Raw genomic sequence first — 72,089 nt, 5'->3', positions numbered from 1 at the left:
TCTCTAAAGAAATTATCTTTTAATTTTAACATTATCGGACATCAACCCTTGACCACAAAGTCATGTTATGTCTCACTGCTGACGAGTTGCTGCAGAGATGTCGTTTCGGCAGGTCCAGTGTTGTTTTGCTAGTTGGCTGCAAGTTACAGCTTGGGCAGTGCAGTGTGGTCTGTGTTACAGATGAGTCTTCGTCATACAGCAGTATTGAACCGCTAGGGAAGAGGAGTCAAGCAGTTTCAGGCTGCTTGGGAATGAGTCTTTAAGTCGGCTTAACTCCCAGTTTGCTGTACAGCTCTCAGCAAGCAGAAAGAGATCCAGTTAAAGCGTTGCTTTCTTCTTCGGGCATTTAAGTTGAAGATTCAGGCTTTGGTTGGCTGAGTTTAATGCCGAATAAAGTTTAATCTGACTACACTCAAATCTTCAGTGGCATTTACTTCAAAAATAAAATATTGTATGTGGAAACACAAGATTTAATGTTACAAATAAAACAAAACAAACTTAACTTATTTCAATAAAAGAATAAAATACACAGATACTTAATTAAAAAAAAAAAACAGGAGACACCTAAGTAAGAATTTGTCTTGGCTCATGAGTTTGGAGACCAGCTCAGAGAAAAATTCCTCTGAGGTTGTTTTTATAATTTTGAACAGGATAGGCAGAGTTTTGGGTGTGTTTTAATGTTTTCGCACCAAATTACTGATGAATATTCGATTTATTTGTTTCAGGGACTTTTAAGGTGTGGTTTACTTCGACTTGAGATGGCAAATAACTTTCTTACACTGGGGGATTAAGTTTTGAGCTTTAAATGCAAATTCACACTCACTCTGAACATTTCATGTACCATATATTGTAAAACCATTCAGAAAAACAGTTCAACATTATACATTCGTTGATTCAATTTTCTCCAACTATCTGCACTGAAATAAAAGTTTAATACTATAGCAACACTCAAGCAACACTTATGTGATTATATTACTTTCAGAAACATATTAAAATATAAATTCAACACAACTCTTACATCATAATATGAAAACATTCAATATGACTATTGTTTCATAATAAAATAAAACTTCAAGCTGAAATTCTTCAATTGTATCTACATTCCTGTTACTTCAGAAAATTAACTCTTTCAATACAACTACTTATCTAATTTGACTATTAAAATATGATTGTCTATGAGGTTAATAGATCAAAAGTTAAACTGGTGATTTTAAAAATACAATTTCATAGTTTCCATGTAAACATTCATTAACTCTTAACATAAAGAAATTCAAAATCTTGACACCTGAGGGCAGTATTGTCACATGTAGTAAAAGGTAATAAAATCAACATTTACTATCTCCTCAGTAGATTACCACACAACTATTAAAGTTATACCATTCTTCATGTATTTACATGACAAATAACATTACATAACTTGCATAATGATTAGACATTTAATTTACATAAAATTCAGGTTTGGCTCAGATTTGCAGGGAGAGGAAGGTGAGTTAGAGTTTATGGCTTGGTCTGTTTAGATAATAGAAGAAGGTTCTCTGTCCATGTGTTGTTATCTGGTCCTTTCTCCTGGTTCAAATGACTCCAGAGGACAATTTGTCACAGTGCTTAAATTTTGGATAATGTCCTGCTAACAGACACCCATTTAGCAAAGAGGTCCATTCGGGGTCCAGGGTGAGGCAGTCTCTATGTCTGTCAGTTTGAAATTAAAGAAAGGCTGTCTTACCCGTGAATTATCCATGAATCATCCAAGATGTCCTAAAGGCAACAGACCTGTCTTCGCCTACCCCCTCATGAAATGTTTCTTACAGGGGGTTAGGACACAACGGCCAGTAATACGTGTCTCCGCCCCCCAGTGGGATCTGCCGTTGGTGTGCGAGGCCCTAGTGAGTGATCCCTATGAGCATATGGAACGCTCCACTCTGAAGAAGTTGTCATTCAAGACAGCTTTGCCACTTGTGCTGACCTCAGCTAAAAGAGTGAGTGAATTGTGCACTCTGTTGGTTCACCCCAGTTGTTTGCTGCTTTGTGGTGACCACAGTGGTGCTACTCTCTGACCAAACTCCTCCTTTGTTCCTAAGAACATAAGGAGTTCATTTAGGTCCAGAATTATTCAGCTAGAGGCTGAACAGTTATTTGTATGCTATGGGGATTATACGCCTCCATTCTCCTGTGATCCAAGATGACTCGGGGAATGGGGTGTGCAAGGTGTCTGTTGTATGACCTGTGACCCCTGCAATGTTAGGTCATGGTTTCATCCAGTTCATGTCCATGTGAACTGGTCTGGGTTGGGCTCCCTACTGCTCTGTTAAGCGGCTGGAATAATAAAGTAGTAGGTGGGCTGCAGCGACTAACCTATAACTGGTTGGACTCAGTGAGGCAGTCTGATGACATGTCATGGCAGGGTGAACATTCTTTGTTTTAAATTCCAAAACAATGTGGCTGAGGACTAATTCATTCATCTCTCTCTCTCATCCTCCTCCTGATCTAACAACAGGTGAGAAGGTGTGTGTGGAGCCAACAGTCCTCGTAGTTCCATTTCTCTCTGCAGCTCCATATCACACACTCTTAATCTGTAAGCCATGCCCACTTTTTAGCAGTCCAATCAAATATGAAGGATTTGATTTAAATCCCTCTTGTAACTGTACACAGCTCAAATATTCTGTTTGACTGGGAAATGCGTCACAGTACAAAAGCTAAAGAACTCTAACTTCCGTTTCATGGGGCCTTTAAAGGTGAGCAAGAAAAAAAGGTTGTAAACAGTTCATCAAGTTCATCTTGCAGATTAAGAAACTAATTAGCACACTCAGAATGAGTTCCTCCTGCTATTTTCACATCTGATTAGTCAGCAAAAGACACACACACACACACAGAGTGGGCAATCAGAGCAGAGAGGTGGACACAGTGAACCAAGTGAAGTAAAAGAAAATGTTTTAGTTGTTTTAGTTAACAACAACCACCCTCATTACAGTAAGTGCAATAAAACCTCCGCGAGTAAAAACCCAATAAGAGTACTTTATTAAACCACCTGTTCAACTAGCATAAACATGTCGAAAAGCCATATTTACACCTGCTTTGTCTGCAATCTCCCATCCACTGCTGGTTTTACCAACCCAGTCTCACAATCTGCGTACAAATAACATAACTTTACCCTTACAAACTGCATTCAAGTGCATGCACCAAAGTCCAATTTTGCGTGCAGGTGATACGCCGCATTTTAACCTTTTCATGTCTCATTTGATGCTGTTGGTTAGGTTTAGGCACAAAAACCGCTTGGTTAGGGTTAGGGAAAGATCATGGTTTGGTTTAAAACAATATGTTGTACAACTGTCCCAACATGATGCTAGAAATCTCTGGCGCCCGATGTGAAGTTGAAGATGCCCAGTTCATGGTTTTGAACAGTGCTCTCCTGCTGCTTTTGCAACTTTTTGCCAATTATGTAGCCGTCCACCCAACACGCCTCCTCATAATAAGCCAAAAATAACCTTATAAAATAAAAGACACATTATATTGACGTCACTTCCCTGGGGAAGTTTGGCGTATTGGACTTTGGCATATGCACTGCATGCAATTTGAAAGTGTAAAGTCATGTACCACAGTGTGCTGGTTCCCCTAATAGCGAATTGTTATGAACAAGCTAAAACCAGAGCTGTCTGTATGTAGTCTAACTGTTTAGCTTAGTTTGCCACATATCTTCAAATTTTGTAAATTCTGCTGGCTGAGACAGCAGCCCCCCACTGGCCTAAACCAGCCCCTCCTCTCTACCAGCGCTACCTGCACAGCAGTGAATCACATCAACAGCAGAGGAGGAGGACAGAGGACCTGATGAATGACTGACACTGACTGATGTGTGTTTTCTTCATTCTTTCTAAACTTCACTCAGTATTTTGATGTCAGAAATATTTATTTTACTGTCATTTTACATTTGTTTCTAGTGAGATTTATATAATGACTTTGTGGAGGTGGGTGTGGTTGGTGTTCAGCTGCAGGAGAGAGAGGTGCAGAGATGGTTCATGAAAGCAGTGCCAGGTGAGTTGATTGGCACAGCTGGTGCTCGTTGACTAATTGTACTCTCCCTTTCAAACGCAGTAGCGTGCTGAACCTCAGATGACTGCTGCACACCACAGAGACAGACGGCACGCTGGCTGTCAGATATTGTTTAGCGAAGCCTGAAACTATTATTTTGTAGGACTGAGTGACTCCAGAGACCAGACCACATGCACCAGAAGAAGCCAGGCAACCACAGGTGCATGATGGCTTTATGTTAAGTAGTTATATTAAAGTGTATGCATGCATTGGAGAATAAAAGCAGTTCTCTGTGATTGATCTGTCGTGCTGGTGTTGCATGCTGAGGAAACTCACAGTAGCAGCGAGACTTGCTACAGACTTGTTGTGGTAAACATTACTGTTGCTGCTCTAGAAGAAATATTAGTCATATTTAAAATATAAATCAATTCTAGTCTTGTTCTGAATTTATTCTCTTTTTTTAAATAATACCTTTTAAAAAAGATAATTCTATGGTAATGAAAAAGAACCCATAAGAGTATTGATAAAGAACCAGACGATAACGCGTATCAATAACAGTAGTAGTAGTAGTAGTAGTATTGTTAAAATCCTAATGATACCCATCCCTATCAGGGTGTTCAATTATTCTTAAAAGGGGCACCACAAAACTTAGGAGAGATGGTATAAAAAAAGGAGTTAAAAACTGGTGCAGTGGAAGTTAAGATACCACAAATTTTGGGGCCTGGTAGGGGTCAAGCTCCATAAACACTGGATCCTACACTTCCCATAATGCAACTAGGCCACATAAATTTAAACCCTCCCTGGAAAGTCTTTCAAAAATCACAACCCCAGTTTGTAATGCAGGCTTTCCATTATAAATATGTAGTCTCCCAGATGACCTTACCATGACATCATCAGCATTATATTCTCACTTTGGAAAGCTCCCTACAGAGCCACAGAGGACATTATACGACTGTTTTCACTGAGTACTACTCCCAATAATCTGATATTTATGTGTGAAATCAGTAGAGCGCCCCTTTAAATCCCACCATTATTGTTTTAGATATTTCACAAAACTTGTCATCACTTTTTCTGGACAAACATATGCAGAGAAACTTTTATTGATGTAAATACCCAGCTACAGACTGGATGCAGAGCTCACTGTTGTCAATTTGATCATTTTTACCATCATCAGTCTTGTGCTTTTATTTCCTCTGATGATGATTTTGCTGTTTTGTTATTGTAATAACTCTCTTTTGGTCATTCTTTTTATTTGTTGTCCTTGTTGTTTGTGTATATGGCTGTTTGATCCCCTGCACCACAAGAGCAGCTCACTGAGAAAATGAGACACATCCATCACACATACAGACATGCACACACTCTCTCTCTCTCACACACACACAACACACAACACACAAATGAGCACAACACACAGTACACACATACACCAAATGTCTCATACAAGTATGCAGACACATCACTCTCAGGCACTTGAACACACACACAAAGTTGGTACATGTGATAATGAAGCGATAGCATGAGCATGAAACGGTTGGAAAAATGTCTGCACTGGCTTTTTACTTCCTTTTTCTTCTTCACAGAGATTTCTTTCTGTGTTTGTACATAAATCAGTGTACCAGCTATACCCAGCTTGTGTGATACTTCACAAGTGATCCACAGTGTATATGTGAGAGCAAACATGTGCTGTGTACTTGGCATAAAGTACTAAGTGCTGCAAACATCTTTGTGCACGCATATATGTGTGCATGTGATCACGTGCATCTGTGCACGCCTGTATACTTGGCATGGTGTGTCAAGCACTGTAAGCCCATTTCCCCCAAGCAGGATTCGATATACAAAACACCATCCAAATGCTTCCTGGAGCGCAGCCAATGAAATGGACCGGGAGCGAAGCGGCGTCCCCCATTCGCTGTAAAGCAGGAAGAGCTGGTTTATCAGCCGAGATTGACTCCTGACAGTTTTATTGTCCAGAGCATCCCTAGATGGCTGGATTATAGAGGGCAGGAGAGCGGGAGAATTAGAGACATACAGAAAAGAAAGACGGAGAGAATAAAGGAGATCAACAGAGAGACAGAGAGGTGGGAGTAAGTCACGTATATGGAGTTATAAATAAGAAGAAAATCTTAATTTCAAACAAATGAAGCCTAGTTTGCAATTAAAAGTCAGCACTCAATTCATTTACAAGTCTCACCATAAAAGAAATTTAATGATTCAGCCCACAGTTTCCCCATCTGTTTAATTCTGTCTAATTCTGACAGCAGGAGTCATTTTGAGTGTGGCAGTGTATGAGTAAATATGGCTTGTCGGTTGTATTACCAGCATTATAATGTGTTTCAGTGAAAACTTACTCTCTTACTCTTAACAGTGCAATTTAATAGTTGTAGCTGCATATTCTTTCATCGTATTACACTGGAGGTCTGAGGATAAACATGTGTTGTTGTATATGGAATCTTTAGTGACATTAAACTAGTGTTGCGTGTAGGGCTGGGCTGGCAAAAATGTATCATGTTATATTATAAAGATTTTATTTATACTGTGATTTATACTGGGATCGACTGATATGGGAAAAAAATGAAATCACTATTTCTGTTGAGCCTAGAGGTTCCCTTCACGTTTACACTTACAAATCTACCCAGTAGCAGATTTTAGGACTAAGAACAAAATCTAATTAAAAGCCGTACAAAAATAAACATAAATCTTCAACATTGTCAGTCTAAAATAAAGCCGTATGAATTCCACAATGTGAAATGTTTACAGCCAGGGAGATTATATCTATGTACAATTACAGTATGTTCATCTGTTAAATCTCAGTACCTACCAGCACCATTAAAAAAGCAACAGCATGTGTGATGCATCCAACAAGTCCCCCAAATTTAATGACAAAATACATCGTTGGTCTATGCACTCCACAGCGACTCATAGAGGTTTTCTGATCTTGATTGAATGCAGGACTACTTTTAACTTCACAGTGTGGTATAAATTATCTTCCATGATTAAATGGTCTGAGTTCTTCTTCTACCACTGCCAATACCAACATTGTTAATTAGAGAAACAGAGAAAATAGGAAGCCCCATACCTGGGATTGCCTGGAGCCCCCAAATAACTCAATCAACCCCTGCTAGTGATTGCATAATTTTTGTCTATTTTGGAATTTTAAAGATGTCGTTCTCAATGTCTAAAGCTAAATTGGCATTGTGTTATGTTATCTGCACTAATGGTACTGGTGTTTCAGCTGACATTATGGTGAGAAAAGCTTCTTTTAAGCTTCTTTTAAACTTTTTTACTCATGTTCTTTTAAATGCCACCAAACTCCAGCTTAAGTGTCCTGCTCGTGTTGACTTGCCAAACAATCTGCAGGAGCACAACAACAATAATCAGGAACAACTGAATGCAGATTAAGTGTCATTTACTCAAGAGTAAGAGGAAGCTTTAGCGTAATAGTTGGGATTTCTTGACATAAGCTGGTATGACTAACTCACCAGTACTGATATTGATTGCAATACTGCATGCTCCAGCTTGGAGCCCTGCGCTCAAATTTCCAAGCCAGACACACGACTGGTCAGACCAAATGAAAAAAAAGCAAAGAAAAAGCATCCCAGATACAATTCACCAAAAAATGTGTTGAAAAATGGATACTGGCCAAAATATCATTATCTGTTTGTTTGTTTTTGAACTCTATTGATATCACTATCAAAAATCCAGTTTCAGTTGGTTTGTAATGTATAAACATGAGTATCTGTTGCCGCATACAGTTTCTATACAATTTGAAATAGAAACAATATCTACATTGTTTGACAAGAAATACAACTTGGTTTTATTTGTTTTAATGGGGGTATTAAGAGGAGCAGCAAAGAGTCTTGGGTGAGACTGCTGAAGTGGTAAAAGATCACACTTGAGTAACTGTTGAGGGTAAAATACTAGCATTTCTAATGTAAAGGGGATTTGCTTCTACAAGATGCTTGTAAGAGACACTGCATGAGTTTTACTAAACAGCAGCCTTTTCGGTTTCCCTTCATTTCCCCAAGATTATTCTGAATCAGTAAAACATTCGTGACCATGAGCAGGAAACATGTCTCCTGGTTAGTTTCAGTGTGATGAGCAAGTGAGGCTGTAGCAGCAAAGGGGTATGTTTTAGACTTAAGATTTCTTAAGAGAAGGGTTATATTATTTTCTCTTTCATCAGCTGCATAGTCTCACTTTAAAATACAAATACTTTGGTTAAACAGGGTGAGAGATACATTTTCACACCCTAGAAACATTCAATAGTTTGACATAGAGAGAAAATAAATGCAGTTTACAAATTAACAACCAAACTCTTTGACTGTAAAGCTGTTTGTTGCTAAATTTTAATCATACACTACATTTTTATATGACAATATTGTGTCTATGTTATGCTGTTTTCCTTTCACTTCTAGTTCTGGGTTGATGAACAAATGAAAAACAACAATTTATATCTACAACATGTGGTCAGACTTTGTGTATTTCACAAACTCTTATGAAACCTGCAGTTCTCTGTTACAAACATGTGATATTGATTTGAAAAGAGCATGCAGACAGCAAAATAAATAGGCAAGCTTTGCCCAGTTGTAAGGATCTATAATTTGGATGGTGTCTAACATCATCCTGAGCTCTTCATACAGTAATTGATCCAGCAGCGAGTTGTCTGCTGATGCTTGTTTGTCCGGTGCTCAGTTCAGGAGACAGCTGGGAGTTCACATCTGTCGATGAAACCACTCCAATTTTGGCTGTAGTGCACTCATCCATATCTTATGTTTGCATCCTGTCCCCTAATTTCTGATCCGATGCCTTTTTTTTACATTTAATGTAGAATTAAAAAGTGATTTTACAAGTGCAGCATGCACGTGATACAGCGGTTCTATTACATTAGTGATTTACTTTAATGAATTAACACTGCTGTGGACTTTTTAGATTTATGTCAATCAAATATAAAAAAGATCTTTGGCCTTAGTGTAGAATTTAATTAGTGCTAATGGCAATATTTTTCCTCTCATGCTTTTAATTTAAAATCACATCAAATTTTTCAGTGGAGTTTGTTGAGCTGAGTGTCTGTGATTATTTCCTAAATGTGACTTTGTGTTCAGTAACAGCTAATCAGCTATCATAGGAAATTATTCAGCACATCTTACTGCAATAAATCAGCAGATATTTGTTGCATTATATAGTTAGGTAGGGAGCAAAAGCAGGAGTACTTTGCACATCTCATTAAGTATAACCTTCACAAAAGAATACAAACGTATACTGTAAGCAGACCTCACTCTTAATGCAGTTAATGTGATAGGAACACAGAACATCTGTCCATTACTGGGAAATATGTTGCAATTAGAGCTAATAACTTAAAATTTGTGTGCTGTAGCAGTTGGAAGCAAACTTTAATTTTCTACTAATATCATAATATGTATACCATTCTTGACAACAAGGTATTTGGTAATGTTGGGGGAAAAAAATCACACAAGTCTTTTGTAACAATTCTTTTTTCAAATTCGGTATGTAACAGGTCTGAGTCTCGGCTTTTAAATATAACCAAACTAACTGCCAGTGATTGAAATGGAAATATAAAAACTATAAATAGTGTTACAACCTCAATCAGTATTGGGTGACAAATTTTAACTTAAAGCAGTGTAATTGGTTTCTGATTGATGCATGTTTTGACCTCAGGGCTTACCGTAGCTGTGTGCACTTGCTGCTGAGAATGTTCAGCACTACAAACTTGTATACTCCAATCGACCTGACTCGACTGTGCTGATACTGATACCAACTCTCATACATACTCGATGCCCTGGACACCTCCTGTACATGCTGACTAATGCCCATGTTCTGAAAAATACAGAAGAGACCATCTGAGGGATTTGGGGCTCACATGATTGGTTTGTGTACCAGAGAACAGGAGACTCATTGCTTGTTAGCCTGTGGATATTGTTCCTGCTTCCTGCAGAGTTTGGCAAGACTTGCTGCTGCAGTTTGGATGATAGTTAGACTACTTTAGTGGCTGTTAGTGTAAATATTGATTGTGTATGTGAATACAGATTGTGGTATGGTAAATTTAAGTCAGAGGCCATTTTTAGTCAAAATAATCAAACATGCATGTCTATTTTTCACTAAACCATTGAAATAAATACCTTTTATTTCATCACACTGATACATAAATCCTGTAAATCCAGTATTTCCATCAAGTGGTACAGTTTATTGACTTGCAACATTCCAAACTGCCTGATACAACTGTCTGATGGTATATATCATCTTATCGCCCAAGGTTTTAGAAATACGATTCATTCTCTTGGGCTTAAGTACAAACAGTAGGTAGGACAGAATCCAACTGAGTCAGTAAAAAGAGGCTTGAGGACTCTCTGACAGCTGCACTGCACCTCACAGACTGCATGATATGCCACCAACACCTGCATAACACAATGTATTACAAAAACCGCTGTGTGCTGCAGAAGACAGGGTTCAATGAGTCACCCAGGAACAAAAACACAGATAATGCTGCAAGATGACCATGTGAGGGAGGAGACAGAAGAAACAAGGAGCCGGGGTGACAGATAATACAAAGAACACTTGGGTAGAGGGGCTGCAGGCTAGTTGGCCCTGTGTGTTACCATGCCAGCACCTTAGATCTAGCTTCAAAGAATGTCCTTCAGGTAAAAACTAAAAAGCTTTGACTGGAGGAAAAGAGAACAGTGATGTCTTGCTTACATTTGCGTTGAAATATTCGCTTGTTTTAAGTCCACTTAGAAATGTTTCAATTTTTAAATCTGGATAGGTTTATTGACTTTTTTTGGGCTCATAACCAGACTCAAAATAAGGACCAAATCAGATCTTAACGTATAAAAGCAAATCATTTTCAATATCCACATCTCTCATTTAAACAGTGTGTTTATTCTGTACTTATTTATCCAGGCCCAGTAGACTGAGTCTGCCTGGTATGACTATTCTTTTATCCACTGAGTAGCTCATCTAGAGCAGATGGGGGTGATACATGTGGCTCAAGGGCCCTTCAGCAGCACATGTTATGAGAGAAAACTCCATTACCATTGACTCTTCCCTCCCACGTTTTCCTATCAGGTCCAACATTTCAAACCTTCAGGTCACATGCCCACTTTCCTCGTGTCAAGGCTCCTGCTGCCTCAATCTGCTGTTCATACATTTAAAAGCAGCTGTCAGAAGATTTATTTTATTCTCAGATATCTGTGATGTGCAAATGCAGCGCTAGCCTCCGAGGTAATCAATGGTCTCTGCACAGGATCACACCTACACAACCTATTGCATCATGCGCTATTATTATTCTTTAGAGGAGTTTTGTATCTCAGTATGCGGCGGAGATAGCACACAGCATGGGAAAACCGGCTAATATCTCATACAAAAGACTGTTCACGTCCAAAGGTTAAATGATTGCACCTATTTATTGACTTCAGAGCAAAATGCTATCAACTACTTTTGTGCACGATGAGAAAAATGAAAAACATTAATAGTCATATCCTACTGTGAACTCTTAGCTCAGCGATATTAGCCTCAGACTGCTCCTTGTGTGTGTGTGTGTGTGTGTGTGTGTGTGTGTGTATATGTGTGTGTTGACCCTTGCCAGAGATAGTCAGTGTGTGTACACTAATCCTGTTTCCCTAAAGTGGGAATGAGAGGTCTTGCTGGAGACATGGTTATTGTTGGGACAAGATAAGGATGTAATTCACACACATGCACACACACACACACACATTCACACACATACACACAAAAACTGCAGTACAAATACAGGCAAACTCATGCTGCACACTGTGTGTGTGTGTGGATCCAATATGGATGTGATTTTCAGATTTTGCCCAGATCTGAGCTTTTTGGACATTATATTTACTGCAAGTGGTGGTTCAGAGTGAAGCTACTAACACCACACTTCACAAATGTCAACTTTTGTGTGGGACAGCCCAACATCCCACAATGTAAGGGGGGCTTTATTAGTCCATGGCCTAAAATTCCATAACAGCAATTATTTCTCTCAGTGGAACAATTACTTCCCAATTTCAATATCAGGGTTCAACATTTGCCAGTGACTAGCCAATCAATGTGAGCATGTTTTACGAGATGTCACCATTTAAGACAAGTGACCTATGAAATGCATTGTGATTCATTGAAATACATGTGGAGAAGGCTGTGCTCTTAGCCCGCTAGCCTCTTACCAGTGACATCAGACCTCTGATGGGTCCCCAAATACGGTGTAACACCGGTACTCAAAAAAATGTCAGCGAAAGAAACTTATGAGGCTACGAAAAGAAAGGAGCTTTCTACTTTCGTGGAAGCAGCAATACTCATTGGTGGAAAACAGCAACTGTGATATGTTTTGTGGGTTTTTTTATGTTTTCAGCTAACTTGCTAGCCGGTTAGCATCCTCACTGCATAGTTATGTGCATGTCCTCTGTGTGACTGACAGCAGCAGCCTCTGCAAGAGACACACAGCTCTCTGTTTAAGTGTTACTCACCAAGGTTTCTAAATGACAACATATACAGTTTAGTTAAAACCAACAAAATGCTTGCTGCTGATCACCAGGAATGTTTTTATGACATTATTGAGATGTAGCTCTCATCAACATCTACTGCAGAAATTGCTCCTAAAGTACAGATATTACATCTGTTTCTCTGTCTCCATCTGTTTAACTGGAGTTAATATAGGTTTAAACCTAAAGTAACTAACCTAAGGTTTAACCCAGAGTGAACACAATCAAATCTCTCAGCATTTATTTAATTGTTAATATTGATGTTTTTAATGTTGATTTGTGTAACTGATTTTAGGTTGAAATGTTACTTGCTGAAATGTTATTATCATAAATTCTGTTCTCTTCTCCCTATGTATTCCATACTATCTGGCTTTACACAAAATATGGAGAAACCTACCTTTATACACCATTCATTTACTGATCCAATATGTGCCTAATTTTATATTTTGTATATTTTTGTAATATATCAACTTTACATGTCAGTAACTAAAGACAAACAGCCAATTCTAAAGGGAACTTCACTGTTGTACATATTATGTATAATAAATCACCAAAATTATGGTAAAAAGAGTTATTGTGGGGGGGGGGGGGGAATGTAACGTTTAAACCCTGAATATTGTTATCACTTTACGAAAAAAATCTGATTAAAGCTGGATTATCCAAAGACTTTCCAGTCCCATGTCATACTGTACGCTAAATAGTTTATATACAATAAGTTAACAACCTCTCAGTTCACATGGGAACTGAATGTTCAGGGCATTCTCTGGGTTAAACTTATCATTTTGAGTCAATGTGAGTGAAGAAATAACCTGTCCTTTAACTGTCCCAGACTGGAAAAACATTCAATGTCGGTGCAGTTTGGTAAATGCATATGTTCCCCTAAATGTAGAGGAAATAATGTTATTTGTGAAATAACATTATTAGATAATTTAAAAAATAATAGAAAATAGGAAGTACTTATTAAAACCCAAACTGCTGCAAGGACACAGTGCAGTAAAATGAGAGTGGGAGTATAGGAAAGAGAGGAGACAAATGTATCTAGAGAGAAATTGGGCTGTTTCAGAGCAGTTGGTGACCCCTGATCATAAGTTTAAATACTTACTGAAACACAGTGACACATGGAAAAAGAGGGCAAAGAGAGATTAAGCCAGATACATCCAACCAGGGTGGAAAAATACTGATATTTTGGGCTCAAACTGTAGTCTGTTTTGTCTGCTTTGCTTGATATACAGTCACATTTATAATCAACACACAAGAATGAATAAAGCTAACATAATCATTTAGGGATCCAAGCAGCAAAGCTATTGTATCTGATGGGATTATTCTTCTTCTGCCCTAAAAGTATCTGGGTCTCAGAGACCATAAGAGCTACAGTTCCCAAACTTGACAGATAAATTGATTGGAAATCTCACCCACAACTCAGACAAAAAATATAATGCAGGTTGGCCAAATAGTGGCGCTATAATAACAAATGTTACATTTTGGCCTCTAACTCTTAAACTGTAAATCTCAGAAACAAAATGTTTTGTTTTCCTGTATTCTGTGGGTCCAGATGAATCTATCCATATAAGCCACGCCCATTTGCACCATGATAGATTTACTGCCATCTTGAATTTAATCCAAATCTGTTTTTTCAATTTTTTTACAATTTCTTTTTTGAACAATTGTAACAAGATTTGGGATATAGCATATCTGGACCAAACCGGAAAAAGTAGTTTTTAGGATTTGTGATATTCCATACTGTTTTGAAGTTATACATTTTGAAACCTGTGCCTTTAAGTTCAATTTTACAGAAACACTCATAAATCAAAATTGGCTTAAGCTATTGTAACCGAACTTGCTACACATGTTCAGATGCTAGGTCCCAGCTTCACTGCGTAGTCCTGAGATATTATGGCACTAGGGGACACCACAAATGTTAAAAGTTTATATCTCATAATTATCTGCGCAGATTTGAAAGAAATTTTTCCACAAACTCTACAGTCATGTTTAATCGAAGACCTGATGTCCGTAAGTCTATATTTCTCAAAATATAGATAAATATGCAGAATGAATTTACATCTATATCTTCACAAGTCTTCATTCATATGCTATCTGAAGTGGTATTCAATATTTTCCTGTAATTTGTACTGTATGCACAATATTTTCTTTTTTGCTCAGTGCTGGAACAAATGTCACCAAAATATTCAACAATACACCTGAAACCAGCAGAATAATGTATGATTTTTTTTCAGAATTTTCTCACCAACATTTTGACTGTTGTAAATGTGTTAAGTTTTTTTGTGTTAAGTCAAAAGCCATTTCTTCCCGTTGGTGCAGTCAGTAAGTCACCTTCTCTGGTTATCCAATTCAAACTTGCCAACTATGAGGCGATTTATGCATGTGGCATGTTTTCAAATTCATAAGGATTTCATAATTGAACTCACTTTACTTTCATAGATTACCATTGTGTTTAAACCAATGGATTATGATTTCATGAAACAATGTATGTGGTGTTTGTGCAATTTCCTCCATGGTTTTGGGGAGCTATACTATTGAGTGTGTGTGATTTAATATACCTCTTTAATCTCATTAAACACTGATCAAATCTTTGATTCCCATAAATGGATGTGATAGAATATGGAAAGCTGTCTTCCCTAATAGAACTATTGAGAAACACTGTTGTCTCTCTTCTTTAATTTTTGTAATAAGTTTATGTGTTCAAAGTTCATAAATGATCACAGTCAAACATACATCTGAATAAATGTTTCAATAACAAATGTTCAAATAATAATAATAATATAATACAAAGATATAATAATAGAATACAGAATAATAAGCACTAGCAACTATAATTGAACACAATATGGTATGAGTGCAATAGACAATAAGTAAAGTTTGCTATGAACAAGAGTTGTTCATAGCAATACCAGAATTGCTGAATATATTAAAAAAAATGTTCAAAGTAAAAAAATGTACAAAGAAACAATTTTAATGAAAATGCATGAAGTCATACATTCACCTAAAAAGTTCTTAATCATATCAATCAACTGATATGAATTATTTGCAGGAATAACCATTGTCAGAATGTCCAAAGTTGTCCAATGTCAGATCAGAATCAGATCAGATTCTGATCTTCTAATGTGATCCTGACCCACCCTCATCAAAATCTTTAAGTTCTTGGGCTGACTGTGTCTCATCATTTCAGCTTGCATTCATCAAAACCACATTTCATTAACTAATTAAATAAGAAACAAGCATCAAAATGCTCCCAATCTGCTTGGACCCCGATCATTGCCACTTGCGGCTATATTATTATTATTATTATTATTATTATTATTATTATTATTGTTATTATTATTATTATTATTATTATTATTATTATTATTGTTATTATTATTATTATTATTATTATTATTGGTATTATTATTATTGTTGTTGTTGTTATTATTATCTGAAATGCCTGTTTTATCCATATCATTACTCTATATCTATGTCACAATATTTTCTTTTTTTCCTCTTTTTTTTCGCTACTAGCTGTCCAACTACTTGTAGATGTTAATACAAACTACTATCATTGTAGATGAGATCATTTCATGTCTGGAGACTGTCCTCAAACAACACTGGATATACTTTTTAAACCCAAACTACTATCTTTCTCTAACCTGTAACCTGTAATAACATTTTTCTTTTTGGCCACTGGGCCACAACACTGACCGCTGTTTGGTAATGGAGATGTGTGTTTTTGCTGAAAAGAGCTGCTGTCTGAGGCCAAAAACAACAGTGGGTTGTTGTGAGCTGTAAAACCAAAACAATGTGCTGAAAGACACTAAAAGGGGAACAGCAGAGTTGGGTGAGAAAAACAGAAAAATAGGAAAATATAGATTCGACTTGCTTGGGTTGACTGAAAATCTTTTGGCCCTCCATGGCACGTGGCTGGCTACCCCAGCTGTAGGCATATGAATCATTTGTGCAACGGATCTGTAAGTGTTTTGGAAGCCACCAATAAAACAATGTCATTCGCTGATTGGGGCATCAGATCAGAATTAGAATCAGAATTTATTGGGGTTGTTTCGTAAGGCAGGGACAAACGGCATAATTTGTCATTTATGTTATATCTTATATATATACTGTATGTTTGATAGTCCTCATGGCAACATTGGCATGGAAAACAGCTTAAAGTATCGGGGTTGAAGCAGAGTCTTACCGTGTCAGTGTCCATTGTCTGCATACATTTTGTTATGTCAAATTCTTAGTGCTTGACATCATACTGTGAGGCTGCATCTGGTTTCGCCTGAGCCGCTGCCTCTTTCCCAAACTGGTCACCTTCCAGTCACAGGACAGTGGATAACCAGCAAGCTGCTGTACTGCAGGAGAGAACTTCAGCTACAGGAAGCAAATGTACAACATTTAGTTCCTACTGTGTGTGTGAACTCATGCGTAGGTGTTGCTTTAATGTGTGTGTTTGTGTGTGTGTGTGCCTGTTTTGTATGGAGCTTTTCCTGTTGTGAAAGTGTGTGTGTGTGTATGTGTATTGCCCCATAAGTGGTCACCATTTCTCTAATGGCCACTGAAATAACAGGACTGGAACCCACAGCATGTGGCAGTGAGCACACACACACACATAGCAAACGTGAGATTTCCATTAAGGTTTAAAAAGTTTTCTAAACTTGTAACTTTGAAGTGTTTGAATTCTTCCTCATTTGCAAATGTTTGCAAATAAACTAAATGTATCTGCGAGGAACTGTTCTTTACATGCTTGACAGTGGAAAGTTATAGAGAAATGCAGCAGTCGGAAACATACTGTAATCTGTTTTATTATGTGTACCAGTGTGAGTATAACATTTATTTCTCCTCTTTAGCAGTTTTTAGCTCTGTGAAGTAGGGGTGCTTGTCAGATTGTCAGTTGCATAAAGTTACCAATTATGACATCAGCAAGGTTTGGGAAAATGACAATCCAACACTTATGATTGCGTAAAGGTGAGATTGTAGGCAGTGTTCAAACTCGTCTTTCAAGCAGGTTGGACAAAAGTTAAAGCATAAGACAGTTTTTTTTATCTGTTTCAAGTGAAGGTCTTCTCAGGTCAACTCAATTCCTACTCAGTAAACCTGAGTACATATTATATTTAGTCTAATAGGTTAATTAAAGGGGACATATTGTAGAAAGGGAGACTTCCATTTCCTTTTTAATTACAAAGTAGTTCTAGGTGTTAAATACTGTGAAAACTGTGCCTTTAAATGAGCTGTTTGAACTTCCATAAGGTTGTGATTTGACAACTACATGCTCAGCATTTGTCTTGGAGGGGCAGCCCGCCGTCAGTGTAAGTCTCTATTGTGTTTTGCTGTCACTTACTGTGGTTGGCCTGGGTGAGCGTCACTCAGAAAACAGTCAGCCAATGAAAATGAAAATATTAAACTGGGAAAGGGACATAATATAACCTCTTTAAGTTGTTTTCTATTGTTGTGGGTCTCAGGTATGAGTGTCAAATACTGTCTAATACTAGAATGGATCCCAGCAGACTATCAGCTCTCTTTACAGAAGAAAAATATAGTTCCCATGGTACAAACTTTGAAGTTCAGGAAAAATCACATGTACTGCTACTCTCTTCAGGTTTGGAGTTAATCTATGCAAGTCAGGTTTGGGTGGGTCTTCCAAATTTCTATTTCAGATCAGTCAAATATTTTGGACCTGTGAGAACCTCTAGTTTCAAGGCAAATATTATGTTTTAGCAGCAAATTCCATACAATGGTTATTTTTTGTTCACTGAACCCCTGCGTGGTTATCGTGTGTAATGTGGTGGACCATTACAGATCGTGATGAAGTATTTACAATGTTTATGAATTTGATGTACATGGATTATAATGATGCAACCAGCTTTTATCTTTTCCTATACAAATTACCCAAACTCTGACATCATCTGTCACCTTTCAGTTTCAATACAAATATTTCTTGTTAATGTTATTCAGTATTCAGCAAATTTCAGTTTGAGGGCTGTTACATGCTATACACTAGCTAGCACTAGCTTTGTTTCTCCATTGCATATTCATAGCACCTTATTGGTGAATACGGGAGCAATGGGAGAATTCAAGGTGGCCTGGCCAGCTGATTGGCCTTGAGTGTCCAACCAGTGTTAAAAATGCAAAAGCGAAAACAACACAGGGTAGCTACAATCACTCAGAACTTAAGCCTGTCAACCCCCCCACCTGTTTTTAACTTAATGGTATGATCTCTGCCTGTCATTACACATGGTTGCATGCATGTACACGTCAACACATTGTTCAGTCAGTGCATTGTGTGTGTGCAGCTGAGCAGTGTGGACAAAAAAATGGATTACACATAAAAAAGAGAACTGGAGAATGACATGAGGTGCAGCTGAGAAGGAGCACATTAAAAGAAGAAATGCTCTGGAGGAAAGTGCAGCTAAATGCTGCAAAATTACAGATATGTTCTCAAAGAAAGGACATTGCTAGTGTTAAAAAACAAAACATGCTAAAAAAAAAAAAAAGCAGGGCCACCTTCAGTATGTCATAATATCACAACTACCATTCCTGAGTTGATTCTGTTTTTAAGTTTTATTTCAAGACTGGTATCAAGACTTTATCATGCTATGTAAGAAAGCAGAAGATGTGTATGCATGGAAATAATGTTGAAAATAAAGACCTGAATACTCTTTCTGTCAGGAGGAAGTACCTCATACCAGTGCTTCATGATGATGAAGAGAAGACCAGTCAGAGCTTTGAGGAAATGCCAGGTGCCAAAGAAGCTCCAAAGGTGCACAAAAATTATAAATATATGAAGATTTATTCCTGTAGCATTAATTGTGGAGGTGCAATCAACTGACTCTTGAAACTGCAGATATCTGGCTGTTGGATGTTTTTTTAAAAAAAACTTTTGGTCTGTAGTAATAATGTTACAGCCATAAAGAGTAAACAGCAAAAAAAAAATACTGCAGGTTTTTCTTTGCAGAGGTGGTGAGTGTAGCGGTACTAGTAGGAGTAAGATGGCAGCAGGAAAATAGCATGTAGCTGTCTAAAACATGCATTCTCTGCTTAACATGATTTATTTGGGTTTTGTCTTTATGACATAATTAGATTTGATACAGTTAGTGGTGACAACTATATTTTGCTCAAGTAATACAAATATAAGAATGTTTTAATGTGCAGGAGCCTTTGGAGGGAGAGTTCAGATCCCAGTACAGCAACAAAAGGGAAAAGAAGCAGGGATAATAAGTCCTCGTCTAGTGTTTTTACTTAAGTAAAATGGTAAGGTGTCTATGTAAGAGCACATCTAAAGCAGTCATCACTACTCAGTTGCTTTGACATTGAAAGTGTCTTTTCTATTAGGTTTCTATTCAACTATGTTTCTGTTCAGTCAATATGTGTGTTCTGAAAAATTTGCCAAACTTTAGCAAACAGCTATGTGTAGTATTAGATTTTGTTGTAGGCATGAATATTTACCTATCCACATTCACAAACCTATTTTACTATTTTTGTCTGTCGGTATAGTTATATGCCATTTGATATCATCTCAGTCTCTGTGATAATCTCATGTATTATGCAAATTATATATAGCTAATACTTACACAATCTGCTCAACAGTATAATTTTCTTTTTTTTCCCCCCACAGTTTCCCGCTGTTCCCTTGATAAATCTGCCAAACTGTTCTGTTCCTCAGCTCCTGTTTACAGGAGAGTTAAACTGCCTGAATAACTAAGCACACATTAAAGGGGACTAAGCTTATTGAGGGCAAAGTATAACAAATGTCTTAATAATGGAAAGAGGCATTTGGTTTATTCATAGTGAAAAGAGTGATAAACTACAAAGCCCTGAAGTCGAAAGTTATTCTCTTGATACCACAGTTTTTATGTTTCCTCTTTGGTATTACAACAGATGAGCAGGCAAACATATTTTCCACAAGTGATGGTTACAAATCCCTTAATAAAATAGAGAGGATGAATCCAGCCATGATGAGCACCTCCAGCTCCCAAATGACAAACAAGGGATGTTTTATTAAGTCAGTAACTCAATATACAGATCGTCACCGATGCACACAAACTACTACAACAAACATGGACACTTGGTGATCATTGATGAGAAACTGGACTCATGTTAAGACAAAGCTCACACAGCAGTTTTTAATGGTTTGTATGTGTCTTTGTATGTTTGCAGCTGTTTCTTCATACACCAAGAGTTTTTATTTACTTGTGTGTATGTATGCATGTGTTGATTGTGTTTGCAGGTATCAGTCAATAGGGGCATGTGTGTGACTGTGTGTGCATGTGTGTGATGTTGAGGCTTTGTTTAATGTCACTGTCTGTGCTGTAAATTGACGAACACCCAGAGACCCTCCCTTCCTCTCAGGGCTCTCCCGACTAATTAAAAATACTCTGCATTGGAGAATGGATTACTGCAAAGGGCACACACACACACACACACGGGGCATGCTTGTACACCCACACTGAGACTTGTGACTTGTGTCTTTGCGCCCGGCAAGGAAAATGTTGCTGGTGACATTAAGGTAAATTGCTGCTGGCGCTTGAATGTAGATTAGAATGTTAGCACAAGCACCTTTCACTCCATGAAATCCAGAATATGTTTGTGTGTATGTGTGTGTGTCAGAGTTAGTGTGAGCACATGCTAGTGATAAGCATAGAGTGGGAGAGGGGAGAACAACAGTATGATTGTGTTTGTGAGAAAAACAGCAAGAGGGAGATAGTGCGTGTGTTTGAGAGAGATAGATGGTAGAACTATCTGTGTGTGTGTGTGTGTGTGTGTGTGTGTGTGTGTGTTTGTGTGTTCCTGTCAGTTGACATTCAGAGGTCTCCCTATCTCTACCTCCCTCCATCAGTTGGCCATGTGAACCAATAAATCTCTACATATCCTCAGAGTGGGATGTTTTATTGAATGCCTGCTACATCGCTGAAGGAAAACATCAGAGGCAGATGAGGGAGACCCAAAAATAAGTTCAGGGAAGCAATAGCTAACTGGAGGAGAGTGTACTGCAAAACACTGGTCAATATCTGGAATGGTCTGCGGGCTTATTTGATGGCCAGGCTCAACATGACACGAGCACTGCTGCTATGATTTAATGAGTCAGGGTGAGAGGCTCCATCTAGTCGTTTGCCTCTCAGTTCAGCTATTGTGCTTCTGTCAAGCCTCTGCCAAGAATTAAACAGTGTTGGCTGTAAATAGAGTTAAAAGGCGCCATGAGTAGCACTTTAACACCAATAAATTACATTCATTTTGGGACGTTAGAATAATTACTGTAAACAAACTGTACCAATCATGGAGACCACTGGCAGCCTCTTCTGGGCAGCACGCTGCGTTTTGTGCCATCAAGTCCCTAAGCTGTCAGATTTACAGATAGTTTGAGGGCAGTGGTGTTAAATGATATCAATAGTGTCAGTATAAGCTGCCAGTAATGAAGTAAAGATGTAGGATTGAAAACAAAGGGTGTTTTCAAACCTGTGTTTAAACTGCTTAAATCTGACTGATTGGTTTTCCTCCTTGGTACAATTCATTTGGGCAGATCATATTCAGTTGCAAGTACCATGAAACAAACAATCACAATGACACCTGTTGGAGGAAGTGGTCTCAGTCCAGTCTGCCAAAATAATTCTGGAATGGTACGTGCTAGGAACATGATCCAAACTCGATCTGACTCAAATACAAAGCACATCTAAGCAATGACCAGAGTGAACTTTCTCTTGTGCATTTTGGTTTGCTTGAATTTTTTCTGTGTGAAAAAAAACTAACCATGGGGACAACATGATTACCAGCTTATCAACTGATCCAGACCAGAGCAAAATGAACTATATGTGTGAAAACACCATTGCAGCCATGCTGACAGCTCTGTGAGACTGCACTCGAGCCAAATGCAAACATCAGCATCACAATGATAATGCTTGCATTTTGATGTTTAGCAGGTATGATATTTACTATGCTCACCATGTTGGTTTAGCATGTTAGTATGATAATATTTGCTAATTAGCATTAAATACAAACTACAGTGGAGGCTGATGGGAATGTTATTTGTTTTTCAAGTATTTGGTCATAAACCAAAGTTTTGGACGAAATGAGAATTTGACCTGATGAACGGACTAGGTGAAAAGTCAAGTGATCAAAGTTATTACAATGCATCCTTTGGGGACCATGAATGTGTGTACCAAACTTGAAAGCAATCCAATCAAAAGTTGTCAAGATATTTCAATAAAGAACTAAAAGGTCAACTATGGTGGTGCAAGAGGAAAAGTCAGAGGATTAGCAAAGTTAGTAGGGATCATCCTCAGGGGACCATGAATGTCTATACAAAATTTCACAGCAATTCAGTGGACCAAAGTGGTGGACTGACCAAAAGCCACCAACATTGCCATTCCTAGAGCTGAATTCCCATGAGCATCCAAAAACTCAAAGTATTATTGATATTCTTAGATCTATATTGCAAATTACATCCCCTTCCTGTCTCCTTGTTTTGTTGCTCACAATAATATTTTTTTCTCTGTGATAAATACTATTATTATTATTATTATTATTATTATTATTATTATTATTATTATTATTATTATTATTATGTTAATAATCTTTCTCAACGACTGGAGATAATTTTATCTGCTTCAACAGTTGGACTCTTTTTCTTAAAAACTGTCAAAGTATAAAGTATGTAAACTCACACATGTAAGCAGTTCTACACGTGCAGCTGTAAAAATGTTTGTACATACGTTTGCATCGGTGTGTGCACGCTCATTTTCAGTATGTTCCTGCCAGGGTAGCTCATTTAATAAATTCCATTTACATAAATATAGTAATAAATTATATAATAAACAATAAGTAATCATTACATTTGTTTTTCAGTAATTATATATTTTTTTATTTTATGCATTAATACTTGAGCAATATCAGCAGAATATTTATAATAGACCCACATCATGGTGTTTGCAGTTTGCCCCGGTGTTACTGGCCAAATACGACAGTTTACTGTAAAATTCTGCTGGAATGCTTTACAACATAAACGGACACTGATTTATGACTAGACTAGACTAGATTTTTTCATTTTAATACACAGCTTATGCTCCTTCTATATAATCTAATGGCAATGTCATAACTTCATGTTGTCGTATGGCCTTATTCAGAAAGCTAATTCACAAAGAGTTTGTGGTAATAGTACAATACTAAAATTTTTAGGAATCCAAACTCTGAAAATGTTCTCAGCAGATATGAAGAAGACTGCAAGGAATAAAAACAGTTGATAAAGGGATGCAGATTAGTGCAGGCATGGTGCGTGTGGTTGATCTGGATCAAAATATGTTTTAGTTACACCATTAGCATTATTTAGAAACCAACAAAACAGCATTAATGAATAATACAGACTTCTCTGTTGTTAGGATCGCTCAGTGGACCCAGCAACCCTAGTTACAATCTGTAGGCTTGCAAAACAGATGAGAAACCATAGCAAAATTATTAGAAATGTAGCAATTTCCCCTGTCACGACATCAAACTAATAAAAAAAATCATGTTCATAGCATCCACACAAACAAAGGTAAAAAATATTATATAATTATTCTGTTTGCAAACAGTGTGCTCTAAGGGAGTTTTCATTTTTAAGTAAAGGCAAGCTGCGTTTCAGTATTTTTGTGTGCTTTTTTTGTAGTTGAATAAGGACACTGTGTAAAAGACATATCTTGCTCTCACCTCCATGCTGAGATAAAAGGTCTTGTCTGTTCCTTGTTCAAAGCATAGCTCTCAGAACTTGAAGAAATTAAGACAGCACTTCTTGCAAGGTATTTTCTGAAAGTATTCTCAGAATGATTGTGAACACAGCCCCTTGTTATGTGGAATGGAGCAGGTCAACCCAAATGCAGGAGACTGCAAGTAGAACAAGGCTGAAGAATAACTTATTCATTCTACGCTTGTATAGACAGAACAGAACAAACCAGAAACAGAACTATACAGAACAAAGGATCCAACAAAGCTGAACTGAAAACCAGGACTTAAATAAAAACAGAACTAAGGAAGCAACAAGGAACAGGTGGAAAGACACAAGGGCAGGCTAGAAGCTGTTTGGGGAGACACGAGGAGCGGGGCAGGGCTAACGAGACTAAATGCAGGGCAGGTGTGGAGGGAAAAGCAGGCTGGGGAAAACAAGAAAAAACACAAAAGACAATAGCTGCTCTGGGCTGAGGATAAATCAAAATCAGAACTTCATCCATGAGTTAAATAAGAGTCTACAATACAATCATGCACAATCCTGTTAAAATATAAACTGTCATAAATCAGTTTCAAGGGCAAGTGTCCTGGGGACAGAACAACGGTGGAGCATGGGACCTCAGGCAGGTGGCCCGGGGGCTGGGCTGAAGGACGTTACAGATCTTGAGGGTAACCAGGATGCAGAACTAAAGGTTGGTATCACTCTGGAGGACAACCAGGGGGCAGGACAGATGGGCAAAGTTGCTCAGGAGGTTGACTGGAAGGCAGGACAGATGGCCAGTGTTGCTCCGAAAGGGCAACCAGACGACCAGACATGCAGGGCTGCTCCAGAGGTTGGCAATGAAGGTTGGGCCAATCTGGAGGTTGGTGACGAAGCCTGGGCTGCTCTGGAGGTTGGTGACAAAGGCTGGGCCAATCGGGAGGTTGGAGATGAAGACAGAGGCCAGGAAGGGCAGCCAGCACCAGAAGATTAAGCTGTAGGTTGGGGCAGGGTGCACGACAGGCAGACCGCTGGAGTGCAGAGCAGGAGGCAGGCAGCTGGAGATCTGGCTTGGCATCGGTGAGGATGGCTGACTGATGATCTGGGAGGTCTGGCTGTGGGTCAGCAGAGACAGTCGACTGGAGGTCTGGTTGAGCGTCAGCGAAGACAGCAGACTGATGGTCTGGAAGGTTTGGCTGTGGGTTTGTAGAGACTGCTGACTGGAGGTCTGACTGGGCGTCAGCAGGGACTGTCAACTGCTGAAGGTCTGGGAGGTCGGTGGAGACGACCAACTGCTGAAGGTCTGGGAGGAGGTCAGCAAAGACAGCCAACTGCTGAAGGTCTGGGAGGAGGCTGAAGTGGTGAGTCTGGGAGGAACAGGGAAAAAAAAGACTTTCCAGCTGGAAGTAGCCATCTCCAGGGCCATCTCAGGATCTGTCTTCCAGATGACAGCAAGGAGCATAAAAATCCAAGATCTTCATCAAGTAAAATGTCTCTTGGTATGCCAAAAGCCTCCCAGGTAAAAGCAGTCTGAGCAACTGAATGTCTGCTGGGTCCATTATTGGCCAGTTTGTACTGTCGACAGTGTCATGGGGACTGGGGCTGGACTTGGAGGGGCATGATCAGACAGGAGGCTAGCCAATTCGGGGGCAGAGGTAGGCTGGAGGCTAGCAGTCCCAGGTGCAGGCCGAAGACCCGTACGCCGGAGGTTAGCTGACTGGGAAGCAGGCTATTGGGGCTGAGTCTTTGTGGCACTAGGGAGGGAAGACTCTGTGGTGCTGGGGAGCTGACAGGACCTGATAGGGGCTGACAAGACAGGCTCTGGAATGGCCTGGAATGGTGGTACCACGGCCCAAAAAAATACTGGGTTTCTATTCACAAAGCCTGGGAGTCTGGAAGACGCTTCGAGGACCTCCCAGGGCCAGGCAGGTTCCCAGGAAAGAGTTTGTGTCTGCTGGGTCCATGACTGGTTGGATCCTTCTCTTATGTGGAATGGAGCAGGTGGACTCAAATTTAGGAAACTGCAGGCAGAGCAAGGCTGAAGAATAACTTATTTATTCTAGGCTTGTGTAGGCAGAACAGACACCACCACCACACAATCATAACACCCCTGCTGTGAATACAAAGGGTTCTGCCTATTTAAAAGAACTTTTCTCAAAGTGTATAGTGCACTATAGCTTGGCTAATATTATTAAGGCAGTCACTGAGGAGAGAAGGCAGCTTTCGACCCCTGCCATCTACTGGCAGCTAAGACTTTTTCTGGTATGCAAGCAATTCTCTGTTGCTTGAGGGGAAAATAGGTCCTGAGTTTTTAGCACTTTTTAGAAAAACATATTGAGCAAATGAGGTGGTGCAACGTTTGCAGTATTATGTCAACAAATAGATTCAAGTCAAAGCTTGAGGCTCCTGAAGTATCTTTCAGACTTTGCCAGTTTAGATGTTGTTTTCCTGTCATTGTGTTTCTATATTAGCTGCAAACAGTGGGGATTTGTCAGCACCATATGCTTCTTTCACTGTTAAAGGGATAGTTTGGATTTTTTAAAGTGGGGTTGTATAATGTAGTTATCCATAATCAGCGTGCCAACCCAAATCTACTGCAGGTAATACATTGACTACAGATAACTACCTCATACAACCCCACTTCAAAAAATCCGAAGTATCCCTTTATGGAAAGATCCACAAGATATTTTTACAACCACAGAATATCCTAACATCTCTACACTACATTGTTATTTCATCTGAATAGATTAATATTTAGTGAGATCTCCTCAGTGGAAGTCAGTTCATTAAGGCAAATTAGTGGCATTTAATAATTTGCCACCAAACCTTCAAAACTTCTAAATAATGGAGCAACTACTGATTACTGATTATTTTTTCCTGGAGATTTAGTTTTTGTTTACTCCCTAATGTGATGATAAAAACAGAGTCCACTGTCTGAGTCTAGATAATGTAAATGTTATGCCTTGCCCTTCCCAGTTGAAGCCTGTTTCTTCTTCATATTACAGGGAGTTTCTTTATTTAAGCTCACAGACGGGTCTGAGGTTGACAGGCACTGCTGGGTTCTCGCAGCCCATCTTGGGGCTCTCCTGCTGCAGTTGGATCCCCTGCAGTTTAGCCTGCAACTGAAAAGAGGCCAGCTGTCGTCTGGGACTGCAGGGAGGCACTGCAGAAAGCTTTGGTGCTGAAGAGGCTTTGTACGAGCTGAAAGAAACCTAAACAGTTCCTCTTCTCTTCTGCAGGGGACGAAGCAGCAGCAGCAGCGGCACAGAGCAGAGCGACAAGTCAGCAGGCAGAAAGAAAGCAAGAGCTACACCGTATGCAGTCTGACCGCTGCTACTGTATACTACTGTGAAGCCTCAGCCCTCGCTGTGTGAGTGCACTGTCTGTGAACTTGCCTTAAGGCAAGGCACAGGGTGACCAATCGTTTGACACCGTTCAACCTGTGTACTCAGTGAAATAAGGTCAGCCGACTAACCTGAACACATACTGTCTCTCTGAGTGCTAGAGGCTACTGGATCAATCAGAATAAACTGAATTCCTCATCTTTCCCTTTCTCTCTCTTTGTCTGTCTCTCCACCTGAAATCAGAAATCTTTGCCTCAGCTGATGAATTAAAAAATACATTAAACTGACTTAAAAATAAAATAGTCACATCAATAATATGCGGAGACTCCCTGGACGTCACATGATAGAAAAGAATATCGATATGGAAATCAGGATTGCTAAACAGAGTGGACGGATTACTAATGAGCAGATTGAAAAAGTGTAAGAAGGAAAATATTTGGAGGAGCACTCAGTCAAGTTCCATTCATGGGAATGATAACACTTCCGATCAGGGGTGGAGTAGGAATAAAAATCAGTTTGGGATTTATGACTCAAACCTACGCACCAAAATGATAAACCACAACCCATACAGCCAGTAGGCTGAGGGAGGAGGATGGGAGGATGAGGGGGGACACTATGCCCCTTGTCAGCAAAATAGCCAAAATGCATCTCCCTTGTTAACCTGCCATCTCTCCTCTCCATCCCCTAGCAGTAGAGAGAGTGCAGGGGCAGAGGGGTTGTTTAGTTGAATATGTTAGTCTTGTCTGCCTGACTCATTGATCCTTTATCTGACTGAGGTTCGTGCAAGTCAGAATCTAAGATTAGATCCAAGAATTCTATTAAATCAAAACTATCAAATTAAATTTAATCAAGAATAAGGCTAGGCTTATATGATAATCCTGCAGTCCTAAAATAAAGTAGCCATACTGAAGCGGGTTCAGGCGGAGCCTCTTGTAGAGGAGCACAACAGCAGACAGGGGAAAGAGAAAGTGCGGCCTCACCATGACAGAGGATGGGTCAGAAATGAACAGAGCTTGGAACAAAAGTGATCTTGAATGCTCATAAACCTTTTTTTTTTTGTTTTTGCTGTTCTCACTTGTTATTTTTCAAATAAAACTGTTATGTAAAAAAATTATATTTTAATAATTATACATTATTTCAGAGTAAAAATCAGTTCAAGGGTCAAAAAAATTTTGTGAATTTGTGGTCAGAATGACATAAAAAGAACAGGAGAACAGATTTGTTTATTTTTCAAAATGAAAAGGGCAGGTGAGAATTAGTTTTGATTTGTAACAGGACAGAGTGCACAGTGAACTCAACAGCCACACATTTCTCCGTTCTCTATTTCTCTGTTTTGCATCTTCAGGTTAGGCTAACCTATTGTTGCTAACTTTGGAGCTAACGCCTTCACTTTTCAAGCACTTGGGGAAACAACAGACGGGACTTTTTAGCATTTATTAACTGACACACTGTAGTCTGTACTACACATTTACTGCCAGACTGACAACTTACTGCTAACCTTTTCCTCTGCTCCGCTTGCATCCACTGATCCGCTGATTGCTGTTTCCCACTCACTACGCAAACATACTACGCACTGCCCTATTCCTAAACAGAGTTAGGCTACCAATAGTTTCTTAGGTAATGACACAGAGGTTGACTCACGTTTCAGAACAGCGCTACACAGAGACTCCCAAGTGCTATTGATTTTCGAATGAATGGATATTTGGTGTCATTTTTGGCATTAAAATTTTTTTTTTGGCCTGGCGGGGGTTCTTGTTGTGATAATTATAGGAGAAACACTGATTCAGTAAATGTTCAGTATGTTCAGTAAACGTTGAGTACAGTTAAACCTAGCAGTATCCATTAGGTTGGGCAAGTTCAAAGTTGTGAAAACAACGGGGGTATTTTGAATACACCCCTGTTTTCACAGTTAATTTGATAGTCCAATGAGAATTTGGTCGGAAGAGAGCATATTGACCAACTAATCGACCAGTCGACCAGGAGACTACAGCCCTACTTAAATCTGCCTTTTCTTGGGTGACTGCTTTACACAAAGTAAATATCGCCTTTAAACATATACAGACAGTCCAAAAGCAGCATGATTTACACAGTAGCACCGGGGGAAAGAAAGCAATGAATTTCTTCAAGTTCATACCATTACTTTTGTCGAGAATGAACAAAGTCAGATGGCCGCAGCATGGCCAGAAGGAAGAGGTGAAGGAGGAAGAGAACCTGGGGGCTTGGTGGAACTGCATGGTTCAGGTCATGGTCAGGAACAGCACCAGGCTTTGAGGCCAATTCAATATAGTGGCCAAACCATGTAATTACAACTTCCGCATCCATCACGTGATGCACACGGGCCCAAAAAGACTTTTTCACATAGACTTACATTGTGAAAGTGACGTCTGTAAATCAGTGAATACATTTTTTTGAGCATCACAACCCTGGCGAAATGATTCGTTTCACTATCAGAATTCCATTCGGCCCAGTAACATTTGGAAAGTCTAGAAGAGCCGCACGATTGAATTATTTTAACCTCATTCACGTTAGAGGAGGGCTAAAGTGGAAGTTAGCCAGCGTAGCCTGCTCTATGGGCCACGCTATCTCAGAAGATCTGGGTAATTTTATACCCCGAAGTCGAACTATTTTGGCTTTGTGTGGAATGAACAGAGCCCTGCCTCCAACACTGTATCCAGTTCTCTTACATATATCATACATCCATGAGTTCCACAGTAGGAGCCTGGAGTGTAGGTGTGAGTGGCCTTGGTGGGCCTGAGCCCATCCACTTGGCACTCAGGCCTATACAATCAGAAGGTGTCCTTTTTTTCTGGATCTTCCAGTGAATAGCAGTCTATGAGTACTGTTTCAATTATCTGACTACGCGACCAATTAAAATAATACAATTCTTGTTTCTTGCTTCTTGTTTACCATATAATGATGTTGATAGGTCAGATTTTTAGAGTGGCAGTGCATTTCGCAAATGCCAGATTGTGAGCAGCCCCTCCTCTCTCACTCAGTTTACAGCCCTGCATTGCACAGAGGAACAGAAGCTAGCTAGCTGCTTTTAATATAGGTAAGATTTTTTTTTAAAAAGCAGTCACAAAAAGATGTTGTGAAGAGCAGGAGGCAGAGAATTTAGCTCATGTTCAGCCATCATTCTAAACCCAGACACCTAATCCTAATTTACAATTTCGGACGTTCATTTCAATATTATTGTTTATAAGTTATAGTTTTTGTTGAGTGTACAGTTGGATTTTATGCTGATGTTGCTGTGTCTGCTGTGTGTGTGTGTGTGTGTGTGTGTGTGTGTGTGTGTGTGTGTGCGTGCGTGTGTGTGCATGTGTGTGGTTTATGTGGCCACCCTGCCAGGCTATGTTCAAGTGTCATTTTTAACGTTACTGAGCATGGTGTACCTCTATCCATACGCTGTGGTGTTGCATCTGTCAGCTGTGTGTGTGTGTGTGTGTGTGAATATGTGGCCACCCTGCCAGGCTATGCGATGCTGTTAATGTTTGGCTTGGTGCTTGTAACTTTAGCTCTGATGATGTATAAGGCTTGTATGATGAATGTGATGCATTCAGGCAAGCATGGTTGTAATGGCCTATTTTGGTAAACATATGCATTTCAGAACCTATTAAGTATGATTGGTCTTGGACGGGCTAGGCCTACCTTATTTTCTCTGTGCCCACCCACACTGTGATTTCTGCCTACACTACTGGTAGGAGCAGTCAGAGAGGACCCACGTTTGTTAAGTTCATCTTTGAGTTGAGTTGAACTAAGCATGTAGGCACAAAATCCATTGGTATTGTTCATGCAGAAGTGTTGTAGAACATAAGAAATTTCATTGAAGTTTATGTCATTACTTTTGTAGAGAATGAACAGTCAGATAGCAGCAGGAGCTGGGCAACAAGGTGAAGGGCAGAAAGCAGGTTGTTCAACAGCAGCAAGGCCAGTAACAGATGATGAATCAGGAAGTTCAGGCAGTTTGGATTCTGAAAATGATCAGGAAGAAAGAACAAATGATGATATGCCAGAATGCAAGAAAAGCAAGCAAAGGAGAAGAAGGAGCTTTATCCATGGCTTGTATTTCAAGTTAAAGCACTTGGTTATTCAACTCGCAACAAGCTGCTGGACCAGAGATTGGTGAAAAACACAAGCATGTTGCAGAGGAGTGGATCAAGGTAAAGATGGTTGCATCAGGGATAACAAAGTGCACAACAACAACAGTCTCTCCGTAAGAAAATACATCACCAGTGGAAACCTTGACTGCTGAGATGATGAGGGATCAGTTTCTGATCACTGACAGGGTGTTTAACGGTTTATAAAATCGCAAAATCCCGAAGACCATACACTGACCTAGAAACAGACATAGACATCCAAGTCCTGAATGGATTGGACATAGGATGAACTTTACATTCAGAAAAATCTCCCTGCCACCACTGCAGAGGTAATTCATATAGCGTTGCTCAATAATGTCTCACCATGGCTTTTCAGAAGACATTTTAAAGGAGCAGCTTATTTGTTTTGCGTGTAATGGTGCCTCAGTCATGCTTGGAAGAAAGTCAGGTGTGGCGACCAGAGTGGTCCACCAGTTTCTCAGCATTTTCTTCTGGTACTGTATGACCACCCCTTGGGAGTTGAACATAGGAGATGCTGTTGAGGAGGCTGCAGGTCTCAATCAATTTGAGTCTTTCTTTGATAAACTGTACAGCCTCTATCATTCTTCTGCTAAAAACCAAAGAGAGTTGTGCATGTTGTGAAACACTTTCAATGTAGTGTCAAAACAGTGCAGGGTGAATTTTGAGCACAAGATGGGTAGCTTCCAGCAACAGAACTGTGAAAGCTGTCTGGCAACAGTACCCTGCCCTGTACAAGCACTTTTCAGAAGCATCTGTTGACCCAAACCTAAGCTATACAGAAAGGGTCATGCTCCATAGTTTATGCCATTGGCTCTTTAGCCCAACATTTGCACTCCACCTAGGACCTATGTTTGATGCCTTGGAAGAACTGTCTGAATTCTCCCTCTCCCTGCAAGATAGATGTATGACACTTCACAAGGCAGATGCATCACTCAGTTGACAGATTCGGGCACTGAAATCCATGGCTGCCTCCCCAGGTCTGAAGACACAGGAGGTACAGCAGGCAGTGGAGTTAAACATCTTTATAACAGTTTAACTAGAACAAACAAATGTGAGACATGACCATGCAAATTAACCAGGGGTTGTTTTTATACCCTAGCTGGGTGTCTTGTGCAGAGAATAGGGTGTCTACCAGGCAAGCTGCACAACAGAGACATCAGCAGTTCCTCGCCAGTATGAAAACCCTGCAGCCTCCCAATTGGCCAGAGGAGAGTGGGTGAGATATGCTGAAGCAGAGGTGCTGGAGCTCTGCAATTTCTTCAAGCTTGAGAGTCAGAGGCACAGAGAGGCCTTAGGGAATACACTGACACTAGTGGTGTAACAGAACATAGTTGACCTGTGATCTTTACGGATCGCCCCCCACAGTTCAGCACGCATGTGAACTGTGGATTAACTGCTAAATTTAATGTCTCATAGGAGACCAGGTAAACAAACTGCTCTAAGTACAATTCATGGACAGACAGCATCTAATGGGTCCAAAGTGACATCTGCAGGTATGTTTACATGCTGTTTAATGTGCTGCAGCTGAGCAGCTAATTAGATATCTAGCTGCTAACTGACATTAGCAGTGCACTTTTCCCCGATGAATGTTTGTTTGGTGGCTCATTCAACAGGCTAAGCTGCAGGATCATCAGGTTTTGATGATGAGAACAGAGGCTATTGTTTCATTCACTACCATGTTTAAAGGAGGAAGGTATCATGCCTTATAATGCACTTTAATTTAATAATAGAGTATTGAGTATTTTATATATTTTAGGATTTTATTTAAACATTGGACATCATGAATGTTTTTTTAGAATAAATGGAAAGTTATGTTTGCTCCCTTTATTATTTTATTTTTTTGCTGAAAAATGATCTGATGTGTGACTCAAAACTGTGAAACCAAACTATGAGTTTTGTGACCCGTTGCACAGCCAAGGCCAGTGGTGAGAAAAGTAGAATTTTAATGGGCTATATTAGGCTATTATGTTATTATTTCTATGTTGCACAATGTTCATTATGTGTCCTTCAAGGAATTTAGATGGTAAAAAAATTTAAGGGGTTATGAGGGTCACGTAACTTAAAATGGCCCTGCTTGTAGTGTATTGTGAGAAACATGAGAAAACCCTGCCTGAATAAACTCAGTCTGCTGCATAAAATTTAAAGGTGTATTTACTCATTACTTTAATACACGGTTATAAAAAGACAATTGTTGACGGGAAAGAGGGAAGATAATTGGATAAAATGGAATTGTAGAATTAGAAGTGTCACAGTTACGATTAAGGCATCCTGCAACAATGTCCTTTGGGAGGTGTACATGAGTGTGTGTGTTGGTGGTGGTGTGGGGGCAGGGGGGTGCTCCCATTGGGCCACCCCCCTGTTAAAAAATTAATAAGTCGCCTAGTGGTAATAACCATAGCACTATTACAGTGATAGCAGCCAGTCAAAAAGTGTGTTGAGTATGTTATGTAACATTGCAGTTCCTTTTAGTCATAAACCAGTCACCCCTTTAAACACACTAACCAAACTTTCTCTGGTCCCCTGCTCTATATTACATGGGATGTGGGGCATTGAATTTCATGGCCTGCACTCTAAAGTACTTTGTAATTGAACAAAAGCAGTCTGAGAGAAATGCTGCCCTCAGGAATGCCCCGTGGCATTGGCCACATAGGCAGTTGCCTAGGGCACCAAATGAGGAGGGGGGCAGGATTCACTGACAGGTGTGCTTGTGTACAGCTTTTGGAAATATGCACTTGTTTGCCCCCTTAATGTTTTCCCTCTCTTTTTTCCCCATTGAGTTGAATGGGTTTCTTTTTAATGGTCGGTCAGTTTTCACCCAACAGTCACCAAACTTCCTGTGCTAGCTCAGGCCATGCCACCAAATACTCACTGTATGGCATTTGACCCCCACTTGCCTTTTTGTCCAGAGGACTGGGAGAGGACTTTTTCTGGAGGAACCACTGTTGCACTTTATTTTAGTGTGAGTTTATATATGAAGTTCTTGGACTGGAGGTACTATTGTTGCACTTTTTGTGCTCCAATCTAAAATCTTGCCTAGGGCAGCAACATAGTCAGGGTCGGCCCTGGCTGTTCTATCAGGTGTTAGCATGTCCTAAAAGTTACTTTTTGTTTTGGGTAATATTCATGCAAATTTGCTGTATAATAATAGGTTTACTTAAACCTGCATTCATTGATTTTATTTTGACCACTTGGAGGAAGTGCAACAAGTTGTGAACAAAAGATGTAATGGATAATATGTTAGCAAACTGTCCAATTTGCATTCATTTGTTCTCGTTTCTGGCCACCTGACAACTGTAAGTCCAATATCCACTCTCCTTTTAGCTGTTTTGGTTTCTATCTCCACTCCTGAGGGAAATATCTGGCACCTTTGCTGCTAAATGCTCCACCAGCTTTGCTGGCTATTTAGTAATTGTGTCTGTTTTCAGATTGGTGCTGGGCAGGCACCATACAGTGAATTTTTCAGAGCTTTTTCCTTTTTTGCCTGCTGTGGGTGGAACCAAAACAGTAAAGTTCCATGCTATATCACCAAACAGAGGGGAACTCTTTGGGCCTTCAAGGTATTCAGTGAAGGCCAAAGAAAAAATATTGAAAGAATTTTTGTAATCCTAATATTTTTTTAATTATTTTTATTAAATGAAATAAGTAATAGTAATTATTTCTTGATCATTATAAATTTGGACTAATATGTCTTGGCAAATAGTGGGTTAATGTAATGGAACGCGAAATGGACTGATCACAATTTTTCTTCCAATGGTATCTGGGTTAATCAGTGACTACCCCTGCCAAGACCTGCAGTAGCTGTAATGAATGCCTGTGCAATTCAAGTCAATGTGGGCATGAATTTGATTTTAACAGTTGTTTTAGCCAATCATATTTTTTTGAGTTGTGGGCAGGATAATATCCTGACATCTTCCGGGCAATTGTGAATACTTAGTGGATGAACAAAAGTAGTAAGTGAGTGAGCGAGGGAGAATGCAGTAACCCCAGTTCCATTTCTCTGCTGAATGAGAAACATGAATTTACTTGCTGCCTTATTCTGGGCAAACTTTGACAAGGACACTGCAGTATATTTGGTTAAAGATGTTTCTGAAAATATATGCTAACTCCAAGCCATAAGGAAGCAGAAAGTCGTTGTTGATTGCTTCATGGGCACAAGTTGCTGGTTAACTGGTGTCATTGCGAGCACTATCAATCTGTGGGCATTTGTATAGTTAAAACTGTAACTGATTTTAGGGTGACTTTTGTCAATTTTGTGTCTTAAATTTTGCTGTGTTTGAATTTATGTTGGGTACTGTAGTGTTCAGGCACAGAAGTCAACTTGCTTGTATGGCTTTGCTGTCTTTACTTCTGGCAGAGAGGTATTAAATCTACATTGAAATTCAAGTTTGTCTAAGCTCAAACAAACACAAAAACATTGGATTAGCATTGGATCCATCTTTAGTTGTTGAACAGTAGCTAATAATTATTCTAGATATTTTACTTTCATTCCAGCTAAACAAATATATGAAACAAGTCAATGTGATTTCCTTGTTTAATTTATTTTCACAAAATAATAAAGGCCTAGTCGTTTACATGTCATATTTAAATTTAGTGATGTCAGGATAGCCAGCACTGTGTGACTGGTTTTCCAGAATCACTTTTATGTGTTGGTTAGTTCCATGTGACAGAGCTCTGGCTATTATTTTTATTATTATTTTTATTGTCATATGTGGTCCTATTGAAGGCCCAGGGTCCAGGGCCAACCAAAACAATGAGCTGAAAGACGCTAACCAGCTCAGTAGAGCTGAAAGTTACGTAATAATTCTCTGTGGGTTTGCTTCAACGAGTGACTTTTTTCACATTATACATAGTCATTTGATTCATTTATATAAAAAATATTGAATGGTGCAGACATGTGCATCCTCATTTCATCTATGCTTTGTTTTTCTTCAGTGTTCCTTGAGTTCCCTGTTTGTTCAAAGACTTTAAGAGTGGAAAAAAGATTAATACCTGTGACTGTACCACAGATAGCCATGATTTTTTGACTTTTCACTACCATGTTTTGCTTTTGTGACAGGGTCATGAAACATATGGGGAAACATTTTCAGCTCTCATTTGCAGTTAAATAATAAAACTAGAGATTAGAGCTTTCCGCAGAATACAACACACTGCTAAGCCTTTCTATTTCCTATGATTCACCAGTGACTCACCCCAAAGCTCAATAGGCCTGGAGATGGAGCTGCACCAAAGGGCCTACAGCGTGACTCACACTTAGCCCCAATTGGTCTACTCTTAGAGCAGCATGATAGGCCTGATTGTCAAGAGTCATTTGTGGTACCAATATGCTTTTCTTCGAATGAAAACATTAATTAGATGTTTACAAAAGCCTGTAGCATATGCTAAAGCTTGGAAAACAGCAGGCAGAAGGATTTTGTGTAATCCCAAAAACAGATGTTTTCAAAAATACACATAACTATGGAAATCCCATCCTCTTCTCGCTGTTTGTTGTCATCACTCTCCTTTCTCTCCAACTATCTCCCCTTTCCTGCGTCTTCAGTATTGGCGGACTTAATAGATGACACAAAGCGAGGTTTCTTCATGTGTATGTGTACAGGATGTGCGCAAAACAGAGAGAGAAGAGAGTGAGATTATATAAATTTTAATGCTGTAGGGTTGAAATGTTCACTAGAGAGGAGTAAACCCAGGACAGTACTCCACTTTGATATATATTCTGCACATTATACTCAGAAAAGTTATCAGAGAACGTGGTAAGATTCAAAATCTAGTAATGAGATCAAGTCAATTGCATACCCTGACAAGGATCCAGACTGCATAGGCTATATGCATGTATATCACCTAATTAGTTCTGAGTCAATTGACCTGCCTTCACTTGCCTGCTTAAAGTCCCTGGAATCCCAGTTCCTCAATCGGCCTCTTACTATAAGCAATGACACATCTTTTTTTTTTTTCTTTTTTTTTTTTTTACAGTTTTGGTTCTTGTCACATTAAAGATTTCTATCTGTAATCTTCTCATCAGTTGGAAGTGGTTGGGGCACAGTAGGAAGAATGTGATGTCACATAATTCCATGCACCAATCAGTATTTAGCAACATTTAAATCAAATTCTGATGACAGCTAGTGGGTTGTTTGACAGTGGTTCATTATAAAGCAATTAAATCTGAAGAAAGAAACACACACCCATACAGTCTTGATGAAACAGTTTAGCTGGGTATTGAACTGGGAATGTTGCTGTTTTGTAGCATGCACAGTACCCATTCAGCCACCATGGTGCTCGAGCTTCGGTTATTCATGAAAGCATATGCTAGCTTTGGATAACAGCCAATCACTGTTCCATCTTGGTTGTCAATAACAGTTTGTTGACTTCAAGCCTTCTCTATGTCAGCGGCTTTCCTGTGCCTCAGGGATACATAGACAGTAGGGATGTGCAGAGAGCCCAGTATTTGTATTTGTATCTATATTTATTGAGGCAGCAAAATTATTTGTATTTTTATTTAAATAAAAGTGGAAAGAGGCTTAAAAATCCTGTTTTTGTTTTGGTTTTTATTACGCTTTTAATTTTAGAAAATTAAAGTGTTAAAATAAGTGTTTATGAATAAACTACCTTATGAAGGATGTCCCCACACAAGTCTCGAACTGGAGTCTCCTCGATGGATCATACATGACTGTGCTGACTAGTGAGCTAAAACTTTACTCATTGCAGACAGACCTCTGCCTATTTATAAACCCATAACACAGAAACAGCACAGTGTGTAACGTGTAGCGAAGAACTTCAAAAGCAATGATTACTTTGCACTTTTCATTTATTGCCTATTTTTTATATCCTAACTTTGTGTAAAGGAAGACAAGAAATTGGTTTGGAATCACAGAATGTGGCGCAAGCTCTAATAGCAGCAACGGGGAGCAGAGCGGCGCAGGGGAAGCGTGCTGGGGTCAATGGTTGAAACCATCCTCTCCTAATTGTCAGTGTTTTCAATCAGGAAGGCTCCATGCAAACTCCCTCTTATCCATGCATGCCCATATAAGCAAGTGTTCAAACAAACACACACCATATGCCGCAAATTGCTCAACAGAGATGTCCCGCCCCTTTGCTGCTGTAGTGGACACCATAGTTACGCTGCAAGCAGGTGATGCAATATGTGCCGTTGCAGGCTGTGACTACATGGTTTTCATTGCTAAGTACCTGACAGATCTTTGAGCGTAGCTGTTAAAGAAAACTTCCTGTCAGGTAGTGTGGCCGAGTGGTCTAAGGCGCTGGATTAAGGCTCCAGTCTCTCAGGAGGCGTGGGTTCGAATCCCACCACTGCCAGTCAGACGTTTGCACTTCATCCTTCAGCTAAGTGTCCAAAACGATCTTTGCTAACTGAAAGCGTTGTCTCAGGCTATGTGCAGTCTCTACCAGCGTGGATTCAAAGTCCACTACTGTGACCTTCAGCTCTCGCAAGTTGGAATTTCTACATGATGAAGATGGGAAAAGTCGATAAAAATTCCGAGCAATGTGTAATTGCTTGACATACCGTTAGAGGGAAGCAAGTCAATTCTTAAACCTAAATGCCCCCTACTCAGTGCTTTTCCATCAGCGTTTTCAGAATGAAAGAATTCATGTTCTTATGACAAGGTCATGTTTCAGATTGAAACATTTTCACTTTGGTGCATTGCTTCCAAGTAGATTTGCATAGGAAAAGCACTTGCCAATCTGGTCCTCCTTTTTGGAGGTCCACTTGATTTAAGGAAAGTCTCCAGGTGCGCTGACATTGGTTTTTAAATTAGGGAAATGCGGGTGAAAGCCCTACTTTCCTTCACGGAGAGCAGAGTGGCGCAGCGGAAGCGTGCTGGGCCCATAACCCAGAGGTCGATGGATCGAAACCATCCTCTGCTAATCATACCTTTTGACATCCAGCAAGGCTCCATGCAGTCTTCATCTTATGCAGTCCCACCGCTGCCAGTCAGACATTTTGTACTTCGTTGTTCAAGTAAACCTGTCAAGTACATGGCCAGGCAAAGATGATTAAACTGTCCCTTTCCGGGCCTCTGTATGTATTAGACTTGTACAATGCCCGGCAACATCCTCTGGTGATCGTGAACCCGATGTATATTTGAGTTTTCATGATTTACAAATGGTGCTGGTCAAAGCAGAGACACCCGGGAAATTCCTGCTCTTCACACTTGGCGCTCAATACTGTTGGATAGCAGCACTGTATACTTTTTTTATGTCGCTATGGACATTGACAGTTAAGAACTTGATTGACTTTCTGTTTCCTCTCTTGGAAATACCACGGGTCAAACATGACCCCTTCCAAGCGGAGGTAGTGTGGCCGAGTGGTCTAAGGCGCTGGATTTAGGCTCCAGTCTCTATGGAGGCGTGGGTTCAAATCCCACCACTGCCACATTTAACTCCTGGTACTTGGAGTTTCTTTCCATAAACTGGGCATGAAGGCAGTAAGGTGCCCATGATGTTCAGAATGGAGCTCAGTAAAAATCCCAACAATTGTCTCACGTTATGGCTTAACTATGCATTCCCAGAATGGGAAGGCAATGTCTTCCCGAATTTCGCCGCGCTCCCATGCTCCTTCGTCGTATTGAAAGTGGTTGAGTTATTATGACAAGCTATCCTGTTTTGCAAGTCCAACTGACTTTACATAAATTCCCAAGGCCTTTACAGACAAGAAATTGGTTTGGAATCACAGAATGTGGCGCAAGCTCTAAAAGCAGCAACGGGGAGCAGAGCGGCGCAGGGGAAGCGTGCTGGGTCTGTAACCTAGAGGTCAATGGACTGAAACCATCCTCTCCTAATTGTCAGTGTTTCCATTCAGGAAGGCTCCATGCAAACTCCCTCTTATCCATGCATGCCCATATAAGCAAGTGTTCAAACAAACACACACCATATGCCGCAAATTGCTCAACAGAGATGTCCCGCCCCTTTGCTGCTGTAGTGGACACCATAGTTACGCTGCAAGCAGGTGATGCAATATGTGCCGTTGCAGGCTGTGACTACATGGTTTTCATTGCTAAGTACCTGACAGATCTTTGAGCGTAGCTGTTAAAGAAAACTTCCTGTCAGGTAGTGTGGCCGAGTGGTCTAAGGCGCTGGATTAAGGCTCCAGTCTCTCAGGAGGCGTGGGTTCGAATCCCACCACTGCCAGTCAGACGTTTGCACTTCATCCTTCAGCTAAGTGTCCAAAACGATCTTTGCTAACTGAAAGCGTTGTCTCAGGCTATGTGCAGTCTCTACCAGCGTGGGTTCAAAGTCCACTACTGTGACCTTCAGCTCTTGCAAGTTGGAATTTCTACATGATGAAGATGGGAAAAGTCAATAAAAATTCCGAGCAAGGTCTCGTGTAATTGCTTGACATACCGTTAGAGGGAAGCTGATCAGTTCTTAAACCGGAATGTGCCCCTACTCAGTGCTTTTCCATCAGTTTTTCAGAATGAAAGAATTCACGTTCTTATGACAAGGTTATGTTTCAGATTGAAACATTTTCACTTTGGTGCATTGCTTCCAAGTAGATTTGCATAGGAAAAGCACTTGCCAATCTGGTCCTCCTTTGTGGAGGTCCACTTGATTTAAGGAAAGTCTCCAGGTGCGCTGACATTGGTTTTTAAATTAGGGAAATGCGGGTGAAAGCCCTACTTTCCTTCACGGAGAGCAGAGTGGCGCAGCGGAAGCGTGCTGGGCCCATAACCCAGAGGTCGATGGATCGAAACCATCCTCTGCTAATCATACCTTTTGACATCCAGCAAGGCTCCATGCAGTCTTCATCTTATGCAGTCCCACCGCTGCCAGTCAGACATTTTGTACTTCGTTGTTCAAGTAAACCTGTCAAGTACATGGCCAGGCAAAGATGATTAAACTGTCCCTTTCAGGGCCTCTGTATGTATTAGACTTGTACAATGCCCGGCAACATCCTCTGGTGATCGTGAACCTGATATATATTTGAGTTTTCATTATTTAGAAATAGTGCTGGTCAAAGCAGAGACACCCGGGAAATTCCTGCTCTTCACACTTGGCGCTCAATACTGTTGGATAGCAGCACTGTATACTTTTTTTATGTCGCTATGGACATTGACAGTTAAGAACTTGATTGACTTTCTGTTTCCTCTCTTGGAAATACCACGGGTCAAACATGACCCCTTCCAAGCGGAGGTAGTGTGGCCGAGTGGTCTAAGGCGCTGGATTTAGGCTCCAGTCTCTATGGAGGCGTGGGTTCAAATCCCACCACTGCCACATTTAACTCCTGGTACTTGGAGTTTCTTTCCATAAACTGGGCATGAAGGCAGTAAGGTGCCAATGATGTTCAGAATGGAGCTCAGTAAAAATCCCAACAATTGTCTCACGTTATGGCTTAACTATGCATTCCCAGAATGGGAAGGCAATGACTTCCCGAATTTTGCCGCGCTCCCATTCTGTGCTTCTTCGTCGTATTGAAAGTGGTTGAGTTACTATGACAAGCTATCCTGTTTTGCAAGTCCAACTGACTTTACATAAATTCCCAAGGCCTTTACAGACAAGAAATTGGTTTGGAATCACAGAATGTGGCGCAAGCTCTAATAGCAGCAACGGGGAGCAGAGCGGCGCAGGGGAAGCGTGCTGGGCCTGTAACCTAGTCAATGGACTGAAACCATCCTCTCCTAATTGTCAGTGTTTTCATTCAGGAAGGCTCCATGCAAACTCCCTCTTATCCATGCATGCCCATATAAGCAAGTGTTCAAACAAACACACACCATATGCCGCAAATTGCTCAACAGAGATGTCCCGCCCCTTTGCTGCTGTAATGGACACCATAGTTACGCTGCAAGCAGGTGATGCAATATGTGCCGTTGCAGGCTGTGACTACATGGTTTTCATTGCTAAGTGCCTGACAGATCTTTGAGCGTAGCTGTTAAAGAAACAGCCCTGTCAGGTAGTGTGGCCGAGTGGTCTAAGGCGCTGGATTAAGGCTCCAGTCTCTCAGGAGGCGTGGGTTCGAATCCCACCACTGCCAGTCAGACGTTTGCACTTCATCCTTCAGCTAAGTGTCCAAAACGATCTTTGCTAACTGAAAGCGTTGTCTCAGGCTATGTGCAGTCTCTACCAGCGAGGATTCAAAGTCCACTACTGTGACCTTCAGCTCTCGCAAGTTGGAATTTCTACATGATGAAGATGGGAAAAGTCAATAGAAATTCCGAGCAAGGTCTCGTGTAATTGCTTGACATACCGTTAGAGGGAAGCCAGTCAATTCTTAAACCGGAATGTGCCCCTACTCAGTGCTTTTCCATCAGCGTTTTCAGAATGAAAGAATTCACGTTCTTATGACAAGGTTATATTTCAGATTGAAACATTTTCACTTTGGTGCATTGCTTCCAAGTAGATTTGCATAGGAAAAGCACTTGCCAATCTGGTCCTCCTTTGTGGAGGTCCACTTGATTTAAGGAAAATCTCCAGGTGCGCTGACATTGGTTTTTAAATTAGGGAAATGCGGGTGAAAGCCCTACTTTCCTTCACGGAGAGCAGAGTGGCGCAGCGGAAGCGTGCTGGGCCCATAACCCAGAGGTCGATGGATCGAAACCATCCTCTGCTAATTGTGCCTTTTGACATCCAGCAAGGCTCCATGCAGTCTTCATCTTATGCAGTCCCACCGCTGCCAGTCAGACATTTTGTCCTTCGTTGTTCAAGTAAACCTGTCAAGTACATGGCCAGGCAAAGATGATTAAACTGTCCCTTTCCGGGCCTCTGTATGTATTAGACTTGTACAATGCCCGGCAACATCCTCTGGTGATCGTGAACCTGATATATATTTGAGTTTTCATTATTTAGAAATAGTGCTGGTCAAAGCAGAGACACCCGGGAAATTCCTGCTCTTCACACTTGGCGCTCAATACTGTTGGATAGCAGCACTGTTCATTTATGATGTCGCTATGGACTAGGGATGTGCAGAGAGCCCCGTATTTGTATTTGTATCTATCTTTGTTAAGGCAGACAAATTGTTTGTATTTGCATTTGTGTTCAAATAAAAGTGGAATGAGGCTTAAAAATCCTGTTTTTGTTTTTATTATGCTTTTAATTTTAAGAAAATTTAAGTTTTACAGTAAATTTTTATTAATAAACCGCCTTACAAAGGAGGTCCCCATACTAAGTTTAAAACTGGAGTCTCATAGATCATAGACAACTGTGCTGACTTTTGAGCTAAAACTTGCTCTCATTGCCTCATCACAGACAGACCTATTATTTCTACACCCATAACACAGAGACAGCACACTGTGTAACGTGTAGGGAAGAACTACAATACAATACAAAGTAACTTTGTGAAAAGGAGAAGGGGGAACAACAGGTTATGGTGAGTCTCTTGAGAGCACTTTGCTTGTGTCACTAACTCAGCTTTATATCTGGGGAACACCCCCAATTCTGGGAGTGATGTCCAAATAAGGAAATGTGTGTCATGTAGGAGGTTGATGTGACTTCCCTCATTGAGATCTGCTGATAGACATAACAGTGGAGCAGAGGAGAGAGACTTAGATAGCAATGCAACCGACCTGCACTCTGGTATTCGACATTGGTGTTTTCTTTCTTCCCAAAAACAAATAATTTGTATGAAACAAATATTTGTAAAAAAGAAAAAAAAACAACAACAAAAAAACCCCCTATTTGCGCTTTGCTGAATAACGTATTTGTATTTGGGCACACTTATAGACAGATTACATAGTCAGTAGATTTACCTGTTTAAACAGATGAATTGACACAAGTGAAAAACTGAAAAGATGAATCAAAGTTTAAAAGCTTTGAAATTACTTTAAAAAGATCATAACCTTCCCCTAAATGTAATGGTCTGTCAATTAAAATAGTTGGTATTCCTGATTGTACAAATAATGAAGAACCCAAGCTTCAGCAGAATAAAAATATTACAATTCTGATATAAAATGTTATAGCAGTGAACATTGTAACACCCATAAACTATCACTGTATATTATCTGCTGTGCTATGAAAGTCTATGAAATATATATACTGTACCTATATACAGAAGAACCGCAGTTTTTGCACACGAAAGAAAAGCTATGGAATCTAATTTTTAAAGTACATAAAGGTGTCTGTCTTAACAATAAACCGTAGAGTCATAGTACTAAATAGAGCATGGAGTTACAAACAGAGTGATGGATTAATAAACTGTACACACGGTTTCATAAATGAGAAAGAGAGAGAGAGACAGTAACCTTTAAGTTATTAGCAGGATAATGATATTTAGCTCAGTTTTCTGCTCTGGTTTCATCAGTATTCTACAGGTTCAGTTGTAGTTTATACCACTTTAGTTATATGCATTGACTGTGTTATATGGTACTTTTTGAGAATGTACTTTGTGGTGTGTGTTATCGTATGAAAAGGTGATTCTAATATTTCTTCCACCTCACAACAAATTATTTTAATTAAATTGCCATAAAATCCGATCCAAATAATAATTAAAGCTGCAAGCAGCGTTGGTCAGGACCTTGCACTCTGGCCCGTCAGGGTCAGATCATTTTGCTTTTTAAAAATGAGGGATATTTCTTACAAGTGTGGTGTGCTTTTATTTTGAAAGTTTGATTGACAGGATGAGAGTTTTCTGCAGGATGAGACATGTCTGTCTTGCTCACATCTGTGTCATCAAAATGATGCAAGTTTTGGGCCCATTCACTTGAATTTCAATTAGTAAATTGAAAACTTTTGATGAGTTTGTGTGTAAAACAAATTATTTTCCTAATTTTCATCAAGTCTATTTTTAGAAAAGGAAAGACTTTTAACCCACATGACTTGGTCAAAGTTTGATTGAAATGTGTACTGTCAGGTGTGTAGAGACAATAAGTAACTGCAGCTGGAACAGAAAAATACTCATATATTTGAATGGAGAGTGTGAGCGAACCCACAGCTTTTTGAACATTTACTGCTTCCACATAGTTTTAGATACAAACTTCATTTGAACTTTAAATGAGTCACAAGACTTTGACCTACAAATCTTGAATTTACATGTTTTGTCCACTTTTTGCATCTCTCCTCTGCATCTTTTGTCATCTAACTAGCTATCTAGCCATCCACCAAACCCACCCACTCCTAATAAGGAAGTCACCTTATATTGACGTCATCTGAACTGTGTCACTTCCCTGGGTCATAATTACTACGGCTGCTAGATGGCATTTGTCACTCAAATGTAACTATATATCGGCCTGAATTCTAGACCTATACTGTCATTTTTCTTGTGAGGACGGGCTGCTACAAATAATCATTGTTAACTAAAAGATTAAATCTCTGTTTACAACATAGTTCTGGTAAAGTGTGACATGGATTGTATGCAGTAAGCAATTTATTAATTTTTAACAGGAGGGATGGCCCAGTGGTAGCACCTCCCTGCCTCCACACCACAAACCAACACACACTGCCATGTATACATCCCAAAGGACATTGTTGCAGGATGCCTTAATCATAACTGTGACACTTCTAATTCTACAATTCCATTTTATTCAATTATCTTCCCTCTCTCCCTTCAACAATTGTGTTTTTATAACTGTATATTAAAGTAATGAGTAAATAAACCTTTAAATTTTATGCAGCGGACTGAGTTTATTCAGGCAGGGTTTTCTCATGTTTCTCACAATACACTACAAGCAGGGCCATTTTGAGTTACATGACCCACATGACCCCTCAAAAATTTTCACCATCTAAATTCCTTGGAGGACACATAATGAACATTGTGCAGCATAGAAAGAGAACATTATAGCCTAATGTAGCCCATTAAAGTTAGTTAATGTCAGATAAAACTCATCTTAGAAAAAACTTGAACATTAAATAAACATGAAATATTTGCATCCCTGAAATAACCAGCAAAGGGAGTGGGATCTATGAAAAAAAGAACAAGTTTGTGTTCTCTGTGAAACCATTATATGAGCGCTGTACAAGATTCTGACTCCAATCTTCACTATCACTACTATCATTTAGCTGCTCACAACAGACTCCATATTGGCTCATAATTGTGCTTTTCCAGTTTGTTTTTGCATGCTCTTGCCTGGAGGTTGCTAGCCAAGATGTGTTTTTTCTGAAGCCAAGACTACAGAGGACCAACACATTTACTGAAAATCAAAGCTGATAAGCTTTTGAGTTCCATGGTGGCCCTCATTACACTTATAATATTCATTTGGCTGAAGCCACGTTCGCATTCTGTAGAGGAGATGACAAGTGTGTTGTGCTTTAGCTCCTTTAGAGTCCTACTTTTCTCACCAGTGGCCTTGACTGTGTCAAAATATTCCCTCATGCCTCTCAACTCTCAAGCTTGAAGAAAGTGCAGAGCTCCAGCACCTCTGCTTCAGCATATCTCACCCCACACTCCTCTGGCCAATTGGAAGGCTGCAGGGTTTTGATGTTGGCGAGGAACTGCTGATGTCTCTGTTGCACAGCTTGCCTGATAAACACCCCATTCTTTGCTCAAGACATCTAGCCAGGGTATTCAAAACAACCCCTGGTTAATTGCATGGTCATGTCTCATGTGTTTTTGTTCTAGTGCAACTGTTTTTAAGATGTTTAACTCCACTGTCTGCTGTACCTCCTGTGCCTTCAGTTCCGAGGAGGCAGCCATCGATTTCAGTGCCTGAATCTGTCAACTGAATGATGCATCTTCTTTGTAAAGTGTCATACATCTATCTTGCAGGGAGAGGGAGATAAACCATGAAACATGACCCTTTCTAAAGAGCTTCGGTTTGGGTCCACAGATGCTTCTGAAAAGTGCATAGGTCAGGATACTGTTGCCGGACAGTTTTCACAGTTCTGTAGTTGGAAGCTACCCATCTTGTGCTCAAAATTCACCCTATGTTTTGACACTGCACTGAAAGTGTTTCACTACATGCAGTCAACTCTCTTTGCTTTTTAGCACACGTACGATAGAGGCTGTACAGTTTATCAAAGAAAGACCGAAATTGGTTGAGACCTGCAGCCTCCTCAACAGCATCACCTACACTCAGCTCCAAGAGGTGGTCATACAGTGCCAGATGAAAATGCCGGCAAACTGGTGGACCACTCTGGTCGCCACATCTGTCTTCCTTCCAAGCATGACTGAGGCACCATTACATGCAAAACAAACAAGCCACCCCTTTAAAATGTCTTCTGTAGAGCCATTGTGAGACAGGTTACTGAGCAACATTGTATGAATTACCTCTGCAGTGGTGGCAGGGAGCTCTACAATATCCAAAAAGAATGTCAGTGGCTCTTCGTTGTTGTCTACACATGCTCTGACATAGATTATTAGTACTGATTTTTTGCTGATGCTGGTTAACTCATGAACCGGAATGGGAATCTTTGAATTGCTTTCTCGAACACTTGCAATTACTTATTTCTCTTGCTTTGTGCTGGCTAATATTTGCACAAGATTTTTTCTGAATGTAAAGTCGTTCCCATGTCCAATCCAATCAGGATTTGGATGTTCAGTGGTTCTAAACACCCTGTCAGTGGCCAGAAACTGATCCCTCATCATCTCAGCAGTCAGGGTTTCCATTGTTTTCTCAGCTGCCTTGTGAATGTCTGAGGTTCTGTGGCAATGTATTTTCTTACTGAGAGACTGTTGTTGTGCACTTTTTGTTATCCCTGACGTAACCATCTTTACCTTGATCCACTGCTCTGCAACATGCTTGTGTTTTCCACCAATCTTTGGTCCAGCCGCTTGTTGCAAGTTGAAGTGCTTTACCTTGATATACAAGCTATGGATAAAGCTCCTTCTTCTCCTTTGCTTGCTGGCATGCCAGCATTCTGGCATATCATCATTTGTTCTTTCTTCCTGATCATTTTCAGAATCCGAACTGCTTGACCTTCTTGATTCATCATCTGTTTCTGGCCTTGCTGCTGTTGAACTACCTGCTTTCTCTCCTCCACCTTGTTGCCCAGCTCCTGCTGCTATCTGACTGTTCATTCTCTACAAAAGTAATGACATGAACTTCAGTGAAACTACTCCTATGTGAACAATACCAGTGAATTTTGTGTTTACATGCTTAGTTTTCAACTTAAAGATGAGCTTAACAAACGTGTGTCCTCTCTGACTGCTCCTGCCAGTAGTGTAGGCAGAAATTACAGTGTGGGTGGGCCCAAATTCAGATACAGTCTCTTTGTGGGGTATTAGTAGTGTTAATCTTGAGAAACATGCACTGTAATACTTTCGAATAACCTTTTATTATTGGAATAACTGAAACAAGGAAATGGTTCATCATCAGACAGTTTATCTTCTGAAACCTCTTCAGTTAATTCAGACGTGCAGTTTCTGCTATACCTCTGCCTGTGTTTTTGTTTTATTTTACATGTGTAATCAGCAGCTGACTTGTAATTTGCAGCTACTGGCAACCAGCCCTGTTTTGGCATGCTAAGTTAACATTGAAGTAATTAATGCAAACATTATGACACATCATGGAAATGCATGTACAGTGGTAATCATATTAGTGGTGATCAAAAGCACCATATCCTATCTCACATTGCTGTATTAGTATAGATTGAGCTGTTGTTACACTTATTAATATTATAATTTGATCTTTCAGATTTTAAATTGAATCTGTATGTTTTCCAAACAAAACAGTTGCATGTTACATCTTTATTTTGGCATCAGGTGGCTGAATTTGTGCCCCTGCTTAGATCACTGGTGGGGTAAATATATAAACTTTGGCCTTAGGATGGTTACCTAAATGAATATGGTTTGTGTTTTGTATAATAGCCAAATTAGAATATCTCCGACTCAGCTTGTAAGGCTCAGCTTTATGTCAGACTTGCATCATCTTTCAACAGTTCACTCTAAACTCATTTAGTGATCAGTTTCACATGCAGAAGGTCCATGAACCTTAAAGGTGCTCTTGGGAGCTGCAAAACCTAATCACAGAAAAAAGATGTACTTCCGGCACTCATAGGCAAAACACAGGAAAAAAACAAAAAATGATTGACTACACCTGGATCTCCATATAGACAACACCAGAGGTGCACATCATTCCATCACATAATGAAATGAACAATAAATGACATGATATTACACAAAAGTATTGGACCAACGGACCAGTCAGATGACAGTGCCATCTCTAGAGCTATGCTTCTAACTAAAATGTGTTTACCTCTACTAAACACTCTATACTGTACAGATGGGAAAAGCAGAAACAGTGGGTGCTTTCAAATAAACCTCCACATCTGAACCTTTACAGTATATAGCTTATTCATTAGAAATATGATAAGTGACTCTACTATGGCCACCCTAAGCGATTAGACACAGAGTAATCGTTTGCTGCTATCCTTACAGCCACAGCCATTACACAGAATGGATTTCCTTATCCTCACTGAGTGGATAAGGACAGAAAATAATTTATTCATTTGATTCACCATTGCCTATTAGCACCACTAGGAGTGTGTGCACTTGTGTGTGTGTGTGTGTGTGCAGCCCACAGTGTGTGCAGCATCTGGAACTCTCCTCTTACTCCTGTGAGCTTGCATGTCATAGAATATTAGTGATGCATTTCAGGTTCGAATGAATTTATTCTTCAAGTGTTTTAGACCATATTAATACTGAATCACAAAGCAATTTCAAACATAGCAAACTTAGAACACTAAGACCTACTATTGACCTCTGTAAAAGCCTATTTAAAACATTTTAAATGAGGTCTCATCATGAAACACCCTTGTGTTAATATCTCTAACTGTTGAACAAAATGTTGATGCACTAAGGCTATGAATTAAAAATTACACATCATGCTTGAATATGCAGCATGCAGAGAATGTAGTTCAAAAATGGGAATTTTAAAATCCAGAGATGAGAGAATATCTGAAGCCACCTGGAAATAGATCAAAATCCTGGGGAAAAATTGAGCTTGTAACACAAAATGAGAGTGGACACATGACTTTATGAAATGGAGAAAAAAATGGTTTGTGTAGCCTAACAAGTACAATACAGCAAGAACACGCCGCCTGTTCAAATTGGGGATTACACCTTGACCATCAATGCAAAATTTGGAACTGCAACTGTTACCTTTTACCCCTGTCTATCTTAAAATTAAAGGTGCAGTGTGTAGAATTTAGTGGCATCTAGTGGATGAGACTTGGAAGAAATGGAATATAATATTCATAAGTATGTTTTAATTAGTGTGTAAGCAGCTGAAAATAAGAATCACTGTGTTTTCTTTATCTTAGAATGAACCCTTTGTATCTACACAGAGAGTGGGTTCTCTTCCATGGAGCCCGCCATGTTACATTGCCATGTTTCTACAGTAGTCCAGAATGGGCAAAGCAAACACTGGCTCGAGACCTTTCACATTTTTCATGAGTTTCTTGGCCATCGTAGGTTCTCCTACACACTTGGAAGAGGAGGGGGAGGGGAGGGGGTTTCAGCTAGTTGCAATCTGCAAGCTCGCCGCTGGATGCCACTAAAACCAGTGTGTGGACACTGGTCCTTTAAGGCAATTTTGTGAAATTAGCAATTTCAGGTTGAGAGTAATGAAAATGTGTTCATAAAATGCACCTCAGGGATAATGTGTTTTTGCTGTGTATTCTGTGTTTTTTTAAAAGTAGGCCAGATCATGATGAAAAATCTGAGGGTACATGAGTGGTTGAAGCAGATTATAGATTTCATTTAGGCAAAAAACAACATCCATGTCATTTCATGTAACACTTACCATTTCTGCCTCAGTGGTAAGATAATTCCACTTTCTTTAATATAAAGCAACTTGTTTCAGATTTTCTTTAAACATCTTGTTTTTACAAAGCATTAAACTAAGTGCATCATACAAGAAGAAGCCATTACTTTATTGAAGTAACTTTTCACTTTAATATTTTAAATTAACGTTGTTTAAAAGCTGCATTAGTTGATTATTTTGGCCACTTGGGGCAGTGCAAAAAGCTGTAAACACAACACTGACATTATCACCTCATAAAGTTGATATGGTGAATGTGTTAGCAAGCAGTTGCCTATTTACACGTCCAGCAGACACGGAGCAACATTAACATTCATTTGAACTAATGCCTCTGGCCACCTGACAAATTAAGGTCCAATACTCACTCTTCTTTTAGCTCTGCTTTGGTCTCCAATTTCTGAGAGAAATATCTGTCTCTTTAGCTGTTAAATGCTCCACTATGTTCACCAGCTAGCTGCTAACTTTGTCTGTCTGCTGTTTTGGTACTGGGCAGGGGGTATACAGTTTATCAGAGTTTTTTCCCTGAAAGCAGCTGCCTGCTCCTGCTGGAAACTAGGTTGATGAGAGCTGTAAGACTCAACCTAAACAGTAAAGTCATGGATGTAAAACCAAAACAGTAAGCTGTAAGGCGCTGAAATGCTCTGTAGAGCTGAGAGGAAGTACAGAGTTGCTTAATAATTCTCTGTTGGTGTGTCACAATGAGACACATTACACAGTCATTTGAACCATTGTTAATTAAAAATGTGATAATGCAACTTTAAACTGAGTATTCAACTAATTTTATTTTATTTCACCGGGATGATCCACTGAGTATTAATACTGATTTCCAGGGAGTCCTGAGTATATCAAAAAGAGAGACAAATCTTTTTCACAGCAGGCATCTTGTCATAACAGGAAAAGCACAGGGGTTACCAATAATATTAACGGTGGCCCTGTTCTATTTAACTGCCCCAGTAAGCCACGACAGTGTAACTGGAATTCAGCTATCATTAGTTTTATTATTTACACCTGTGACCTGTGTTCTTAAGTTGACATGTCAAAATGTCGTCTGTAAAAAGCTCTATAAAGCAGTAGTTCCAGGAGATGTGGATCCCACCTCTGAAAAGCCTTCTCTTAAGACCTTTGCAGAGTAGGACACTAAACTACAAAAAAGGATAATTTTACTGTGTAGTCTAATAAGATCAAAACTGCACTCATATTTTACTGCACAGCAGGCCCTCTCTTCTTGCACCTCTAACATTTGATAAGCCATCATCACTATATACCGCATGAGGTACAATGAAAATGCATTAGTGGTTAAATGATTTAACTTGTTTAAATTGTGCTACAGTCCTTACTCTAATCTTGTAATGGTACTTAAACACAGAACTATAGGAAGGTAACTTTTTAATTTGACTTACCACACAGCAACACATACTGGATCAGGGATGGTTTTGGTTTTAATTTAACTGCAGTATCATGCAGTACTGACGTTATGTTTATCTGTAAACTGATGTTGTATAAGCAATATACAGTATGTACCAAAGGTGATGTCTGCTCAGATATTTTCAGGATGTCTCATGTCAGTAAGACAACAACTCTGAGACAACAACATGTACAAATGTACAAATGTTGCCTATCAGCAACATCTTGTCCAAAAGTGTTGCACATCACTGCCTTCAAAAAGAGAAGCAAAACAGTGCCTGTAGTACAGCCTGGCCCAAAGCATTTCACCAGCGGGTTGAGTTAGTTGGGTGTGTGTGTGTGTGTGTGTGTGTGTGTGTTTGTTGTCTCCCTTCTTTCTGTCAGAGGAGCTGCAGATCATGTGAGAAGTTGAGAGACAGAACACACATCCTTCTCTTCCTCCCTCATCTGATCTCATCTGATCTCATCTGGTCTTGCTTGCTCTCTCTGTGTTACAGACACACACACGCCTGAACTCAGGTGTGATTAATCATTCAGTGTTGCTGCCGCAATCGCACCAGTGGGCAGATGAACGATGAACGTCACTGTGTATGTGTGTGTTTGTGCATGTGTGTGTGTGTGTGTGAGGGAGACATAGAGTAAGGGGATATGACAGCTCTGTGAGAGGAGCCTTTGCCTCTAAGGCCAGATTTATTTTATTCAGAAGCATGTTAGCTGACTGGTTTGTAGCCTGCAGTCTGAATCAATATGAGACGAGATGTGCATGCAAACACACACACACACACAAACAAAATAGAAAAGCCCAATATATAATATTGATGACTCTCATTTCCTCACAGTGAATGGATTGTACAATGCAGCAGTGGTAAAGTAGGCTACAGTGTGTAAACTAATCTATTTACATTTATGTACAGCATGTGCACGTATGCATCTGTGCCCACTTTGTGTGTGAAAGTGTATGTGTGTCTTTTTTGTGTGTACACTTTAAGAAATGAAACTTGGATGTTGTTTGCATTACATAGTTGTTATATAGTGAAACTACTAAAAGATTGCAGTTTTCACCATCAAAACAAGGTGTGCTGATTTAAAGCTACCTATCAGGTTATTTAAAATGTACTGCAGGCGTTGGACTGAGTAAAGAGTGTCCCAACGTGCTTTCCGTACTTCTCAGCATATGGGGAGACACTAAATGCCCTTGCTGGGCCTGCATCCCCAGAAAACCTTGTGGTCCAATGAATGCTTACAATCTTACAATCTTACAATTTTATTTAGCAGATGCTTTTATCCAAAGCGACATACATCTGAGAGCTGATACAACACAAGCAGGGATCTAGTCAGGAGAGAACAACATGAGTAAGTGCTATAAAGCTAAGTTTGAGTCCGATAGGATGTAGATGCCAACAGGGAGTGCACAGAGGTAATGCATAGAGTGCATAGAGTCGGGAGAGATGCCAAACATGACATAACAGCAAATCTGACAAAGGGGGAACAGAGAAACACCATGAAAGTCTTTAGGGATGAGTTTATAATTTCTGCTGGGCCTGTACAGTATACTTACATGTTACACAGTATTAATTTAACCTCATGCTAACACCAAGCTAACATCATGCTATCAAATACACAGGATGCAAACACTGTGCTAAAAGCCTTACATTGTAAGCATGTTTGGGTGACAAAGCTGCTTTTTAACAGATGTGTGGAAATAAACCAAAGGTAACAGTTACATTTATTAAACTAACCAGTTAATCTTCAAGTTTTCTGGTGTTACAGTCAAAGGCATTGCCTGGCCTGGGCATTCGGGGCTGTAGCCCCAACTAATTTTCTAATTTGAGCAGTTTGTCACTAAAGAAGACAGCAGTATTATAATTTTGTACCTTAAGTGAACAGAACGGAGGCAAAACCAATCAGAGAAGTCTTACAGGAAAATACATGGAAATACTTGTGTGTTATTGGCTGACAGGTCTCTCTGTCCGGGCTGTGCCTGCTCATTTAAACTTGCCCGCTGAGTCGCTGATGGCGGCCCCGCCCTTACATATAAACCTATTTGTGATTGATGTGATTTTTGACCTGTGACCATGTCTGACAGCCTGTCAGTGATGCTCAAGTGCTCATTGTGATGTGAGTGACACAGCCGACACTGCTGTGTCACGCAGCGTCACGCGAAGCCAAAATGGACACCAGGATGGAATTGGTTTTCTAAGAAAAATACCAGCACAACAGGAGCAGGAATGAGAGCAGGTAAGTTAAGACTTAAGAGTGGGAGCAAGGCAGCTGGCGCATTCTTGGCTGTTTAATGATTTCAACAGTGGAGAACTTGCTGGGAGAAATTTGGGATTTCACTCTAAAAGGGGAACTGGGGGTTGCCAGTAAGTGAGATTTTCAGCGAAATTATGTGTGTGTTGTTTGGTGTATTTTATAAGACAAAGTGAGCATGCATGTTTGTGTTTTATTTGCCATGCGCAGCCTTCAGACTACAAGCAGCTGTTAACATTAGCCGCCAACTAACGACACAGTTGTGCTGCTAGGGAAAAAAGTAATTGTTATGAGCAGGTTTTGACAGGCACCTTGTTTCTGGGCGAATTGTTCTGTCCACTGTCTTAGAGAATGTATCGTTTCACTTTCAAGTAGCTTTAATGCTAGCTGGCAGCTAATTTAGTTCATCCCACTTCATGGCGCTGACTATTTACTGGCATTTACCAAACCCTTGGCGCTTTAGACGACAATTTAAACATTTAAAATGTTTTCTGCCTTGCGCAATGTGGATAGTCATACAAATAAACCAGTACAGTTGTCTACAGCACACACTTGAAATAATCCAGTGAGCAACAGAAAGTGAAATATTGTGGTTGCTCATGTCCCCTCAGGGGCTCAGCAACGACCTCTTGAGTCTTGAGACGATATGTATACAGTTATACAGGATTTGTAGTAAATGGGTTGAAACTGTTTGTTGTTAACTATGGCTAATAATATGAAATATATAAAATTCTGGGCCATGCTGTGCACACTGTATCTTTTCCTGCTTTTCTGGCCTTTGCCAATCACATACCTGTTATTTACATGTGTATTTGAATTGTATACATTGAAAATGACTAATATAAAATAAACTAAACTAAACTAGACTAGACTAGATTAGACTAGACTAGACTAAACTAAACTAAACTAAACTGAACTAAAGTAAACAGGAACAGGAGCGACAAAATAATTGATCATTATTTTTTGTGTCTACTGATACAATTATCACAGATGAGCCAGGCAGGATAGAGGAGGAAGGGAGAAGAGGAGATACAGAAGGAAAGGAGACAGAAGAGGGAGATAAAATAGATAGTAAAGATGAGGGAGACCAGAACAGAAGGCTGCAAATATCCCAAGAGGCAACAGGAAACATCCCAACTGAACTGATTTAGGGACTGCAGATACAAGGCCTGGGCAAGTAAAACATCACTGCATGTTTGGCTTGCAAATTCCAACCAAGTTGGTTTGACACATTTGAGTGGCTGGAATACTCTATAACTACCAATGCAGCATTCTGCTTCATGTGCAGATTACATGGCAAACGAAAACAGGCAAGGGATCAAAAGGATACACTTACCACCACAGGTTACACAAACTGGAAGACAGCATTAGATTCTTTTAGGGAGCATGAAAAATCCAACATGCACAAGGCCTCAGTGAAGTGTTTGAAGAGCTTTAAGCCACACAGGTCCGGTGGGACATCACAGAGCAGCTAAAAGCTGCAAACATCAGTGAGATTGTGGATCGTAGCTAGTATCTCAAATGTATAGGAGCAGTAACAGCCTTTCTTGGGATGCAGGGGATTGCTTTTCAAGGTCACAATGAAGCACCAGACAGTGACAATCAAGGGAATTTCATGGAGTGCATACAGCTTCTTGAGAAGTTTGATCCTTTCCTGCAAACATACAAACAAAATACAAACCACTTTCATATGTAACCTACCTCTCACCATCATATCAAAATGAGATGATTCAAAGCACCTCTGATGTTATAACTTCAAGGATCATCTCTGAGATTAAAGAGGCAAAAATGTACCTGATAATGGTGGATGAAGCAAGGGATCATCATTCAGCGCAGTTTGCATTGTGCGCGATGCATTAGTCCACAGGGCTTGCTGGAAGAGAGATTCCTTGGATTTCCCCAGCTTGAGGCATTTGATGCTAACTCCATCACTGACACCATAGAGAAGGAACTTGAGAAACATGGAATAAGACACTTTACATGCGTTGCTCAATTCTATGATGGTGCGTCTGTTATAACTGGATCAGTGAAAGGTGTACAAGCTTGATTCAGACAAAAGCATCTAGAGGCACTATATATCCACTGCTATGCCCATGAACTTAGTCTTGCTCCACTTGCAAAGCCATCCCAGAGGCACGCGACTTCTTTGAGTTCCTGGAGTGTCTCTACTCTTTCTTTTCCACATCTCTTGTCCACCATCATAAATTACAAGCCTTTAAGAGGCAACTAGGGGTAGGGGACAGAGAACTTATCAAGCTGTCCAAGACTTGCTGGGCGTGCCAGATGAGTCTGGGAATGCCACTCTACAATACCTCCCTGCTTTGATCCAGACCTTAGGGAGCATTTCAGCACCTCTAGCTAAGGGACTGGAAAGCAAGCTTTGCAGGTTAAGTACCACCTACATGCTTGTAATGTTTGAGACACTGCTCTCAGTTACTCAGGGCCTGCACAAAGACCTACAGATTTCAACAATAGGATACAAAATGGCAGTTCAGAGAAAGCACATGAAGTGTATGAGAAGACCAAGGCCCTATGTGAAGATCTTGATATTCATGCTACTGGGACATAGGAAGAAGCGGGAAAAAACATGGAGGACTATGAAGTCGAGACATCTTGTGGCACAAGGTCAGACCTCACTACTGAAGAGAATCTATCAGTTCTTGATAGAATGATGGAGGAGCTTGAGAAGAGTTTTTCCTGGAGTCGAGGAAAAAATCTTGATGGGCATACAGGCATGTCACCTTGCCTCAGACTAGTTCCTGAATGAAGAGGCACTCAAACATCTTGCTGAACATTACAGCATCCACTTACAGCCTAAAGAGATTAGTGTCGCAAAATATATGGAAAAAAAGACATAGTACCCAGCATTCAAAGAGTCTTTTTCCCTTTTGGATGGTGTTACTTTTGATGGTTTGGATGTTCCCCTCCCTTAAGGCTATCTTTCAAGCTTCTTTGACCACCCCAGTCTACTACTACCAGCTGCAGTTGTGAGTGGTCTTTCAGTGCCCTGCGCCAACTGCACACATGACTGATGAATACAATGGGTCAGGATGGGCCCGGAGCAAAGGTTTGTTCATCTCTACAGAATCCCAGCACTGAAAATTGTCAGGAATGTGTCCTAAAGGGGCTTTGCTGCAACATAAATGAAAAGCCTGACACCCTCATAAAGGAGTACTTAGTAAGTTGAATCATAGAGTATGAACCATAGCCTAACCAAACATTTTTGATGACAATCATGACCACATAGATACATACTAAATGGGACATTTACAATGTGAAAATTAATGTGTTTGTTTTTTTCTGGTTGACAATCTATGTAATCACACACATATCATTTTTTTCTAAAGTAGCTCAAACATCATTGTGTAGCTACCATGCTCACACTCACAAGGAGGTGTGCTCTACTGTACACTAAGTCTGGAATAACTGTAGGTGTGCTGAAATGTCAGCTTGTGGAATTAGGTCTGTGCTGCTGTCAAAGTACTCCTGCCTCTTTGCAAATGTTTATTCTTGTTGGCTGCCTACAGCTCAAACATGTCTTTAGAATTTCTGTACTACTATTTCTTACTGATATATCATCTGGGCACTTTTTCAGGCTTGGTCTAGTAAGACTTGTCATTTCTTGTGTCCATTGTATTTGTGGGTTGTGCTCAATTGCTTTGGCCAATGCTCACGGTGCAAATGCAATCTGTCATGTTCTAGAGATGAAACAATAGGTTGATTCATTGGATTAGTCGATTGAACAAAGTAATTGGCAACTATTTTGATAGTATTGTTTATAAGTCATATGCAAGCAGAAATACCAAACGTTACTTCTTTACAGCTTCTAAAATGTGAAAATTTTCCTTTTCTCCTTTTCTGTGTTGATATCATTGTAAAGTCAACATCTTTGGGTTTTGGTCTGTTGTCTTCAAATTTCGTTTTGTCCAAATGTCTCATTGGGCTTTGGGAAAGTCTTATGGCCACTTTTACTATAGTCTGACAATTTATAGACATTTGAGAAATCAATTAGAGTAATTCATATTAAAAATGACAGCTGCACTCCTAGTTCTTATAAACAGATTCTAATTAATACTTTGTTGTTCTTCCATTTTGAGGATATGAATCGTCCTGGTGCAAGGAGAGAAATGGAGGAAATGGTCTTCAGAATCTATGTAATTAGACACAATGGAGCAGAGCCGATGGATCCCGAGTATGATGGCGTCATAATTCAGAAAGTGGAGGTAGTGAACAATCTTAGAGATGTGGCAAATGGGTGTGCCGTCCTGCGTGGCCTGATCAACAGCCTAAACTTGAGCTACTCCAAGGATCTGAAATACAAATTTGAATTTCTTCAGAATGTTGTTCTCCATCTTGTTGGTAGAGTTGGATAGCAACATCAAAAACAGACTACATGAATATCTCACCAGCAATCGATGAGGCTGTTAACCTTGAGTTAAGTCCAGTGAACATTTGTGAACTAAGTATCTTTGGACTCTTCATCGGACCAAAAAAGCAATTTCAACAGTTGAGACATTTGTTTGCAGTTTCTCAGTTTTGAGCATTTGCTGATGTTATGTCAAATCAAAGTGAACATCTTCAGATTTCAATCTGCTTTCTAGATGAAAGAAGATGTCTAAAGACAGAATATTGATGCCTGTTTTTATATCACTGCAAACTGAGCATTTTGGACTGCTGGCTCAACAAAAGAGATATCAGAAGACAGAATGGTGTTTCTCATTTGTTAATATTTGCTGATATTTCTGTTATATCTCTGCAGACAGAACATTAATTGATTCTGACCATTTAAATCAATCTCAACCCTAACTGCTTAAAATCTGCAGTTTCTAATTTGGAAGTTTTTGCTGATATTTCTGTTATGTCATTGTAAACTGAGCATTTTTGCATTTTGGACTGCTGGTTTAGATAAAATATCTTTAAACACAAAATACAGATCTTTTTGATTGTTGATTTTTTGATTGTTTTTATTATTTATGAATTTCTTTGTATATTTTTATCTATTTTAAGTAACACATGACATCAGGGGTCAAATGGTACAAAATGATAAATCTTTGCAATCTGCATTTGCTTCCATAATGTATTATGGCAGATATATTGATGTCATTTTTGTGAAGCACATTCCACAGTCAAGTTAAGCACAATTACTCACTCATCTTGATGGAGCATGTAGTGTTCAGGCATGTTTAATACAGTCAGCACAATCCTACATTAACTCAGCTGTTTTAGGTAAATTCAAAATAACTGTGTTTAGTAAATCAAACCTAAATGTCTTAAGTAAATGCAACATTAGTGAGTTAAGTTAATTCTACATAACTGAATGATGTAGCATTTAATTAATTAATCTTTTTCTAATTTATTCAACTTATGTGGGGCTGGTTGACATAACTTAATTAAATAAATGTAACATTTTCTTTCTTAGAGTGCACAGTGTAAAGAAAGCTGTGTTTCTCCAGTGTTTTCTGTCTGTACATCCTCAGACAGAGGCAAAAAGACAACAAATGACAATAAACAATAAATGGTCATGGTCATGAATGAAAAAATTAGAAAAATAATTTTTCAGTTATATATTTGCATGTATGCTATGAGTTATTTTGATCCTTAAATTTTGTTAAATTTGATCTTACTTGAACTTTGATAAAATAAATAAGCTTTTTCAGCCATATAAAAGAAAAATGCATAGAAGTAACATTATAACATATTTGATCCTTTCCTCCTGGTAAGTATTCTGGTTCATCATGGGGAAGGTTGAGGTTTGATTCCCCTACAGAGTAGAGATCATTGTTTTGATGCAATTTCCCCACATGGATCATTAAAGTTTCATTTCACCTCACATCACATACCGAAAGTTTGGATGGTAAAACACATTCTGGACTGTGACTCTCTCTGTGACAGTCTCAGGCTCTCCTGTAGGCATGTCCTGACAGGGGAGACGTCAAAGGTGTATTTATGGGCTGACAGCCAGCTGGTGAGGTTTGAGCTTGTGCTTCAATGTCTTTTCATCCTCTAAGAAAGTGAAACACATGAGTGGTTACAGAGCATTTCACTTAATGTCACAGCTAGAACACTCAGGTCTAATATTACTTGTGTCCCTACCAGGAAGTTTGCAGCAGAAAGGGTCACACGTAGAGGTTACCGCTCATGTTTAGCTGACCAAATAAACTTTATTTTTGCATGGCTTCCACCTGCAGTAGCAACAGCTCAAGTCTGTGTGAGCCATGGGTTTTCAAATACTTTTTAACTAAACTTCGACTAAAACCACAATGGGGTCATAGCAACTGCAAAGAGTGGGAATATAAAAAACAACCAAAATAACAAATAGTACCCACTGACGATACAGTGTATGCTCATAAAATGGATAAAAATGACAATGAAAATCCCACAAACAATACCTTCAAAAGGAGGTACAAATGGAAATATTTTAAGTAATACATAAAGAAAATAATCCAAACACAAAGCAGATAAAACTCTTATCTGCGTTACAGAGTTTCTCAAATTTAAATGAGCCTCACTGTGAGAAACACAATATTATTTGTTGCTAATAAAGTCATAAGTTTAAAGTGGTAACAATGGGAAAGTCAATACTGAAGGAAAGGCAATTATACGTCTATCAGTCAACATAAAAAAAAACTACATAGAAGAATAAACACAAAAATGATTTAATGTTATTTGCTCTATTTACGTTGGTGATAGAATCATAGCCTGGCACAATGAATTTCCTCTCTGAGTAATAAGAGGAGTTGCATATTAGGGTTTTCAATATTATATTTAATCTTAGAGTAAGGGAAATAACTTTTACTATCCTCATGATATGTGTGGTGAAGAAGGGAGTGCAGCAGTGTCTCCAGCTCTCCTGCACAGCAGAGTGAACACAGCCTGCTGGTGTCTGCCTGTTTCTACAGGCAGACCTTTAAGGACCTCCATGATTGGCAACTCATCTGCCATCATTCCATTGCCATCTATTTAGTGACAAATTTGTATCTAGCATATTATGGGATTTGCTAACTTCTTTCCAATATTTTTGTTTTTCTGTGGTTATAATGTGTTTGGTACAGATGAACTGAGGATTGTCTGTGCCAGTGTGGTGCAGCAAGTTACAGAGACGGCACTTTCAGCATTTTCTTTCATTTTCTGTCCTTCACATTCTTATATGCTTGTTTTCTGCTTGGTCCCTGTACTGTGTGAATCCACAGGTGTACATGTGTGTAACGACCAAGCAATTGTAGGACAGAGCCAGATCTGACTAAGCACAGGTGTAAGTAATTAGTCTTTCTCTTATCCTGAAATAACTCCTTATTTACTACATAGTCCACTATATATAGTTTAATGTCCACATTCTTAGTGTGTAATACCGTGTTCATGTCATATTGGATTTATCATAATTACAAGAGTCTGGCTTCACATCAACATCCATGTCATGATTAAGACTGAGAAACTTTTCTGAAAACTCTAATATATTCAACTTGGTGCTTCATAATATAAAAAATAGAAACACCCCATGTCAATCAAAGTCTGTCTTTCAACAAGATTAAATCCACATTTATTGAATATGATTTTATATTGTCAACATACAGTATTTTTAACCCTCCCCCGACCAACTCTATAATCATACAACTTTTTTCAGTTGTAAACATGACAATCTTTCCCCATCTCCACCATCCATCTCATATGATATGAACATGCCATGAATTTATGCACCAAGCAGTGCCGTCAAAAACTGCACAATGGAACAACATAAATAGTGCCCATGACATGCTGCATTACTCTCCGCTAACAATCTCAAAATGTTGTTCATCACATTTGAGATGCGAGAAGTAATGCTGTGCAACTCTACACCTAACAGTGATGATGCAGTGATAATGAGTCTGAGATCTCAATTTACTGCTCAATATAGGATTAATAAATGAATGAGGGCACAGACTGGGCACAGACCCTGATAGACCTTTTTCACAACACACATTTGGACTTGTCATAGTAGGAAAAGCGCAGGTGTTACTAATAACATTAATGATGCCTCTGTTTAATTCAAGTGTCCCTGTTGGCCGTGACAGTGAGCAGCATGCAGAATAGCAAGGCTGCAGCTGCATTCATGTAATGTTGCTAAAAATGGGAAGAACAGAAAAATCCCCTGTTATTCTGAATTGCATGTTTCCAAAATGGTCTCCCCTGTTTCTAGCCTTCGTCACATAATAGCCTAAATAGGCTTAATTAGCTTCTTTGCTGTACTTGCGGTAGTTGGTTAACAGTTGAAACCAGATGCAAACAAACGGGCCACGGTTCCTTTTAAATTAGCTGAAACAATTGTTTTTATTAAGATGTAACAGCCAGCAATGGTGGCAGAAATTCCCAATAACTCTGACTCAGAATTATAAGGAAGCTGACATGAATGGGTTTTCTGACTCAGCTGCTTGTAATCGCGGTCTCAACAATATGATGTGAAAGCAGCATGCATCCGAAAACACTCCGTCATTCACCACTCACTATATGACAGACATACAATAGTTTCCCTGTAGTGAGCAGCAAATAGAGTTTTCAGCATCACAGGTGTAAATAGTAAGGTTAAAGAAGATAGAATAGAACAGAGCCATTGTTAATGTTAATAGCAACACCTGTGCTTTCCCTACAATAAGTCGAAATGTCTGCTGTGAAAAAGGCCTAAAAAACAAGAAACAATATGTATGTGACAAAGTGGGTGAGACCACACCATTAGACTGTGCTGTATTTATTTCCATGTTTGTCATTAGTTTGTTTGGCCAGTATAACATCTATTTACAGAATTGCTTTCACATACTTTTCCGGGTTGTTTGTGTTTAGCATTGTCTTGTTACATTTACATGTACATCTCTGGTTTAAGAATGACAGACAAGTGTTAAGTTCAGTTATTGTTTATTGATTTAGTTCTGTGTCCTGTAAGTGCATCATATTCTTTCTTTACTTACTACCATGCTTTCAGGAGACAGAAGGGGAAGACTTCTTCTTTTTGTTTTATGGCGGTCAGCATTCATAAATGTTGCATTACCGCCATCTGCTGGAATGTAACACCTTCACAGTACAAACTATTTACATTGTCCACCCATTCACGACATTTCTCATTCTATAACCCAGACCCATCGATGTAAATCCTTCCCACAGTGTAACATCTAGATCTTCTCTAGATATGTCTACAATGTTCAGGTATCTCCTGGCAGCGTCCACCGCTATCCTGATTCTTTCCGACTTCCCCTGTATTTCAGCAGCGCAATTTATGACCATGGCAATGATGTCAAAAATCTTTTCTTGTCCATACAGATATTCTAATCAGTTCCATTCCTTTCCTGCTCCGCATCTTTTTGCACAGTCACCATCTCGTCATTTCTCTGCATTCTCTTTTCCTATTCTTATCTAATTCACTCTCCTTTCCTTAATTCTTTTTGGATACTGTGATGACCCCGTATCATGATTTCCCTTGCAGTGCAGGCACCATGCTTGCGCTTTCTCAACTTAACACACCTCCACAATGCAGTTGTCTTTCCCACACCTCCCACATCTTCCGACTCCTCTACATACTGCAGCAACATATCCATATTCCTGACAACAAAAACATCTGAGAGGAGCTCTCTCACATGGCTTCACCCTGTAACACACATAATCAAGGTACACTCTTCCTGGCAATCCCCCTTCAAAAATCAAACTTACAGAATTACTGTCCTCTGTCATCCTTTTCTCTTTTTTGCCTCACACACACCTGCAACATCCCAAAATGACTCAGCCTCCACTGACAGTGGCACACCAGTAATTAACACTCCCTTCATCTTTGCTTCTAATCCAAGTGGGAAACAAGTCACACAGCTACTATCTTCAAATACATGAATTTTAAGGGTTCTATCTCTGGTACTTTGAGTCACAATCAATGATGACCATCCCACTTCTAGTTATCCTGACTGATTGCACAGCTCCAAGTTTTTTCCCTACAAACTTTCTGACCGTATGTGGGTCCTTGAAAACCCTGTCTGTTCTTGTCAGGGCTGTCTCTTGCTCCAAAGCCATTTCCACCATCACCACCAACTTTCATCCTGCAAATCTCAACCAAGGGGGAGTCATTCAACCACTTCCTGCTTTTAAACCTTCAGTGACATCACATGTGATGTCATGGGTTGGACCATATATGGGGGGGATTTATTATATTTAGTTAAATGTTTTGTTTATTTGTGATCAGTTTGGGCTTATAGGTGAGGACTATGGCGTGGATGATGTGTGTGTAAACAATGTTAACTGATACATGTAACATTGTTGTTTACCTGTTGTAGATGTGGAAGACTGAAACACCCCTGTCAGAAATGTGGTTCTGCCTAGACAGATTGGAGGGCCTATTTAAGGGGAGAGTTGTTGGTTTGAGGAGAGAGCAGAACAGAAAGTTTGTGTAGCTGTGTGTATGTGATCATGCCTAAAGTTTGTTGAGTTTCCCTGAGTTGAACCAGATTAAACCAAGTTAGATTTGTTTTTCATTTCATTTCTTGGAGACACTTGTTTTTTGGTTATAGGGTCTGAAAAAATCACCTTTTTTGTGTCTGAGTCTGCCTCCTAAAACCTTCCTTAGAGCTGTGGCTCTCTTATAACACAACTCAAATGTCATTTGTAAGGATCCAGTTTGTGTATCAGTGTGCACCAGTGATATTCACTCACAGTCAGGCATACTTCTTATTCTGCACTGATGTTAGTGCAGGTATGATCTTGTGTGCTCAGTAGTTTTTACATGATGTAAATTTATACTGTGGGTCACTATGAGGAATTTCTGTAAGTCAACAAAACAAATGTACTGCATATATTTGTTTTTATTTGATTAAATTTAATCTCTTAATAAGCAAATCACTTTATTTCAGAGGACATAAAATAGCATGTGCTAAGAGATCAGAACAGGCTTCAGCAGAGTTCCAGTACTCTCTTATTGATTGGCAGATGAACAGAAAAGCACTGTGATACAATATAACTTGCCTCTTTTAGTATTTGATTGGAGCAGAGGCTAAAAGCTATACATTTCTAAAGGAGAACGGTACCCGCAAGTCAAGAATGTAGAACGACTTGTGATCCCTGAGTGAACTAAAAACTATGTCACAACCCCTGCATGTAACTAGTGGAAGGATTCTTGAAATATAACTAGTTGGAGATGCATAGTTGAGCCTAAATTTGGGAGACTTTAGTGTGTCACATGTGATTTGCAGTTTTCCTTCCCCTCACAATCCCTCAGTAAATCTTAACAGTGTTGGGCTTTGTGTGAGAAAATGTAAAAAAATAGCTTTGTCTTGTGGTGTTGTGCACCGGTCCATAGTGTTTGTTCACAAGAGGATTAACATCTCTGGAAAACAGAGCCGGATGAGAAAAATGAGAACTAGTAACAATAGTCCTCACGTTTGATGCCAAAACATAACCATTAAATACAGATTTTACTGACTTCTTCCTACCTCATGCATTTGTTACCCTTTTGAAACAATAATCGTCAGAGTGATGTATCAGTAAATGGATCCAGTGTTTAACAGGTTTCTGTCTGTTTGATCTTGTTTCTTATTTAGCTCACAATGCAAAATACTGTGTGAGAACATACAACACTGATAGTTCTGACCACTCATATAATGATGAGGCTGTAAGACAGACAACATGTTGCAGTTTAACTCATTTAAAGCATAATCTGTCCTCAGTGAAAACTGAATCTGAAAACTTTCCAGTGTTAAATTGCACTTGGATCTGCACTAAATGCAATCACACAGGCAAAAAGTCAATCATTTTGTGAAGTATTGATAACAAAAGAGCTTTTAAATAAAACAACACAACAGAGAGCAAAGCTGTCAGAATCTATCACGAACTACATGATGCCCAACAAAGACAGGAAGTATTGCTCTCTGGACCTTAACCAAATGTCTATAAAACATTTATGAAGATATGTCAATAAACCTGCTCACCCTGAGGCATTTTAAACAGAGTCAAGCTTCACTTCTGTTTCATACAAACAGGGATGGAAGTGATTTGATTAAAGTTTCCTTTATTGTTAATGAAAAAACATTAAATTCTGATGCAAATGCCAGTTCGGATAAGATTAAACACACATGTATAACTGCTGTACTGCTTTAATTATTGTGGCTGCCTTTACAAATTATGAAAAACATTTATTCAAGGCCCTGTGTGTATTGTTAAATCAGAAACAGTTGCCCAGCTGCTTTATTTATTCTTACTGAAGATCCTTCATCCATCCTTGAATCTCAGTTTGACTGTCTAATGTTTTCATATGGGCACTAACAGCATGTGACAGTTAGTCATCAATTTTACATGTATTTTGAGCTTACACATTTAATTCTTGATACACTGACCTGTTAAGAGTTATGTGAGTTAAGAGTGGTCCACAAAGCTTGTTTTTAAATGATGAGTCATTCTTTAAGTTGATATAGTATTTCGGCACTGCATGATTTACTACATTTTTATGAAGAAAATTTTGTGATACTCTACAGATTCTGAACAGGAAATTGGATTCTTGCCCACCAAACTCAACAGGAAGGTGAAAGTGCAGCATCAGCAGCTGAACTGTACCCCTGGAGTTGGCAGGGATTCAGTGACATTTATTATTTATTTGGTGACACTTCGCAATAAGGTCCCCAAAACCCCTCAAGAAGTTATTAGAGACCAAACCAGGAACTGCAGTAACTGCTTTTTAATTAATACTTAATAACTCTGAATTAGAGTCTATACAGTAGATCATGAAGATAATGTCTATGGAGAACAAAACTAGTTAATAGGCCTGTTTCTGGGTCCTATGTGTGAATCTACATACTGACCACTTAATGACTATTTCCTGCATAAATTCTGAATCAGCTCTTAACCTTTCATAGTTTTTTTCTGTTTCATTTGAATATTTAGACACCTGAAAGGGTAAAATTAGTCAGCAATCCATAGGAAAATGGCAAAGATTAAAGGAAAGTATCAAATACACATAATTTTGTGCAGCAGGAATAAGGTATATTGTACTTTTGTATCCTGTTGTGACCCTTCAAAGTTATCTTGCAATACCTTTTGGGGTTCCTGACCCCAGGCTGGGATCCACCAACCCAGTCTCCTAGAAATTACATTTATAACTATATTAGTAACAGCAAAAACATTTTGTATGAAGCGTAATATCCACTGAATTATGTTAACTAGGAACATAATGAAGAAATGTTGTTAATTAACATATCTGGTAAGTCAAAATATGTTGATAATGAACATGTGAGTAAAATGATGACAGACAACTTATTTCATTTGTTTTCTGCAAAAATATCTAATCTTGCAGTACAATATCCACTGGTAGTTATTACAGCATTATTAAACTTTTCTATGGTAGTGTTTAGACACTTAGTTAAGGTTAGGGAAAGATCATGGTCTTGGTTTAATACAAAAAAGCCCACAGTGACCTGAAGCACAAGAAACAAGGCATTTATTAACATTTAACCGAAGCCACAATCTTTTACTAACTTTAATCAGAGTGCTTTTGTTGCCCAAACCTAACCACACACAGGAGTCAGGATGCAAACCTCAGCCAGAGTCCTGTACTTTGCATGCCCATCATCCACCCCGACCTCCTCCCAACAAGTCCTGTGCAGTATATAAATGTGATACTTCTTCACTCAAAGAAAAGAAAAAAAAAATGTTGCCTCTGAACATAATCCAAGCAAGGATTACATCTGATACAACAATGTAAGTGGGAAAATAATATATGATGTATAAAAGTAATTCCTAGGAGACAGGGTTGGTTTCACAGAAGTATAGGGCATCACCCTACTGGAGTGACAAAAAGATACTGCACTAACATTTAACAGGTAAAAATTCTCATAAAAATATTATAGTCATGTTCAGAGTACATTCACATTAAAATTTGTATCCTTATATCAAATTATTAGCAACTAATCACTGTTTTTCTGGGACTGGTTCTGTTCTTAGTCTGTTAGTCTAAGTACTCAGGATTTTATGGACTTTCTCATTAATAATTGCTATTTACTTGTTTAAATTATTATTCATTACAAAGTTTCCTAACTGTGTTTTCAGTAATGCCCTGCGTCATATTGATTGCTTGGCCTCACACTTTCACACCTGGAATCTTCTTTTAAATGATATCCACTCTGCATAGTCTACTTCTACTGCAAAGATGTTCTCAGTCAGGAAAAAAGTTTGCTCTTCTAGCCATTAGGAACTGCCACTGTTAGTGTATGTTAGAAAGCCAAGGATATTTCTACAGACTGCAGGGTCATGGAGGGCTGAACTTACAGTAACAGTTAACCTTACAGTAACAGGACTGACACTCTAATCACTATAGGCCACCATGCTGCCTCTGTGCTTTCACATATACAATACCAAGGCCATCCACAACAGTCTGAGAACTCAAGGTCTCTGAGAACACTTGAATATCAAGCCAGATTCTTTACATGTGTCTGTACAAATAAATGATTGCTACATAAACTCTAATTTTCCATTTTCCTGCTATTTGTGTAAAGATGTGGTCCAGAGAAAGAAAGCAGCAGGAGTAATAACTTGTTTGTTTCTGCCACAGTGGGATTCTGAATGGAAAACAACACACATATGCATACACATCAAGAATAATACATAAAGCCCCATGCTATGAACAAACAAATACTTTTTTATTCCATAATGAAATAGCTTATTGATTGATGAGTGAATTGCAGTTGTAAACTGAAATAGTCGATTCTGTTTATGACCCCCTTTTAGGCATGCCATATTCACCCGAAAGCATCATAATGCCTGTTTCTAGGATTGGATTATTTAAATCTATAGAGCAAAACATTTGTAACCCTGACTTTCTTTCCTGTTTCATTACAGGATTGAGTCAGACACACATAGCCTCTGTAGCTACTCTGATGTACACCTCCTCAAATGTATAACACACACACATCAGGGCTACAGCAGCTATGGAGATACAATATGGTAACCACAAGAAGTGTGAGTGGTCAGCTTGGGCTTCGTGTGTTTTCTTTTTTCCAATGCCGTTTGAGATTGTTGAAGGTGAAGACAACATAGGAGAGCTGATGTGGGGACCTCCTTCATAAGGTAGTTTATTCATGAACACTTATTGTAACACTTATTCACAATTTTCTGAAATTAAAAGTGTCATAAAACAAAAACAGGATTTTTAAGCCTCTTGCCACTTTTATTCGAATACAAATACAAATATAAATAATTTTGCTGCCTCAACAAATACAGATACAAATACAAATACTGGGATCTCTGCACATCCCTAGTAGATATCAGGGGGACAGCGGTCAAGTATAAATCCACCTTATCCAATGAACTACGAGCTGCCATAGTCTGACTGCACAGGACACATCTCCCACCAACCTGAGTCAGCTAGAACACCATTTGCTGCCATTGACAGGGCATAAAAACTGAATTTCCAAGAAAATCTGCAAAAGAAAATGTTCTGAGTGCTTGTTTCCATCCACTACTGTTGAATGTGAATAATAGGAGTTGGGCTCAGCAAGATAAACAGTTGGTGGTAATAATTCTCCAATCTGGGGCCATTAAACCATTGCAGAAGAAGAGGGTGCAACAGGATGATATAATTAAAAGAGCGGTAGTCAAACCTCAAATGATGGAAACCATGTGGAAAACGTGATGGAAATATGGCATATGGTTTTTATATGTGCATATTTAAAATGGACGTGCACATCACTCTCTTGCTCACCCACAGGTCAGGCGTCTATCTGTCTTTCTCTTCAGGGAGTTAAATGATATTTGAATATAAAAGTCATTAAATTAATATTCTTCTAAAACCTCCATATTTTACAGCAACTCCTAGTTATTGGATCTTCTTTTATAATCAAGAGCTATAACCAAATCATGACATATTAATGAACCCACCCTCAGCATCCTGACTTCTCCAGTTCAGCTACTGATACAGTCAGTGACAATAGTGATTCAGTATTCAGATTCAGTTCAGATTAGCTCTAGTTGGAACGTCCACCTTATGCTACTCCAAGTGGTAGAAGTAAAATTTACTGAGAAAAAGAAAAAAAGAGACCGAGCCTAAACATATTTAACATAATGTTAAATATCATCCATTGCCACTGAGGGAGTACTTGAGCTCATCTGATAGGTCTGTGGGTGTATATCAGACGAAAAAGTTTAGGAACCACTGCTGTAGACCATGATCCAGTCCTTGTCTGGACTCTTCTGTGTCCTGGCTCTCCGTTGGTGGAATCACATTAATTTTCCACTTGAGCCAGGGCAGCACAATCACGCTGCAATTTCTTTTTATGTACTGTTTCAAAAAAGTGGTATGCCTACATCACCTTCTCCCCTCTGAATCACACTCCCTCTGCTGCACTCAAGTCTAATTACCATGATCATGTGGTCACAGGAGTACTGTCTGGGCACTGAGGTCCAACTACTGCACTCTTTATTTTTGGTTACTTGTAATTTTGGTGATGTTGAACTTTAAGCTTATACTGTAGATTACTCTCTCTTCTGCCTCATTTTTTCTCAAACATCCCTCACCTTGCCAGTTCTCCTTCCCTGTCTTCTCTCTCCTTCCTGTTTCCCTTGTCCTCATCTTTCCATCCACTCTCAGTGATCAATTATTGCTGCTCGGTGTCACTTGCTTTTCATAATATTAGCATTATCTTTTCCCGCTCTCATTGCTCTTCTAACCTCTTGCCCTCCCTTTCCTCCTCTTATGTCATTTTCATCTTCTCCTCTCATTTTCTCTCCTCTCTTGCCTTTGCTGTATCCCCATCCCCCCTCTCTCTGCTCTGCCGCTGCTTTTCTCTCTCATTCAAGGTGATTATTTTTGTCCTATGTGCTGTCCCCTCTCCCTTCTTTAAAAATCATTATCCAATCTTTTATTAACATCGTTTAGGCTTATCTGTGCTAAGCCATTAATAGCTTGGCTTTTCTTGCTGGAAAAATTAGGGCAATTGCTCTCCAGGCTACGCTTGAGAATCACTTAACTTGAATTTAAAAGTTGTAGAGTTGAATTTGTATTTCTTATGACCATCTAATCCCAAATGTTCCTAGAGAGTTTAAGCTGTAAATGTATTTGGATATAGATTAAAGTATTTTTACTCAGGGGGGAATTACAGGAGATGTTAAGCCACAGGGGCAACACCTTTCTTATTAAAGATAAATTAAGCAGACAAGTGCAA

At 39.4% G+C, this 72,089-nt stretch overlaps 5 non-coding genes across 5 annotated transcripts; all 5 read left to right on the top strand.

The window, feature by feature from the left end:
- Window positions 1–38,871: 38,871 nt before the first annotated feature.
- trnal-aag (transfer RNA leucine (anticodon AAG)) lies at window positions 38,872–38,953 on the top strand. Its single transcript has one exon. It is a non-coding gene; the product is annotated as a tRNA-Leu (tRNA).
- Window positions 38,954–39,949: 996 nt separating this feature from the next.
- Window positions 39,950–40,031, top strand: trnal-uag (transfer RNA leucine (anticodon UAG)). The gene has a single exon. It is a non-coding gene; the product is annotated as a tRNA-Leu (tRNA).
- Window positions 40,032–40,704: 673 nt separating this feature from the next.
- trnal-aag (transfer RNA leucine (anticodon AAG)) lies at window positions 40,705–40,786 on the top strand. Its single transcript has one exon. It is a non-coding gene; the product is annotated as a tRNA-Leu (tRNA).
- Window positions 40,787–41,787: 1,001 nt separating this feature from the next.
- trnal-uag (transfer RNA leucine (anticodon UAG)) lies at window positions 41,788–41,869 on the top strand. The gene has a single exon. It is a non-coding gene; the product is annotated as a tRNA-Leu (tRNA).
- A 675-nt stretch (window positions 41,870–42,544) lies between these two features.
- Window positions 42,545–42,626, top strand: trnal-aag (transfer RNA leucine (anticodon AAG)). The gene has a single exon. It is a non-coding gene; the product is annotated as a tRNA-Leu (tRNA).
- The last annotated feature ends 29,463 nt before the right edge of the window (window positions 42,627–72,089 follow it).

Source organism: Thunnus thynnus, chromosome 9 (genome assembly GCF_963924715.1).
Source record: "Thunnus thynnus chromosome 9, fThuThy2.1, whole genome shotgun sequence".
In the NCBI taxonomy this organism is placed as follows: Eukaryota; Metazoa; Chordata; class Actinopteri; order Scombriformes; family Scombridae; genus Thunnus; species Thunnus thynnus.
This window is presented reverse-complemented; position numbering and strand designations above follow the sequence as displayed.